General features: G+C 38.6%; 1 protein-coding gene across 1 annotated transcript; it reads right to left on the reverse strand.

Annotated features, from left to right (window-relative positions):
* Nucleotides 1–32,383: 32,383 nt before the first annotated feature.
* Nucleotides 32,384–34,294, reverse strand: LOC145805912 (receptor-like protein kinase 5). Its single transcript, XM_082901351.1, has 2 exons — nucleotides 33,100–34,294; nucleotides 32,384–33,015 (listed from the first exon to the last, which is right to left on the reverse strand). Exons 1-2 carry the CDS (start codon nucleotides 33,923–33,925, stop codon nucleotides 32,585–32,587), a joined length of 1,257 nt encoding a protein of 418 aa, XP_082757477.1. The 5' UTR covers nucleotides 33,926–34,294; the 3' UTR covers nucleotides 32,384–32,584.
* Nucleotides 34,295–72,089: the final 37,795 nt, after the last annotated feature.

Here is a 72,089-nt window from a genome sequence, read left to right on the forward strand (position 1 = left end):
ATCAACAACATATATCCATAAAATTTTCAAGAAAATTATGAGATATAACCCCTTTGATCAAACCCATTAGATAACATACAAACTCTTCATATCTTTACGTATGTATAATGAAAATACCATGTACAAGTCTCAAATCAAAGATATAACAAGTCAAAAGTGGCCCTACCTCAAGATTGAAGGCAAGAGATGAAAACCCAACTTCAAACTTCAAGAAAATGAGAAATAATCGGTAGAAATTTATAATCAAGCTAGTTCTTTAACCCCTTTGGCAGATCTAGGGTGGATGTTGGGTAAAACTAAGGGAAATCAAGTGTTTTAGGGTAAGGGTTCAGAAATGGGTGATAGAGAGAGAAAATGAATAGAAAAGGTGAAAAAAAAAAGTGTTTAGATCGACTTTTAAATGTGTTGTCCCGAACAGACTGCTCAAGTGAACTATCACTACTCGAGCAAAGTGCTCAAAATCAAAAAGACCGCTTAGGCGAACTTTACACCGCTCAGGCGGTAAACACAAGGTCTTAGAAATTTTATAAAACTATAGTGAAAATACTAGGAGCCACATTTCTACATTCGAGAGACCACTCAACCGCTCAAGCGATCTCTCCTGCAAATAGGCAAGATAGTGATAGCTACGCATCACCGCTCGAGCGACCAATTGACCGCTCGAGCGGTCACCCAGAATAGATTGTTACAATTTTTCTCAAACCACAAGCGAGGTGAGTGTAATTTACCCATTTTAATAATATTAAGTAATATAAAATACGTTCAATTCAAATTTTTTTTAATTGCTGAAAAAAATTTAATTATTCACATATTGTATGTATTATATATCATGTATTGTATGTTACATTATTTATTATGGTAGGACATGGTATTTCTTCTTCTTTCCTTGACGTCTAGATGCTACTCGGCTGGTCTTGCATAGAAAAACAAACAATCAAAGCCCGACAAAGATGTTTGCTGAATTAGCACTCCAATAGTTAAGTTAGAACTTAGTTGTAGTGTATTACTTCTTCTAGCGTTCCTCTCGTATTTATAGAGACCTCGGATTTGGGTTCTCACTCTTCATCGCCAAAGTAAGCAAGATGCATGTGTTTAAGTGCCTTGGGCTTTGTCCTCTACATTGAGCGTAACCAAGTAATATCATTGTCACCATGTTGCCCTTCCTCTAAGTCCTGTATTATTTCCTTTCACGCTATGTCTGTCACTTCGTCTTTTATTTGTTATCTCCTTTTGACGTAAGATTCACACATTGGCATCTTATCATTTGGGTAAACTAGGATCGTGCTAAATGGGAGTCCATTAGTCAGCCGAGCAGCTCCTCGACGAACTCCTAATCAGCATGCATTCTTAATGAATGATCAGCATCATTGTCACCAATGTATTCCAACCCATCACTTATACCGTCTATGTATTGTAAAATACATTTAACTTAATATACAAATTGATGATACATATCGATTTCCCTCTAAAAATATAGAATTATAAAATATTTAGAAATTTTTTTATTTTTACCCTTATACTTTGCCTTGATATTCAATTAAACCCCTAGACTTCGAATAATTTTAATTTTACCCCTAAAATTTTGGAAATCGTATCAATTTTTCCCCTACCGTCACATTTGAAATGGAAAAGGTTAAAAAAAATTACATTTTGGCCCCAAATTTCTAAAGAAAAATGCAGACCCACCATTTTCTACTAGCAAACCACCACTACCAACCACCACTTCAAGCACTTCTATCTCATTCGCCATAACTCAGTTTCACCTCATTTTTACGTTGTTGGATTCACTTTATGACCTAGTTTTTGTATCACCTCTCACAAATCTCATTCTTCCTCTTTTTGCATGCCATTGGAGCTCCGAAAGTTGATAATAAAAAAATAAAAAAAAACTTTTCTTATCGTTTTTGACTTTTCTTCGAGCCATCTTTCCGACTTCATATCTTTCTCAATTTTTAACGGTTCTACTTCATTCTTTTGCTATTCTCTTAATCTCACTTTCTTCTTCGTCCTGCACTACCTGGCTTTCTCACTTCTTTGTGTAATAGGTGGTTTTGGTATGCCGAAAGTTGTCCAAAAACTAGCTTCAAAAATTCTGAAACATTCATCATTTGTTTCTTTGTCCTGTATCTTTCTCATTCTTCTTCTTCACTTATAACATGATGTGGAACATGGTTCTCAGTGGTAACGAAACTAGTGATGATGGAGGTAGCGGTCCTGTGATAGCGACAGAGCTCACGGTAATGGTGGACGTGGAGCTTAATGGTAGTGGTAGTGAAACTTGGTTGTGAAGGAGGTGGGTTTGGTGTTGTAAGGTGGTGGTGGTGATGGTGATGCTCATGGTAGTGGTAATGAAGTTCAGTGGTGGTGAATTTGGTGGTTCAGGTGGTGATGTTGGAGAAGTTGATGAAGGTGATGAAATTGATGAAGAGATGATATATAGACACATATCATCTCTTCATCACTTTCATCAACTTTACCAACATCCCCATCTGAACCACCAACTTCACCACCATTGAACTCCATTACCGCCAGCATGAACATCACCATCATCACCACCTTTCAACACCAAACCCACCTCCTTTACAACTAAGTTCTATTACCACTAAGATCAAGCTCCACGACCACCATCACCTCGAGATCCGCTACCATCGCTAGACCACCATCACCACCAACACTAGCTTCGTTACCTCCTAGAACCATGTTCCACGTCATGTTAAAAGTGAATAAGAAGAAGAAGAAGAAGAACAAGAAGAAGAATAATGAGGAAGATGGAGGAGAAAGAAAGAAAAAAGATGAATGTTTCAAAATTTTCGAAGTTAGTTTTCAGACAAGTTTCGGTACACCAAAATTGTCCATTACACGAAGAAGTGAGAAAATGAGGTATTGAGGATGAAGTAGGAAATGAGGTGAAGAGAATGGTGAAAAAATGAAGTAGAACCGTCAAGAATCGAGAAAGATATGAAGTCGGAAATACAGCTCGAAGAAAAGTTAGAAACGAGAAGAAAAGTCTTGCTATTTTTTATTTTTTTTTAATCAACTTTCGGAGCTCCAACAGCATGCAAAAAGAGTAAGAACGAGATTTGTGAGAGGTGATACAAAAACTAAGCCATGAGCTGGATCCAACGACGTAAAAATGAGGCAAAACAGAGTTATGATGAAGGAGATAGAAGGGCTTGAAGTGGTGGTTTGCTAGCTAGAGAGTGAGTCTGTATCTTTCTTCTGAAATTTTGGGGCAAAATGTAATTTTTTTAACTTTTTCCGTTTCAAATGTGACAACAGAGGCAAAATTGATACGATTTCAAAAATTTTGGGGATAAAATTGAAATTGTTCAAAGTCTGGGGGTACAATTGAAAATCAAGGCAATATATAGGAGTAAAAATGAAATTTCTCAAATATTTATCGTGAATCATAAAATATTTGCAAAAATGAGTAACTAATATTATACAAGCACTAGGAACATGCAAAGAAAAATGTACATAAAATTCAATGCAATTGGTCCACATAATTGCTTTTTGAATCCATCTCCTCTCCAATTCACAATGAGACAATCCAGTTGTAACGCCCCAAAATAACCCAATACAAATTAGATACATCAACCAACATCCAATAAAGAATAATAGCATTCTCCAACTTTTACATCATTAAACAATAAGGTTTGTACAAAAGTCCCACATGCGAATTATACATTCAATGATATAAAAATACATGAATCTATAGCATGTAGAGCATCAAATCCCAAAAATATAAATAAAATGCCCTTAAGGGCTTACATGTTCCAAGGCTTAAGCCTGGTTACACAAAAATGGTCTCTCAGACCCATACATGAATAGCCCTTGGCTAGCAAAATAAATCACAAAAAAATTAGAGTCATTTACTCTCCACAAAATAGGTCCATGCCCTCAACTCGGCAGGATCACCACATCTTTTCCTGCACCAAAATCCCATAGGGGTGAGCATAAAGCCCAGTAGAGAATCCTTAACAAGCTATATACATTTATGCAAGATTTCCAATATTAAATGTGAATGCCATGCTATGCCAATTAAAACTGAATTTCATTTATATGCCTTCTTTTAAAAAAAAAAGTCACCATGATCAACAATAGCTTGAAATATCAACAATTTCTGAAATTTACAATTTTATTCAATGGGGCGGTAAATACGACTCGGGTAATCCCTAGGTTGGTGTCTGCAGGTAGGCATAACTAGCACTACCAAAAACCCCACTTTACCGGTTGCTAATCGGAAGGGAAGTGGTACATCCTCCGCGCGTGTTTTTGGTCTTTCACCCCGGACACTCAGGCCAACTTATCAATTCCATCTACACCTCCTATTCGAAGTTTCCAATGTATTTATCCCAAAAAGAAAACATTTCCATAGTTCTCATTTCTCAACAATTCTTTTCTCAATGCCAAGTAATCTAATTTCAAATCAAAACATGTGGTAACCAAACAATTGTGAATGCAAGATAACAATTGATAATGCTACAACATAAATTTCCTTTCCATTATTAAATATCTCAACAATAATCTCAAAATAAACAAGTCTTCATTCCTTTGTTCCATACTATCTCACAATAGAATCATGTTTCCATTTAAATCCGTCAACAAATAACCACATCTCAAGCAATTCCAACAACATAGTCATTTCAAGACTATAGCAACATTTGAACATTAATCTTTCCAACACCAATAATTCCCATATTTTATGTGATTCATCATTTGTAACTATAAATAAGAATCCTTCCCTTCCTTAACTCATTTTGATATACAAAATAATACATTAATGATGCATTCCATGTGCTCTCACCAGTTGTTTTGAAAACCCCTAAATTTCTAGGTTGTGACTTCCACCACCATAACACACACCCAAACATTTGAAAGAAGCTTGAAAAGAAAACATCATTCTTTAACCAAGGTTATTCAAACCCTGAAGAGACTATTTAAAAGAAACATGGTTAAACCCACCTTTTGAAAACCATAACATTCTTGAACCAAAATTAAAACTTTCTTATTGTCACCAAGAAGTTCCAAATTTAACATCAATCTAGCAAAAATATATATATAGCTCAAAGAAAACCCTACCTCAAGTTCTTGTTGAAGAGATAAGATGAAACCCTAGAGCCAAAGATGAAAATTTTCAATCTCCACCACACAAAGGGAAGTTCTAGCTTTGATCTCCAAATCTTGTGAGAGGTGATGGATCTAGACCCAATGGATTGCAAGAAATCAAGGGTTTTTAGTGTTTGATGAGAGTTTTTAGAGAGAAGGAGGAGCAAAAGTGTTTTTAGAGTGAGAAGGGAGGGTTAGAAAGTGATACACACTCAACCAAAATGAGAGAAAAAAACAGAGTTTTTAGACTCAGCCTGTCCACGCACGTGCAGCACTTGCCCCCGTACATGCGGAGCCTACTTCCTGCACGTGCGGCCCTCACCCTTGTTCGTACGGCCCTTCCAATCCGCACCACACCCCGCACCTGCATATAATGTTGTGTGCGAGGCAGAAATTTCCCACTTCCCAGGACGTACGGCCTAACCTCCCGTACATGCGGCCTAACCTCCCGCACGTGTGGCCCTTTTCCGCACGTGCGGCCCAAGGCCCCGCACATGCGGCCCTGGTGCTCCAGCGTAGAAATTTTCTGGTTCGATTCTAGGCACTTCGGACCTGACCTCGCACTCTCCGGTACAAGAGAAATTCAGCACCGGAATAAACACGCACAAAACTAGCAAAAAAGCTCTAGAACACAATAAACCCAAACAATTGACAAGTCCTAAGTTAAACTGACGCCCAACGAGACAATTCTAAGGTTAAACAAGGGAAAAAGAACGAATAGGACACCCGGTCATCACAACCTCCCCACCATAGGAAATTTCGTCCTCGAAATTTGAATAAACTACCCAAACAAGAGTTTTCAACCGATCACAACCACACTATTATATTTTCAAATTGCAACATTAATTCTCAACTCAATTTCATCATTAACATCATGATTGTTACACTAACATCGACCATCCGAGATAAACGCATACATGGAGCCTTTCAATAATTTAGTAACAACGCATAATAACTTCATGCTTGAAACAACAATGTACATAATAACACGTGCTTAACAATTTCAATACATTTCCCTACAACGCTAGGGAATAATACAAATGAAAAACAACTTAGGCATGTTCAAATAAATCCAGATACTTGGAGCGAACTTCCGTCTCCCGTTCCCACATTGGTTCTTCAACCCCATGATGTTTCCATAACACCTTCACTAACGGTATAGTTTTACCCCGTAATACCTGCTCTCGGGTATCTAGTATTTGAACCGGTCGCTCTTCGTAAGAGGCATCCTCATCCACCTCCAAATCAACCCAATCTAGCACATGAGAAGGGTCGGGTTCATACTTCCTAAGCATGGACACATGAAACACATTGTGAACCCTCGAAAGTTGTGGCAGTAAGGCCAACCGATACGCCACTTCCCCAATTCTCTCCAATATCTCGAAAGGCCCAATGAACCTCGGAGACAACTTACCATTATTACCGAACCTCATCAACCCCCACCTAGGTGAGATCTTAAGGAATACATGGTTACCCACTTCAAAAGACAAAGGTCGTCTCCTCTTATCGGCATAACTTTTTTGTCGGCTTTGGGCTGTAGCTAACCTTTTCCGAATGAGAGAAACTTTCTCGGTCGTCTCTCTAACGATCTCTGAGCCCAACAACGGTGCATCTCCCACCTCGGCCCAACAAACCGGTGATCTACATGGTCAACCATACAAAACCTCAAACGGTGCCATCTCAATGCTAGCTTGGTAACTATTGTTATAGGCAAATTCAATCAATGGAAAATGCCTCTCCCAAGACCCCCTAAAATCTAGGACACAAGCTCTAAGCATGTCCTCCAAAATCTGGATGGTACACTCCGACTGGCAATCGGTTTGAGGGTGGTAAGCGGTGCTAAAGATCAACTTAGTTCCCAACACCTATTGAAGGCTTTGCCACAACCGGGAGGTAAAACGAGGATCCCTATCTGATACGATGGTTATAGGAACTCTGTGAAGTCGAACTATCTCCCTAATGTATAACTCTACCAAGTGCTCAACTGAGTCGCCGGTACGCATTAGAATGAAATGCGCAGACTTAGTCAACCTATCGGCAATCACCCAAACGGTATCATTGCCCTGCTGTGTTCTAGGAAGTCCAACTACAACATGGTAACGTGCTCCCATTTCCACTCAGCTATCGGTAAGGGTTGTAACAAACCCGCTAGTCTTTGGTGTTCGGCCATCACTTGTTGACAAGTAAGGCACTTTGACACAAAGGAAGTGACATCCCGTTTCATACCCCTCCACCAAAACTGACGGCTAAGATCACGATACATTTTGGTACCTCCCGGGTGTACCGCAAGGCATGAGTGATGGAACTCATGAAGCACTTCCTCTCTACAAGATTCTGGTACAAACAAACGAGCTAGGAATCTTACACTTAGATCTGAGTGGATGTTCAAACCTTCTCTTCCTTCCCGTTGGAGATTCTATCATGAATAGACTTTACTTCACGGTCTCCTTGTTGTGCCTCTATAACTTTACAAATCAAGGTAGGTTGAGCACTCAAGGTAAACAAAGTCGCACCCTCATCGGACTCTCCCAAGTGCAATTCAAAGTTGCCAATGTCACCCAACATAACCCATTCTTGAATGGCCACACTCGCCAAACTACTCACGGATTTCCGACTTAAGGCGTTGGCCATTACATTGGCCTTCCCCGGATGATGGTGTAACTCGAAGTCATAATCCTCCAAAAATTCCATCCACCTCCGTTGGCGTCAATTCAAGTCTTTTTGGAAAAACAAATACTTTACTCTTATGATCGGAGAAGACCTCAAACTTCTTGCGATACAAATAATGCCTCCAAATTTTCAAGGCAAACACTACTGCTACTAACTCCAAGTCGTGGGTAGGGTAATTCTTCGCATGAGTTTTCAATTATCGTGAACCGTAAGCTACAACCTTACCCCCTTCCATCAAGACACAACCAAGCCCATCTCGAGATGCATCACAATAAACGGTGTAACTCAAACCTCTTTTTGGAATTATCAACACCGGTGCGGTAGTCAGTCTAGTCTTAAGCTCTTGGAACGAATTTTCACAAGCCTCAATCCACATAAACTTAACCCCCTTTCTAGTCAATCTAGTCAAAGGCGCGGCTAATCGAGAAAAGTCCCTTACAAAATGCAGATAGTACCCCGCCAATCCCAAGAAACTCTGAATCTCAAAAACATTTTTGGGTTGTTCCCAATCTTACATGGCGTCTATCTTTGAAGAGTCTACAGTTACTCCCTCTCTTGACACTACATGACCCAAAAACTTCACCTCGGTGAGCCAAAACTCACATTTCTAAAATTTAGCATACAACTGGTGCTCTCTAAGCAAGTCAAGTACTACCCTCATGTGAGCCTCGTGTTCCTCCTCAGAGGTTGAGTAGATTAAGATGTCGTCCACAAAGACGACCACAAAATGATCCAAGTATTCTCTAAAAATTATGTTCATCAAGTCCATAAAGGAAGCCGGTGCATTAGTCAACCCAAAAGGCATTACAAGGAATTCATAGTGGCGATAACGCGTATGAAAGGCCATTTTCTGGATATCCTCCTCCCGAACCCTCAACTGATGGTACCCCGACCTCAAATCTATCTTCGAAAAACAACAAGACCCTCTAAGTTGGTAAAACAAATCTTCTATTTGGGGTAAGGGATACTTGTTCTTGACTGTAACTCGATTCAACTTACGGTAATCAATACACAACCGCAATGACCCATCATTTTTATTCGTAAAGAGAGCTGGCGCTCCCTAAGGTGATGTACTAGGGCGAATGAAACCCTTGTCTAAAAGCTCTTGGAGTTGAATCTTCAACTCATGCAACTCCACAGGTGCAAATCTAGAGGGCACCATAGAAATTGGTCCTGTTCCAGGCACTAAGTCAATGGTGAACTCGATCTCCCAGTGGGGTGGCAAACTAGTAAGATCCTTGGGAAATACGTTTGGGTATTCACAAACTACTCTTGGTAACTCAACACAAGTCCCGTCACTCTCATTATCCAAGAGAGTAGCAAGAAGGCCACTAAGCTCGTTTCCACTACGAGGGTCAAAAACTGGCAACAAGACCCTATCAACCCGATCCCCCAGAAAGTAAAAAGAATCACCACTCGAGGTGCACACTGTGACCCTTTGACGAAAACAATCAATCACCGCTCGGTACGAAGACAACCAATCCATGCCCAGAATGATGTCAAAACTTCACATGTCTAGCAACACAAAAGCAAACGGGAGTAGATGCCCGGCAACCTCTATCTCACAACCACAACACCCCCAATCTAAGTCAACTGTACCCCCAATTGGTGACTCTACTCTGAGCGGAGATGCTAATTATGCCACCTCTAATCCCAATGTAGATGCGAATGCAGTAGATATGAATGAATGAGACGCACCCATATCTATCAACACATTAGCCAAAGAATTATAAACAACAAAAATACCTCTCACAACTGAGGATCCCGGCAAATACTCTGGCGCGGTAACAACATACATGCGCCCCTATGGTATCTGATCGACCTACTTATCTCTCGGAGCATTGACCTGCTGCACTGACTGAGTCGAAGTGGCTCCCTGATTAGCTCACGAAGTCTGGACTGAGTGAGCCTGCTGGTGGCTCTGAGTCTGTGTTGACCCTGATACGCCAGATCTGCCTCCCAATTGCGGGCAAGCTCTCTTCATGTGCCCTGACTGGCCGCACTGATAGCAAGTAGGCGCCTGCCCCCTACTCTGAGACTGACTCTGAGATCGGTTAGGTAGTGGTGGTGGCAACATTTGTTGTCCTCCTCCCTTCTGCAGACATGCAAAGGCCTTGTGACCGGGTTGGCCACACTTGAAACAAGAAAAACCACTCGGTGCACTCTTTCCCGAGCCCGCACTAGGCAGGGAAAAAGTGGATCTAGACTTCTGCGGTTGGGACTGGGATGACAACGTACTCATGCTCTTCTTGTTGGGCCTATAGTCCCCCTGTGACCCTTTACCCCTCGACCTTGACCCTCGGATTCTCTCATCCTCGGCCACCATGGTAATATGTACATGTGCCATTGCTTCCACAAGTCGATCATAATTCCGAATCATGTTCCCGACAACCTTGAACAAGATTTTGGTTCTTTGTTTCTTCTTGAACTCAATGCAACGACGCTCTTCCGTTGCTACCAACTCCGATGCAAACCGGGACAAACTAGAGAAGGCCGCTTCGAACTCGGCCACGGACATGTTAAGTTGCTTAAGGTCTTGAAATTCCTGCCTCAACCTCTCCCTAACAGTGGGAGGTAGGTACTTGTCTTGGAAAACCACCACAAATGCTTCCCATGTCGGTTCTATTTAGCCCTTGGAGTACTTCCACCATTGGCCCGCATCCCCCTTGAGGTAGTAACTCCTAAGAGTCACTCTAAGCTCACTGTCTTCGATGTGAAGCATGTCAAATGTCTTCACTGTCTGTTCGAGCCACTCGAGGCCACCATGGAATTCATCCGGCTTGGCCCGCAAAAACTCCCTAGTGAGAAAGCTCGCCCTCATCTCTACGGCGTTCTCTCTAGCTTGGTTCTCCACCCTTAGTATGTTCATCGACTCCCTCAAGGCTCCCGCCATTTCTCAAGCTAGGGCCCCTTTTGCAGCTTGACCCGCTTGCCCCACTTGCTCGGCCATATTAGCTTGACCCAACCCCTCCTCTTGCACTGGAACCTCATGGGCCGCCACTCCATGTATGCCGCGGCAAGCCCTACCACACCTTCCACCTCTACCACCATTGGCTTAACCTCTTCCTAACATCCTAATTAGGGAACAAGATAAACAATTTAGCACATAATCTCAAATGTGCTCGAGAATCCTTTCACTCATTTGAACACAACAATTCTAGACAATTTCTACCATACAAACAATTCAATTCACTCTACATAAGCACTTGGTCACGTAAGCACATACGGATTATTCTTTTGTGATGAGATTCATCCCACGAAAAACCAAAAATTCTTAATAGAACGAGTATTGATCAAGTACCCTTTTAATAAGACCTCAAGGAATTTAATAGGCACAAATAACATCCCAAAAGTCCAATCCTATACCCATATAGTCACATAACCATGTTATCACATAATCACGAAAAACAAAACATTTCCTAATCTAGCGAAATGAACCCACTGTGGCAAAATAACCACTCCCCGTGAGCCCTAAGTATTCAAACCCAGTAGCTCTGATACTAAGTTGTAACGCCCCAAAATAACCCAACACAAATTAGGTACATCAACCAACATCCAATAAAGAATAATAGCATTCTCCAACTTTTACATCATTAAACAATAAGGTTTGTACAAAAGTCCCACATGCGAATTATACATTCATTGATACAGAAATACATTAATCTATAGCATGTAGAACATCAAATCCCAAAAATACAAATAAAATGCCCTTAAGGGCTTACATGTTCCAAGGCTTAAGCCCGGTTACACAAAAATGGTCTCTCGGACCCATATATGAATAGCCCTTGGCTAGCAAAATAAATCACAACAAAATTAGAGTCATTTACTCTCCACAAAATAGGTCCACGCCCTCAACTCGGCAGGATCACCACATCTTTTCCTGCACCAAAATCCCATAGGAGTGAGCATAAAGCCCAGTAAAGAATCCTTAACAAACTATATACATTTATGCAAGATTTCTAGTATTAAATGTGAATGCCATGCTATGCCAATTAAAAGAGAATTTCATTTACATGCCTTCTTTTAAAAAAAAAATCACCATGTTCAACAATAACTTGAAATCTCAACAATTTTTGAAATTTACAATTTTATTCAATGGGGCGGTAAATACGACTCAGGTAATCCCTAGGTTGGTGTCTGCAGGTAGGCATAACTAGCACTACTAAAAACCCCACTTTACCGGTTGCTAACCGGAAGGGAAGTGGTACCTCCTCTGCGCGTGTTTTCGGTCTTTCACCCCGGACACTCAGGCCAACTTATCAATTCCATCTACACCTCCTATTCGGAGTTACCAACATATTTACCCCAAAAAAGACATTTCCATAGTTCTCATTTCTCAACAATTCTTTTCTCAATGCCAAGTAATCAAATTCAAATCAAAACATGCGGTAACCAAACAATTTTGTATGCAAGGTAACAATTGATAATGCTACAACATAAATTTCCTTTCCTTTCTTAAATATCTCAACAATAATCTCAAAATAAACAAGTTTTCATTCCTCCATTCCGTACTATCTCACAATAGAACCGTGTTTCCATTTAAATCTGTCAACAAATAACCACATCTCAAGCATTTCCGACAACATAGTCATTTTAAGACTATAGCAACATTTGAACATTAATCTTTCCAACACCAACAATTCCCATATTTTATGTGATTCATCATTTGTAACTATAAATATGAATCTTTCCTTTCCTTAACTCATTTTGATATACAAAATAATACATGAATGATGCATTCCATGTGCTCTCACCACCCGTTTTGAAAACCCCCAAATTTCTAGGTTATGACTTCCACCACCACAACACACACATCCAAACATTTGAAAGAAGCTTGAAAAGAGAACATCATTCTTTAACCAAGGTTATTCAAACCCTGAAGAGACCATTTAAAAGAAACATGGTTAAACCCACTTTTTGAAAACCAAAACATTCTTGAACCAAAATTAAAACTTTCTTATTGTCACCAAGAAGCTCCAAATTTAACATCAATCTAGCAAAAATATATATATAACTCAAAGAAAACCCTACCTCAAGTTCTTGTTGAAGAGATGAGATGAAACCCTAGAGCCAAAGATGAAAATTTTTGATCTCCACCATACAAAGGGAAGTTCTAGCTTTGATCTCCAAAACTTGTGAGAGATGATGGATCTAGACCCAATGGATTGCAAGAAATCAAGGGTTTTTAGTGTTTGATGAGAGTTTTTAGAGAGAAGGAGGAGCAAAAGTGTTTCTAGAGTGAGAAGGGAGGGTTAGAAAGTGATACACATTCAGTCAAAATGAGAGAAAAAAATAGAGTTTTCGGACTCAGCCCGTCTCGCACGTGCGGCATTTGCCCCCGCATGTGCGGAGCCTGTTTTCTGCACATGCGGCCCTCACCCCCGTACGTGTGGCTCTTCCAATCCGCACCACACCCCGCACCTGCATATAATGTAGTGTGCAAGGCTGATATTCCCCACTTCCCCCCACGTGCAGCCTAACCTCCAGCAAGTGTGGCCCTCTTTCGCACGTGCGGCCCTAGTCCTCCAACCTAGAAATTTTCTGGGTCGATTCTAGGCACTTCAGACCTGACCTCGCACTCTCCGGAACAAGAGAAATTCAGCACCGGAATAAACATGCACCAAAGTAGCAGAAAAGCTCCAGAACACAATAAACCCTAACAACTAACAAGTCCTAAGTTAAACTGACGCCCCAACGAGACAATTCCAAGGTTAAACAAGGTAAAAAGAACGAATTGGACACCCGGTCATTACACCAATCCACTCCACGAGGCACAATACAAGTTCCATTCCAGTGATCTACTCTGATCTTTTTTAAGTCCCAATTAGGGATGTAAAATTAGCTCGCGGGCTTGAGGCCCACCCAAAGCCTAAGTGTGCCCAGTCTAATCATGGTCTAACTAGGCTCGAGACCTAGACCAAGGCTCAGGCCAAGCATTTCTAGGCCTGATGATCCTGATCCAAGCTCGCCCCAACCTATCCAACCACCTAACGCCACCTATAGGCTATTTGGTGAAAATAAATAAATAAAAAATAAAAAAATGTCAAGCCTGGGCCAAAGCTCGAAACGCAGCTTGAGGCCCAGTCCGAGGCCTGATTACCCCTAGGCCTAGCTAGGATATAGGCCTGGATTTTTGGCAATTGGGTCGGCGTGGGCCGACCCAATTTTTAATGGGAGTCCAAGCGGGGCTAGGTCAGGCTGACTCGATCTTGAGGTCAAGTAAACTGAGCCGATTTTACATCCCTAGTCCCAATATGTAGATTTTTTTATAAAAAATAAAAAATAAAAAATAAAAAATAAAATAAATAAAATAAAAAAATTAGATTAATCTAATAACTATAACCACATAATTTTATCTTATGTCTTTAAAAAATTTCAACAAGTATGATTTTGGAAGGGTAAATTACACCATTAGTCTATATAGTTTAAGTAAATTGTCACTTTAATGCCAGTAGTTTCAATTTGAACAGTTTGATCTCTACACTTTTAATTTTGTTACAATATGATCCCACTGTTACTTACCATTAGAATTTGAAACGGAAGAAGTCCACGTGTAAAACTATAAGGACCAAAATAAATTTGAAAAACAAAACAAGGATTATTGATGTAATATATTTGCTCTCTATGGTTTGTTTTGAAGTCCACATTGGTCCCTCTAGTTTTGCGCATGATTATTATTTTTTTTTTCTCATTTAAAATGTTAACAATCCTTGATAGATGAATAACATTGGAACAAAATTGAAACTGTATAGATCAATGTGAAATTTTGCTCAAACTATAGAAACTAGGGGTGAGCAGCGGATATACCGATCCGCCAAAACCGACCAAACCGTACCGATCCGCCGCATTTTGGACGGATGCGTGATGACGAGCGGACGGTTGCGGATTGATTTTCTCCAATCCGCCAATTTGGCGGACGGATGGCGGATTTGAGATTCCTTTGGCCGCAACTGAACCGTCAAACCGTGAGCACTCCTAGTAATTTATAAGACTTTGTGTTTTCAGTTTGTTTAAATTTTCTGTTTGTGTTTTCAATTAAAAAAGAATTTAAATATTCTGTTGAAAAAAAGTTTTCAACCTGAATATCTTTTTTTAATTAAAAAAATAAACATATTATTTATCTATATTTTTTTGTTTTTAAATCTATCTCTAAAAATAATAAATAGAAAATATGATATATGCTGATTGGTTTTTGTTTTCAAAAGTAGATATAGATGTAACAATACAGAGACATACAATTTGTACTACTACTCTGTTCATGCTTTTGGTGGTTTGAATTGTTTTTATATTTTAAGAACTACAGATTATAATACTTTATGTGGATGAGGCATGCAGTGATTGTGATATTCTAAAGTTTCAAACTTTCTTGCTTTGGATGAGGCATGCAGTGATTGTAATATTTTTTTAAGTCACTGACTGTAATACTTTCTTCTTCTTTTTTTGAGGAAGTGCACAAGTTGAATTATATTGAAAATTCCAAACCGATTCGCATCCATCCGCCAAACCATCAATCCGCTCAATCCACATCTGCCGGATTGGCGGATGGATGCGGATTGATTTTCTCCAATTCGCCAATCTAACGGACGGATGGCGAATTGGAAGTTCCGTAGCCGCAACGACCCGTGCCCACCCCTAATAGAAACCAGTGATTTAATTTACCCAATTTGCAAATAAACCATTTTTTTTAATATTAAAATAACAAAATCATGTTATATAATTATTGAATTAATTAAAAAAAAAAATCTTTTTCTAAAGATGATCCTATTTGTTGAGGCCTAAACTCCAAACGAATTAGATCATCAAATGTGAATGAACCCACAGGCTGGACGGTTGAATCCACTAAAAAGGGGCTAGATTTTTCTTTTTATATTTTTTTTTTGCATTTTTTTATATTATTATTTTTATTTTATTTTATTTTTTTTGTACACATAATATTATTCAACTCTCAAATGCACACGTACACAAAATAGCAATGGGACATTAATGTTTTATTTTGCCAAAATAAAAACAAAAGATGGGAAGCAAGCAAAATAATTGCAAATATGTGAACAGTAAAAAAATAAAGAGTATTATGTCATTAGTTCATATAGTTTAAGTGAAAAGTCATTTTAGTTTCTGCAATTTTAATTTCAATAATTTGGTCTTTACATTTATAATTTCGTTAATGTGATCCATCCATTACTTATTAAAATTTGAAATGAAAAAATACTATGGGTAAAACTAGAGACTTCAAAGTAAAATTCAAAATAAATTACGAGGACCACCGGTATAATATATTAGTTATGCCAGTGGTCCTTATAGTTTGTTTTAAATTCTACTTTGGTATTTTTAATTTTGTATGTGATTTTTTTTCTTCCAAAATATTAGTAACACATGATCGAGGGATCACATTACAACAAAATTAAAAGTATAATGACCAAATTAAAACTACGATAACCAAAATAAAATTTCACTCATATTAGAAAACCTAATGGTAGAATTTACCCAAAAGATTACAAAAATATAATACTTCTCTGTCTTAACTCTTCTGCCTCTTAGCCTTTCTGTCATCCCTTTTCTCTCTTCTCTCCATACCAACAATCAAACAACTCTAGGTAGAACCTTCATAATTTTACAGCATGTGCGAAACTCAATTGGTTCTATGCTAATGATTTGAAGCAAATTGGCACCCCAGTTAAATAGCTGTATTATGTATATATGTAATTGAGCGGAACAGCTTGTAACACTTAGCAGTGAAACTGTAACAACTGTTACTGTATCCCTCATGTAAATCTAATATTTTTGTGTGTGTGAGATTTATAACTCTTATTTATTTATTTTCTCTATTTTTCGTGTCTCCCCGACCAATCTAATCCTGGTTAGAAATTCTGCAATTCATGACAAACAGTTGAGATAATGATGCGATGCTCTTCTTTCATTCCTGTACAGTTGGGCTGAAAAATGGAGCATAAACACGAGCAAAATCAGATTCAGATTGGACTTTTGGAGATTTGGTCATGTCAAATATGGCCTACAATCAACCTGTTGGCCTAGTGGTTGCAGCTTAGGACCTGGAGTATGCTCATTCTAAGTCTCAGGTTCAATTCTCACCAAGTGCTATCAACTCCTTGAAGTTACGCCCATGGACTCTGTTTGAGATTTGCCCAATCCACATGGAGGGGCGCTTTGCGTGGGTTTTGAAATTAGTTGAAGTGTGCATAAAATGGTCCGAACAGCCGGGCATAAAAAAAATATGGCTACAATTTTCAAAATGCTAATAAACAAAAGGTTTCATAGTCCCACTCGAAATGCAACAGAATAATTTCACTATGTTGATGGACTCGCTACAATAAATTAAGGTTTTAGAGACAAAAAATTAAAGACAAATTTACCTTTAAGAATGAAATATTTTAGTTGCTAAAAGTGTTTTTTTTTTTTTTTTGTGACAAAATTGGACATTTATTGATAAATTGTTATCATTTAGAGATCAAAATTCTTTTAGCACACAATTGTTTTATTTTTAAAAGTGCATTTATTAGTAATATTTTTAAATTGTCTTTAAAGGTCATTTTTTTAACTTTCAAGATAGTCTTTTAGTGGCGGCTCTCATAACTGTTGAAGATTGGCTCAGATTTGCTTTGTTTGATTTGTCAACGATGGCCGCTGATTGAAGAAAAAATGAAGAAGCTAGACATTCAGCCGAGCTATCCATGATAGGGTGCCTAATTGTTGGTGGTTGCCATGAATGTTATTAGTGGCTTGTTGAAGACTTTGGCCTTCCATTTCCTCTATAAATGGTTAGTGAATGGAAGAGGGTCAGTGTGGTGAGTTGAAGAGAGAATACAGAACAGAGAGAGAGAGAATTATAGAGTGTGTAATTCTTTGTTCCAAATATAGTGAAATTCGTTGCCCGTGGACATAGGCGATTTGCCGAACCCCATAAATCTTTGTGTGTTCTTGCTTGTGTGCTTGTATGTGATTGTTTTCTGCTTCCTAGGCACAACAAATTGGTACCAGAGCATTGTTGTGCAAAAAACAGAGCATTTTTCTATAAATTGAAAATTTCAAAGTTGTCAAAATCGGGATTTCAGCATAACACGGTGTACGTCTCGATGAGAGAAGTCTAGATCTAGAAAGAATGGTCAAAACGAAGGTCGTGGTGGCCTACACGCTCCGGTCAAATATTGGCGCGTAAATTCAACTCTGAACTAGAAGAACCACGCACGGCGAGAGGAAGAAGACAACCATCTGCTGCCAAAAAGTATACTTCAAATATTTATTTGTTGGAAATCCAACACCAAGGCTAGGCGTGTCCAAGTGGTCAAGGCTCATTTCTTTGCTTTGCTCTGCTAGAGTTCAAATCCTGACAGCAACAACTTGCAAATTATTTTTGCATGAGTGCCACGTTAGCACCACATGTCAGCCAGTCACTGCCACGTCTGAACCACATGGCTACCAAGTCACTGCCACGTGTCGAGACACTTCACCGCCAGCTCAACTACCACGTCACCGCCACATCAGCACATCTGTCACGTTAGCGTCCCAGTCAGCCAAAATTTTTGAAATTGTAGAGAGCCCTCTGAAACTTTGGTAAATTGTATTTCAGCCCCTAATCTTGTTGAAATTTCAATTTAGCTCCTGGAACTTCTATCAATTGCAGTAAGGTCCCTGAAGTTTTGGGAAATTACAATTTGGCTGCTGGATTTGAAAAAAATTCATTGAGGTCCCTAAAGAGGTGGATAAAGTACTTTTCTAGCTAAATCAACCATTCCGGACACAACCGCGGATTCCATTTTTTGAGATTTGGACCCAAATTTTTAGTGAAGTTTTCAGGAGTTCAGAATTTGTCGTGTTCCGGGTATTTCAAGCGTCCGTTATTGTTGTGGTGGAGATTTTTTTTGAAAAGTCTCAATGGAAGAATCTACAGAGAGGAGATCAGCCGAGTCTACAAGCAGCCCCGCGACTACAAGCAGCTCTGGGCGTTGGACCCCCGTGTCTTACGCTAAGTTTGAGGTAGAGAAGTTTGATGGTAGCAGTAACTTTGGCATGTGGAGATGTGAAGTTAAAGATATGCTTGTCCAGATGAACCTAAACTTCACTCTGGGAGACAAACCAGATGACTTGGACGAGATAAAATGGGAGAAAGTGAATCTCCTGGCCTACAGTTCCATCCGACTTTGCCTTGCAAAAGAGGAGAAATACGCCTTCACAGAATATGATACTGCGAAGGAGCTTTGGAACGTGCTGAAAGACAAGTTCATGACAAAGTGCATTGAGAACCGGCTCTACTTGAAGAAGAGGTTGTTTCGTTTCGACTACAAGAACGGTATTTCAATGAATGAACACCTGAACAATTTCAACAAAATTATTGCCGATTTGAAAAACTTGGATGTTCAAATTGATAATGAAGATAAAACACTATTATTGTTGAATTCCTTGCCTAACACATATGATCATCTCGCCACCACTTTACTGTATGATAAAGAAAAGATCAAGTACGTTGATGTTTCAAAAGCCTTGGTAAATAATGAGTTCAGAAGGAAAGATAAGTCTTCAAACAGGGACTCAGCATCAGAGGCATTGACAGTTAGAAACAGAACGAACAACAGAAGATATACAAGGCGGGGAAAGTCTGACTCAAAATCCAGAGGGAGATCATCAGATAGAAGACGTCTTGCAAAAAATGAGTGTAATGCATGTCGCCAGAAGGGGCATTGGGCAAAAGATTGTCCCAATAAAGACAAGAAAGATGAAAAGCTGAACGTTGCACGAGATGGAGATAATGGTGAAGGATCAACCTTTACAGTTTCATCACTTGGCCATTCTGATGAATGGATTCTGGATTTCGGATGTTCCTACCATATGTGTCCTAACAAGCAGTGGTTCTCGAGCTTATGAGAGTTCGATGGAGGAGTTGTATTGATGGGCAACGACCAAGCTTTCCAAACAAAGAGGATTGGAACAATTTGACTGAAGATACATGATGGAACAATCAGAATTCTTGAAGATGTTCGGTATGTACCAGATTTGATGAAGAATCTCATCTCAGTGGGAGTTTTAGACTTTAAAGGTTACAGAGTAACTGTGGAAGGTGGAGTCCTCAAAGTTGTTAGAGGAGCATTTGTTGCAATGAAGGGTATTCGGAAGGGAAATTTATATTTCCTAGACGGCTTTACAGTCACATGGAGACTGGCTATCTCTACCAGCTCAGAAGATGATGCATTAGACACTTCAAGACTTTGGCAAATGCGCCTAGGGCATGTCGGTGAGAAGGCTCTACAAGGCTTGGTAAAGCAAGGCCTGTTGAAAGGCGCCAAAACAAGGAAGCTTGAGTTCTACGAGCATTGTGTACTGGGCAAACAAACAAAAATCAAGTTTGGTACTGTCATTCATCGTACCAAAGGGATTCTAGACTATGTTCACACATATGTTTGGAGACCTTCCAAGAATGCTTCTTTAGGAGGTAAACACTACTTTGTGTCGTTCATTGATGATTTCTCAAGAAGAGTATGGGTTTACACAACGAAACATAAAGATGAAGTATTTAACATCTTTCTTACGTGGAAGAAAATGATTGAGACCCAGACAGGTAGGAAGATCAAGAAGCTCAAATCTGACAATGGCGGCGAATACACATCAAATCCCTTCTTTGAGGTTTGCCGGAATGAAGGGATAGTGAGACATTTCACAGTTAGTGGAACGCCACAGCAAAATGAAGTTGCAGAATGCATGAACCACACTTTGGTGGAGAAAGTCCAGTGTATGCTGTCACATTCAGGATTGAGCAAGGCATTTTGAGGCAAGGCATTGAACTATGCTTGTCATCTTGTCAACAAACTACCTGTGATAACACTAATTATGATCAGCTACGTATCTTTGAATGTCCAGCCTATTTTCATGTTACAGAATCTAAGTTGGATCCTAGAGCCAAGAAAGTTGTCTTCTTGGGCTTTAGTGATGGTGTCAAGGGATACAGACTCTAGTGCCCTAAATCAAAGAAAGTTGTCACTAAAAGAGACAGTACGTTTGATGAATCTATAATGCCGACGCAGCCAAATCCTCAAGAGTTTGAAGAAACATTAGAGAAGTTAGTGCAGGTGGAGTTTGAGACTCCAGCAAAGACTATTCAGCCAGTCAACCATCTTGAAGAATGCTCAGTTGATAGCTCTGAAGAAGATCCTGAAGTGAGTTCAGATGAGAATGAAGATCCAAAAGCCCCACAACAGTCAGAACCCATTGCAATCAGAAAAGAAAAAAGGGTTACTAAGCAACAAGGTTGGATGACCGATATGGTGGCCTATGCACTTCCAATCATTGAAGACAATATTCATTGCACTTTCAAAGAAGCCATGCAGAATGCAGAAAGTGTCAAATGGAATGAGGCTATGGATGAAGAGATCAGGTCACTTCACAAGAATCAAACTTGGGAGTTGGTGCAACTTCCAAAAGGCAAGAATGTAATTGGGTGTAAGTGGGTTTACACCAAGAAAGAAGGCATCCCAGGCAGAGACAACATTAGATACAAAGCTATATTGGTAGCTAAAGGCTATGCCCAGAAGGAAGGAATAGACTACAATGAGGTATTCTCACTTGTTGTGAAGCACACGTCTATTCATATCTTGCTAGCATTGGTTGCTCAGTTTGATCTCGAGCTCACCCAACTCGATGTCAAAACTGCATTCTTACATGGAGATATACATGTCCCAGCCAGATGGTTTCAAAGTTGCTGGAAAAGAGGATTGGGCTTGCAAATTAAAGAAATCGTTGTACGAGTTGAAGCAGTCTCCAAGACAGTGGTACAAGTGATTTGATCGGTTCATGATGGAAAAAAAATACACAAGAAGCCAATATGATCATTGTGTATATTTCCGTAAGCTTTTCGATGGTTCCTTTGTCTATTTGCTCTTATATGTAGATGACATGCTGATTGCATCTAAGAGCAAGGTGGAGATTGATAAACTCAAGGCACAATTGGCAGTAGAGTTCAAAATGAAGGATCTTCGTGAAGCAAAGAAAATTCTTGGCATAGAGATCAAAAGAGACAGGCAGATAGGCACGGCTTGTCTGACGCAAACCTAGTATTTGAAAGAAAGTGTTAGATAGATTTGGCATAAATGGGAAAACAAAAGTTGTGAGTACACCATTGGCTCCTCATTTCAAGCTTAGTGCTTCGATGTCTCCACGTACAGAAGAAGAATGAAAGCATATGGCACAGGTTCCATATGCAAATGTAGTTAGTGCATTAATGTATGCTATGGTTTGTACAAGGTCTGACATCTCACATACTGTGAGTATGGTAAGCAGATATATGCATGATCCAGGAAAAGGTCATTAGCAGGTAGTGAAGTGGATCTTGAGGTACTTACATGGCACAATTAATATGGGTTTGAAGTTCGAGAGAGATCATAGAGTCGGACAGAATCTGGTTAGATATGTGGACTCAGATTATGCTGGTGACTTGGACAAACGCCGGTTAACAACAGGGTATTTATTTACGCTTGCTAAAGCGCCGGTGAGTTAGAGGTCAACGCTTCATTCAACGGTGGCTTTGTCTACAACAGAGCCAGAGTACATGGCAGTGATAGAAGCCTTTAAGGAAGTTATTTGGCCACATGGGTTGATTGAGGACTTGGGTATTGTTCAAAAGCATGTTGAGGTGTACTGCGACAGTCAGAGTGTTTGTTTGGCAAAGAACCAAGTTCATCATTCCCGCACCAAGCACATTGATGACCATTTCCATGTCGTCCAAGAAATTGTGAATGAAGGGGATATTATGCTTTAAAAGACTAGCACTGCAGATAATCCAGCCGATACGCTCAAAAAAATGGTTTCTAGGATCAAGTTCTAATACTATTTGGACTTGGTCAACAACTCTTGGAACTAAGCACCTTCGGGTCCATGGCAGTGTTGAACGATCACTATGTTGGATAGAGAATCCTCGCCAAGGTGGAGATTTGTTGAAGATTGGCTCAGATTTGCTTTGTCAATGATGGCTGCTGATTGAAGAAAAAATGAAGAAGCTGGACATTCAGCCGAGCTATCCATGATAAGGTGGTTGACTGTTGGTGGTTGCCACGAATGTTGTCGATGGCTTGTTGAAGTCTTTGGCCCTCCATTTCATCTATAAATGGTTAGTGAATGGAAGGGGGTCAGTGTGGTGAACTAAAGAGAGAATACAGAGCAGAGAGAGAATTACAGAGTGTGTAATTCTTTGTTCCAAATATAGCGAAATCTGCTGCCCGTGGACGTAGGCGATTTGCCGAACCACGTAAATCTTTGTGTGTTCTTTCTTGTGTGCTTGTATGTAATTGTTTTCTGCTTCCTAGACACAACATAACGACAAGACTGATGCTTAATTTTTTTTTACAACAATATTTATCCTTTTAGGGATAAAAATTTAATCCTTAAAACTTTTCTTTTTTTTTTTTTTTTTTTTGATCAGCAAAAAAAACCTTATTGATGAAAAGAAATAGGAATACATCAATAAAGAAGTTGAATCAACAAGCATCATAGCCAAGCAAAATGATCACAACTTGGTTTGGCACCATTGAGCAAGCCGAATCATATGATAGCATACAAGAAGTTGGTGAGCAACCAACCAAACAAGAGGAAGAACAAAAACACAAAAACAGCAGCCCAACAATACAAAAGACAAGCAACCAAAACCCAACACTACTGCAACTACTACAAGACACTACCCCTATTGTTACACAACAAAACCACCCCTACTGCTACAAACCCAACAGACATAAGCATACAACACCCCTGCTGCTACATACCCAACAGACACAAGCATACAACACACCAATCAACCAATACCTTTGCTGCAAAACTTGACTTGTTGGAAGGTTAAACACATAATCATCCACAGCAAATGGAACATCAGGGAATAAAGCTCTAACCCACGATGCTATTCTGGTTTTAATTGTATCACACAAGCCAGGCAAATCAGGTTGAATACCCTAGAACACCACCTCGTTCCTTAGTTTCCAAATAGACCAAAGAGTAGCAAGTTATAATTTTCCAAATATTCTGAACAAATTTGTTGAAAGTAAAACCAGCCCACCAAAGTAAAACACCTATAGATTCTGGCATGACCCATTGTGTACCCCACCATGATAGAATATTAGCCCAAACCTGCCAAATGAGAGGGCACCATAGCATAACATGGTTGACAGATTCTACTTCAGTTTTACAAAACACACAAGCAATGTTAGCACTCCCATTGATGATCCCAATACTTTAAAGATACACAATACATTTAAGCTTTTGCCTCCATGCCAACCACACAAAAGATTTGGCTTTGGGTGGAGAGACATTATGCCAAATCATCTTTGCAATAACGCTTATGTCATTGGTGAATAGCCTACGTGATTTGTGATTCAAAATAGATAGAATTTCAACAATTCACAAACAATCAAAACAAACAATCTAAACCATCTAACACGTACGAAAGTGATTTAGATTGTTGTTTCACAATTAATAAATCGACACAAATGATTTTTACGTGGAAAAAACCATAGTTGGAACACCTCCAATTGTTATAAAAAAAAAAAAAAACCATGGGCGAAACGCTACTAATTAATCCACTATGAAGAATGAAAATACACAAGATTACCAAACAATTTACCCAACATGTTGTAAAATTGTCTTCCACCACATGTGCCTCTTTCACCAACACCTTAATCTCAGAATTGATTAGTCTGATGTTAAATCCACAACACCCACGTCAAATCTATGGCAACAAGCCACTTCCAACTCCTTCAAATCCTTCACACTCAAATCTTCAAAATTTATCGATCAAACACTCTTTGGGTAGAAGAATCAAACAAACCCCCTTGATGTGATAAACTTAACTCATGTGATGTGATCAAACTCACAAAGACATTAAGGGAAAACAAGGAAACAAGCTCCAGAGAAAAACCCTAACTTTCAAGTTTAAGATTTGGAAGCCGTAAATCTGAAATCTGTCTTTCACAGCTTTTATAGAAACAAGATCGCGATGACCGCTCGAGCCATGAAATGGTCGCTCGAGTGGTATGCCATGTACGTGTGGAACCATTAGTGACTTCTCTCGAACGACTGAAAGGTTTGCTCGAGCGCACCCCCTCTTAGTATATTTGTAGACAAGTTGAACTTCTAGGAGCAGAGATTCATTGCTCAAGTGACCACTTTGTCGCTCGAGCAGTCCATGAAGAAACAAACCACTGAAATTACAACCGAAAAAGTGTTTGCTCGTGGAATTGACAACACAAAGGACCTAACAATCTCCCCCTTTGTCAATTCTCGGACAAAACCTGTCTAACAATTGAATCCTAACAAACTCACACTCTAGACACAAAAACCAGCTTAACCATTCTAAAACGCCACCATCTAACCAACGTGCAAAGAGAACCAACCACCTGCAAAGAACACAAACATTGCACAAACTCTAGAAATGGATAGATAGATGATTAGCGATTAGTAACACTAATAAACCAAGTAAACTATAATCCAAACCAAGTAAACCATAATCCAAGCCAACCAAATACTCCCATTTTTTGACCGGGAGAGACAAATGATAAAGTCAAATGGTCCAAAAACAGACTATCAACATGATATAAGACAAAATAATAAACAAAAAAATATGTCCAATTGTCCAAAAGAGAAACAGTAAACCATCATGGATATGGTGGGGGTAAAGGAGGCTGCTATATCTGTGCAAGCTGGAGTAAGGACTGGTCCACAACATGTTCTATTAGTCCAGTGGAAGCCTCAAATGCAGTGAGACGAGCGTCGGTGGATGTCTCTAAGTCGGTGAGACGTGCATTATAAACATCTATTCGGGCGTCCAAACGATCGAAACAAGCAAACATGGCTTGCTCCACCTGGCTAACCTGTCCCCAAATAGTACGAGCATGAGCAGGTTACTCCCCCTCACCAGCAACTACAGTATCCAACTCAGCTTCTTTAGCCATCTGGTCCTCATCTTCACCTGAACCACCTGCCCCGAGCGACTCCCCCTTAACATGTGCTTGACTCTGGGAAATGGTCATTTTGGTGATAGATTTGGTCGGAGAAGAAAACTCATAATCAGAGGAAGAGGAGACATGAAGAGAGGTAAGGATGCAGTTTATTAGGCACCCGTAAGAAAGGCCCAAGGACTTCTTGCCCTCAAACACAAAGATCATTTTGGAAACAATCATTTCAAAAAGATCAATGGAAAGATGGTGATCAATACAATAAGGAACATACCATTGATCTTGAGAAATGTTTGAACTGTGGGTAGTAACATGGATTTTAGTACAAACAATGATATTGAGTAGATGAAAACGGGTAGGAGCTCATTTTGCCTAATAAGTGACTCGGCCATCCAAGTTCGAGGTGTGCCACACAGTTCAGTGGCAACTAGGTCAAAGTTGGCATCTTTGGTGGCAAGAAATAGAAAGTGACAATTACGCACAGGAGAAACACCAAGAAAAGACCAAATTGGCTCCGTAGTAATGTAAATGTACTTAGAACGGACCCATGATTTAAAAGACAAAGCAACAGGATCAATGGAGCGAATGTTACAATAGAATTCCGAGACCCAACTCAGATTTTGTTGGCCCTAGAAGAGAAGGACGTAGTTAGCTCCTAGCGAATCAAAGACAGATAGAATGGGAATGGACTTGAAGGTGGTGGGTGGGACATTTCGCTCTAGAGACAGTCCTAGACTCGTAGAAATCCCTAAACATGGTGGCTTTCTCTTTATATTGGAATTTATAAGTGTTAAATGAGGGATGTGAAATAGTAGCCATACGTCGTTTGGAGGATTCAACCATGACTAAGCACTGACAAACAAGAAGACCACCAACAAAGAGAACCATAAACAGCCCACCAGGAGACAACCCATAAACCCCAACCATGACAGATTAAACCAAAAGCCCAAAGTTCAAACATGAATAACAAACACCATTAGTAATCAGAAGTAAAAAAAAAATGCAACATTATACATATGAGGAGGAGAATAATTAATCAATCATAAATAGACTTTAAAGAGACTTAAAAAATATATAGATAGTAGAAACCCTAGAAACATCATAAATTTGGCACAAAAAGAAAAAAAAAACAAAAACAAAAACAAAATCAAGTGGAAAACCCTAGATACAATATCTCAAAACAACTACTAATCACAATCAAAAACGAAATTGGCCACAGAATAGAACAAGAAAAAACACTTAGACCATAAATACCCACACACAATGGAGAGACAAACAAGCATGAGAATAAAAATAAAAACATGGAGACATACTAAAACATGATGAAAATCACAAAACAAAGTGCAAATCCAAGTGAAATCAAGGACCAAGAGGTCAAGCACAACAATGGAGGTAGTATGCCCTAGGAGAAAGAAAAACCATGGAGAGATTTAGGGCAAAACTAAATATAAAATGACGGTTTGAGCTATTTGAACTAGCACAGACCGCTCGAGCGACCATTTTGTTGCTCGAGCGATTCCACTTACACGCGAGTACGTTGCTCGAGCTAAGATTTCGTTGCTTCTCAGTAGTTTGGACCACCTGCAAAAATATTGGATTGAGGTATTTACCACTCGAGCGCAAGAATTGTCGCTCGAGCAGTGTCAATAGTTAAAAAGGGCTTGCAGGGTCCTCAAACACACACTTCTGAGCATCAAAACGACTCATATAACAAGGTATCACCTTAATCAAGGATGGATTAGTACAATGGCAATAATGGGTTACTAAGATGAGATAATCCATACATCATGAAACCTTCAATCTTACAAGATAGACAATATGAACATGATATCATTAGCAAGCAAGGTATGGATATGTAAATGAACATAGGCAGCATATGAATGCAAGGCTCAAAAAAGAACATGATAGCTCACAAAGGTGGTGTGTGTATGCAATCCTCGAGCGTCCACAATCGCTAGAGTTAATCCTAGTAATGATCGGATGGCTAGACCTCCGGTAAAAAAATCTAAACACAATTGAGGAAAGTCAAACCACTAGGAATCAAGGGAGATTTATTGAGTAAAAACGGAAGTTCCCCCTTAATCAATGAAACACAGTTTTTATTTTTTCTTACTTTCTTTCTTTTGGGCACTCATTGGTGGCTTTCACGCTCAAGAGTATGGAAACCGAACCAAAGAAGCACGGATAAAATAAGGATAGCTTGGTTAGTGCCTCTGAGGTAGCCTTTTCCTCATTCCTTGACTACAAAGAACTGAGGGGAAAGCTGTGGACATGCAAAAAGATGGTAGATGGTTAAGAGACTCAACATCACCCATGATGTCCTAGTACAGGTCAATTCCTCTGGAAATGCACAAGACACAATGCTAGTAGTCCATAGAAAAATTTGATCACTTATGCGGAAACCCCTGCAACAATTTAACTCAAAGGATGTGTACAGAATGAGATCATGAAATCAATGAGCATGTACATTTAAAATGAGCTATGGGCAAATACATATGAAGCCTTGCATGTAGCATGAGAGGTGTTCAAATAAATCTATGTGCAAAGACGACAAGTATCAATGACAATGAGATTATAACATCCAAGCACACAGAATGCGAATCACTCACATCCACTCATGTAATAGGCCACACTCTAGTCAACGAGCACTACTCCCAAGGTCTTTCTAAGGAACTCAAACCTAAGAAGATCAAGGAGCTTTGTAAAAATGTCTGTTCTTTGATGCTCAGTGGATACATGTTCAAGAACAACAAGACCCTCCTCAACTAACTCTCAAATGAAATGGTGACGAATATCAATATGTTTAGTGCAAGAGTGTTGGACTAGATTTCGAGAGATATTGATGGCACTTATGTTATCACAGAAAAGATTAAGTGTATGCTAGTCTATCCCATAGTTATGAAGCATTTGCTTTATCCAAATCATTTAAGCACAACTCCCTGCAACAATATACTCAGCCTCAACGATCGAAAGAGAGATGTCATTCTGCTTTTTGCTATGCCATGCAACCAAATTATTCCCGAGGTAAAAACAACCTCCAGATGTGATTTTGCGATCATCAGCACACCCTGCCCAACCGGCATCAGAATAGATAGTAATATCGGCCGTGGTGTCGGATAAGAACCAAATCCCATACCCAAAGTCCCGCTAACATACTTGACAATACGCTTAACGGCTAGATTCTTCTGGTGTGACAGCGCAAAAGAGAGAATTGATAGCTTTACTCTTCTAGCTACTATTTTAGTAATCAGCTGTGTCCCATTTATCAAATGGTTTGGGAAAAGTTACTCCATCAATGGTAATTGTCAGTTCAGTCTACCCACACATGATAGATTGCCAAACTTTTTCATCAATAGATTTCAAAAACACTCTAATCTGAGCTTTCCAAAGAAAAGTAGTTTGTTTTATCAAGTAAAGGAGATCTATGGGTCGAGGTACCTTCACGAATTGAATCCATTAATACAAATCACACAAAATCACACTCCTATAGTTTTTATAAAAACAAGAATGAGTGACCCGCTCTGATGCCAATTAAATAACCTACGTGATTCGTGATTCGAAGTAGATAGAATTGCAACAATTCCCAAACAATCAAAACTAAGAATCTAAACCATCTAACATGTATGAAAGTGATTTAGATTGTTATTTCACAATTAATAAATCAACGCAAACAATTTTTACGTTGAAAAAACCACAATTGGAACACCTCTAATTGTGATAAAAAAAAACCACGGGTGAAACTCCACTAATCAATCCACTATGTAGAATGAAAATACACAAGATTACCAATCAATTTACCCAACACACTGCAAAATTGTCTTCCACTACTTGTGCCTCTTTCACCAACGCCTTCATCTCAGAATTGATTAGTCTGATGTTGAATCCACGTCGAATCTATGATAACGAACTGCTTCAAACTCCTTCATAGCCTTCACGCTCGAATCTTCAGAATCCACTGATCAAACACTCTTTGGGTAGAAGAATCAAACAAACCACCTTGATGTGCTAAACATAACTCATGTGATGTGATCAAACTCACAAAGACATCAAGGGAAAACAAGGAAACAAGCTCTAGAGAAAAACCCTAACTCTCAAGTTTAAGATCTGGAAGCCGTAAATCTGAAATCTATCTTTCGAGCAGCTTTTATAGAAACAAGATCGCGATGACCGCTCGAGCCATGGAATGGTCGTTTGAGCGGTGTGCCTTATACGCGTGAAACCATTAATGTCTTCGCTCGGGCGACCGAAGGTTCACTTTAGTGCACATTGACCCCCTCCCAGTATATTTGCAGACATGTTGAACTTCTAGGAGCAGAGATTCTTCGCTCAAGCGGTCCATGAAGAAATAGACCACTGAAATTACAACTGAAAAAGTGTTTGCTCACAGAATTGACAACATAAAGGACCTAACAATTGGGTTAAGGACTGAATTCCCACCATCTATATACCGAGGAAACACTAAAACAACAAGAGTTTTCTACCCTCCACCCTAAAGCATCCTCCTTATATTCCCTAAGAGCACAGGCAGAGAGTAGCATGTTAACGAGACTAACTACATCCTCCTTTTCCCAGTCCATCAACTCTCTACAAAAGCCATGTTCCCATTCAAGCAGATCACTTGTAAGCTCAAGTATCTCCTTTACTGATCTATGTCTATCAGATGAGAGTCTATACAACTTGGGAACAACACCTCCTTTAAACACCTATCTCCAATCCATTTAATCCTTAAAACCCTTACATGTTGCATTGACTTTCCTGTTCCATGACTTCCAATCTTAGGGTAGTGGGTAACTTTACTGGATTCTTGAGCTCAATATTTTCTTTTATGTTTCAGAAATTTTGAAAATTAAAGTTAAGCGAGATATTTTAGTGGTGGAATTGGATTTCTGTCATGACATCCCAATTAGAAGTGTGTATGAGTGATTTTGGTTTAGATTAGCACTAAACCAAAGAATCAATCAATCATCAGTTTCAGATATTTAGACTTAGACTGAACCAATTCTCTATTAAAATCGAACTGAACTGGTGTAGCTCAACTTATTTTAGATTGGAATACAATTATGAAAATAAGTGAATCATTCATTTGAAAACCGTGGTCTCCATTTCAATCTTGCATCATTACAAACTTTTTTTTAAAAAATAAATATTTATAATAAACAAGTCTTGAATATTCTAACATAATATAAAGAAAAATAAAACATTGTTTCACAATTTAATACAAACCAACAATCATGTATTTTGCCCTAATTTAGGTTTACATGTCATAATCAAGTGTAGGAATCTCCACCTTGTTTTTCACTTTTCACTAATTATATAAAGGCAACTGGACATAAATATAATTTTGTGTAACATATATATACAACCTTGACTCTCATGTTGGCTTAGTCAGGCAAGATGTAAACTAGAACTAAACAAATCTTATAGGATTTGTGGTGGCAAAAATAAGACAAGCCATGTGATGTAGGCCCACCTAATGCGTACATAGCATGGCCACTTGGTATGGTAGAGAATAATGTCGGATTTGGTAAGGTGAACTGGGCCACGAAGTATAGGTTAACTATGGTCCACAAATAACTCAGCTATGGTTTGGACAAGCTTAAGGGGAAGAAACCTCCTATTATAAATAGAGGCAACATTTGAAGGAAAAGTATGTCTAAACCAATATATTTACTTATTTGTTCTTGTTTATATACAAAACATCATCTAACTTAGGCATTGTCATCCGGCCAGCAACAGCTAGTCGGGTGGTATTAACGATTTGTTATTTTGCAAATTCAGAATGGTGCGACTCATCTCTCCATTAATATGTCGATTAATCAATTTGAGACAAATCCCAGGGTCTAATTTTAAAACCCAGAACCAAACCAAACCAAACGAAAATATTGAAATAACCGAACTACCCTATACAAGTCGAGTTGGTTCAGTTATCGAGTTTTCTGGGTTTTTTGTGCAATCCTACTCCTCATGAGCCTTTAATTAATCAACTGATAGCTTATGAGCAAGTTGTTATTCACATCCCCTAACAGTGCCATATATCCATGAAAAAATTGTACATCGATGTGCATATTCATGTCAACCACCATCACAAGAACACCTAACACGGTACATAAAGGTTTATTGCACCACCATTGGCCCCCAACTCTGTCCAACAAAGGCTATCTATATCCAAATCTGAAGTAATAAACTTCTGTATAGTTGAACTCTTGTCTGTGTCAAGCCTTAGGACATCAAAAGGGAAGATTCATTCTAATGTTCTTTTATCTAATAGGAAGGTGGTGAGGCTTTCATCATTTAACTTCAAAACATAGCTGATCTATTTAGTTCTCAACATTCTTAAACACCAGCAAAAACAAATGTGTATATAGGTAGCAAAAATTAAGTTATGTGCCCACAATAACACATGTATATGCAACAATAATTGAGTGTGATCAACTAGAGTATTGTGATTAAAAAGCTTGACATTTTTTAGTTTTCTTGTATGATCAACAATTTTGTTTTCTTCCGAAATTGGTGATGATTGAGAATGTTCAATTTTGCAGGAATTGGGTGATGATTTCACGCTTACACAAAAGCAGGGGGCAATAGCTATGCACTAAAGGATTGAAATCCATGAGGGGCTATGAACACAAAGCATAAATTTAAGGATTAAGTCCATCTTTAACACATTGTAAACAAACGTGTGATTATCAGATTTAAAATTGCAATAAAATATGTATCATTTAATTCAGACATTGACAAACAGTAAACACACTACTTGCACAAGTAGTGAGATGGAAAAACACCTGGCTTATGAAGTAGTCACTTGCTGTAATCTTCATCGAGTCCACATCAAGGTAAATGATCAACTTTTGTGCATTCAACAGTCATTAAACGTCCAATGCCAGACCATCATCATTGTCTTCTACCATCCTCTCATGTCTGGCATTTGTGTGCAGAGGAGCAACGCCACCATAATTGCTTTTGACATTATCCTCTCTAAGTGGCAATTGTTGGCTGCAACCGAGCAGGATTTGCAAAACGTCTTTCATGCTAGGCCTAGTAGAGGGAAATGTGCCGGTGCAAATGATCCCAAGCTTGAACACGCCAGCCATTTCATCCAAGTAACAAGCCTCTTTAACCTCCTCATCCAAGGCATCAACTATGGGGTTTCCTTCTTGAATGTGTTGCCATGCCCATTCGGTAAGACACATATCTTCATCTCCATCGTTGGCTTCCTTTCCAGTAACTAGTTCCAAAAGGACAACACTGAAGCCATACACATCAATCTTCTCATTCACTCTTGTTGTACGAGCATACTCTGAAATTCATAGTTTAAAATATGAATGCAAAACAAATTTTAGTAAAGAAAGATTACCCGTCAGCAGTTTTGTATGTCACTTACCTGGAGCTATGTACCCAAAAGTTCCAGCCACAATTGACATTGTATTGGGCTCTCCATGGTTCACCAATATCTTGGCTAGACCAAAATCAGCAATTTTTGCATTGAACTGAGAATCCAACAAGATATTGCTTGATTTCACATCTCGATGAATTAATGAAGGTGCGCAGTCATGGTGCATGTAGCATAGCCCCCGAGCAGCTCCCACCGCAATTTGCAACCGCTTAGGCCAGTCCAAGACAACATGGTGGACTGATTCAGAGATGTTTGGCCGCTTCTTTCTATGGAGCCACCTATCCAAGCTATGATTTTCCAGATACTCGTAAACAAGAAGTTTTGAATTCTCACTTGTAATAAAACACAGCAATTTCACTATGTTGGAGTGGCGAATCATGCCTAATAGCTGAACTTCTGCCAGAAACTCCTTCTCAAGTCTTTGGTTCAACTTTTTACTATTCCAAATCCTCTTGACAGCAACAAATATGTCTGAACGGTTTACAGCAACATGATACACTTTCCCTGACCCACCCTTTCCGATCACATTACTTTCAGTCAAACTCGACACAATGTCCGACTCTGCGAAATCCAACATCTGAAATGCTGTGAGGTTCCACGTTAAAATTGTCTCATGCTTTCCCTTTCGTTTAACTCTCTTAATGAAGAACAGTGATAACAAGCTCAGTACAAATATTATTGCTGCTATACTTGCAACTATGGATGAAAGTTTGATCCAGTTTGGAAGTCCAGAAGAGCAAACATTTAGTTCAAAGAGTGGGTTACTTGCACAAAGACCAGAATTGTTCAAGAAACTGGCATAAAAAATTGCCATTTCAAACTCAACTGGGATTCTCCCAGTAAGACGATTCGAAGAGAGGTTGAGCGAAGCTAGCCTTAAAAGGATAATCTTAGGCGGAATTGGACCTGAGAACTCATTCTCAGACAAGTCTATATCAGTTAGGACAGGTAAAAAACCAATTACTGCAGGAATTGGCCCAGACAGTTTGTTTTGACTGAGATTCAGTGTTGTTGGTGAGCTCTAAAACAATATATCAGATGGAAAATTCCCAGAGAGTTGATTTCTATCAAGTAAAAGAGTAGTTAAAAGTGGAAGACCTGTTATTCCTTGACTAATTGAATCGCTAAAGAGATTATTACTTGCTTGGAACACGAACAAGCTATTCCAGTAAACCACCCCAACTGGGATTTCACCAAAAAATTTGTTATTACTAATATCAATTTGTGATAAATTATTTGAATATAGTTCATCTGGAAGCTGACCCATAAATAAATTGTTACTTATATTCAAGTACCCCAAATTCTCCAACAACCACAAACCATCTGGGACTCTGCCAGAAAGCAGATTGAAAGACAGAGTCAAACTCCACAATTCTGTTAGTGAACCAAAATCATCTGGTATTGTTCCAGTCAAGTTGTTTTGGGATAGATCAATTACCTCCATTTTTGAAGCTTCAACAGACTTAGGAATCGCCCAAGACAAGTGATTTTTGTAGAGGTATAGTGTTGTTAAATTCTTTAGTAGAAACAACCCACTTGGGATGTTACCACTCAAGTCATTTGACGACAAGTCCAAGATCTCGAGCACTATCAAATTCCCCATTGATTTCGGGATTTCTCCGATCAACCTTGATCTCTGCATCCAGAGTTGTTTAAGTTTTTTCAACTGAGTAAAGCTTGAAGGCACTGCCAACGGTGTGAAATCATTATAGGATATGTCCAGTACTTCAAGCTTTGATAAGTTGCCAATTTCCGTTGGGATAAGATCACTGTGGAACTCACATTGAAAGAGTAAGAGACTTCTTAGCTCCGGCAACTGCCCAATAGCTTCAGGGATGTCACCAGTAAAGTTGTAAGTTTACAGGATCTTTATACTAGAAATCAAAACACTATGAATATAATTAATTACTAAAATAAGAACTTAAATACATACCATTTAATTCTGCCATTGTCTTGAGTGTTGCTTTCTTTAGAACAATACGGTATTCACAATTGGAAAACCTTAGTACCAGCTCTTCCTCTCCTTCTCCTATATTTTTCACGTTGTTTTCCAATGGGGCTAACAACCCTTAGATTTACATATATATAAATATAGGTAAACCCTAATAGGATAGGAGAGGGGACTGTGCCTAAACAATAATTATTGGGCCCTCTTATTAAGGAACCCAAATTACTCAAAACAAGCCTTACACCTCCATACCACATACTTATAATAAAACCACTAAGATGAACCATGGCCCAAAACTTTATGAATCACAAAATTAATTTGGGCTCATACCAGTTAGTTTGTCTGAATCACTTTCAACCTGTTTTTCACAAATCAAAATAAAACATAGTTAATGGTAGCCCAATTAAGAATAAATTCTTACATTCTCCCACTTGGGCAACATTGACTACTAATTATTTATTTATTTTTTTTAAAAAAAGACAATTTATTTGATAAAACGACTCTCAGATTGAACAACTTTAATGGCCACATAAACATGATTCAGAACAAAAACATCTTAGCACAAAATCCCGTTCAATGAAAATATTAATATTGAACTGCAGCGATAATTATGCTATTTATCAGCATAATATCTTCTACAATTACAAATTCCAATATTCCACCAACATGGATTCCTGTATGTGATAAAGTGTAGTGTGAAACTTTTAGCACAAGTGATCCAATCAATTACAACATGCTAATTTCACATTCAATCCTCTGTATGGTCTAAAAGACCCTTTATGGGATTTTATCCCCTTTACACTTCCAAAGGAAGCCTTTAAATCTCAAAACAAGATTTTAAACTTTATGGATCCACGTACACTTCTAAAATCGAAGCCTTCAAATTCATTCAGAATTTATTAATTGTAACTATATGAGCTCACTTAACATAAATAACAAATAATATTCAAATGTGCACAAAACTTACAACTGCAGATAAAATGAGAGTCAACACATCAAATTTTAATAGTTAAAAAAAAATAATTCATTAATGTGTCAAAACAAGTACTTAAAAAAACTCTATCCAAGAACATCAAAAGACTGTAAAATACTCATGTGCTCAACATGTTTAACAAACTCAATTGGTCTAAGCCCTTTAGTAAGAGGATCTGCTAACATGTCTTTTGTACAAATGTGCTCATAAGTCACATCACTATTATCCACCCATTCACGAACTTTGAAATACTTTAGATCTATATATTTAGCACTACCAGAATTTTTATTGTTCTTTGTAAAGAAAACCGCGGCCATATTGTCACAATAAATTCTTATGGGTCTAGAGATGGAGTCAACTACTTGAAGCCTTGAAACAAAGTTCTTTAACCACACAGCTTGAGTACCAGCCTCAAAACATGCTATCACCTCTGCTTGCATTGTAGAAGATGCCACAAGTGATTGCTTGCAACTTTTCCATGATATGGCACCACCTGCAAGCATAAAAATATAACCCGTAGTGGATTTCATGTCATCCGAACAAGCAGCAAAATCTGCATCTGTATAGCTAGTAATTTCAAGATGATCAACTCTCCTATAGACAAGCATACAATCTTTTGTTTTCTGCAAGTACCTCAACACTTTCTTCGCTCCTACCCAATGCTCATATCCTGGATTAGATGAATATCTCCCCAGTAGACTTGCAGCATATGCAATATCAGGCCTAGTACAAACTGCAGCATACATCAAACTTCCCACAACACTAGCATACGGAACATTCTTCATGGACTCCTTCTCAATATCATTTTTTGGACACTGAGCTTTACTGAATTCATCTCCTTTACAAACAGGAGCAATACTAGGCTTACAATTTTGCATATTAAACCTAGCTAGAACACGATCTAGATATGCTCTTTGCGACAAGCCCAATAACCCTCTAGGTCTGTCCCTATGTATCTCAATGCCAAGTACATAAGATGCTTCTCCAAGATCTTTCATATCAAAATTTTCTGACAACATCTTCTTAACATCAAATAATAATCCCAAATTATTAGTAGCAAGTAAAATATCATCAACATAAAGGACCAAGAAAATAAATTTACTCCTACTAATCTTGAGATATATGCATGAATCAAATGTATTCTCAATAAAACCAAAAGATGAGACTACTTGATGAAATTTCAAATACCATTGCCTTGATGCTTGTTTAAGTCCATATATAGACTTTTTTAACTTGCAAACTAGATCTCCTTTACCTAACTCCTCAAAACCTTCTGGTTGCATCATATATACTTCTTCAAGAAGATCACCATTCAAAAATGCTGTCTTAACATCCATTTGGTGAAGCTCTAGATCAAAATGTGCTGTCAATGCCATAATCAATCTAAAAGCATCCTTTGTGGACACAGGAGAAAAAGTTTCCGTATAATCAACCCCTTCTTTCTGCGTGTACCCTTTTGCTACTAACCTTGCTTTCAATCTTTCAACTTTTCCCTTGGAGTCTTTCTTTGTTTTGAATACCCATTTGCAACCAATGGGCTTAAAAACCTTAGGAAGCTCAACAAGCTCCCACACACCATTGATTTCCATGGAATGCATCTCTTCCTTCATCGCATCAAGCCACTTGCTAGAATTTGGATTTGTAACTGCCTCGTTGTATGTAACTGGATCAATTATTTCCTCAGGCTCATAATATTGCTCACCTAGAAAAACAACATAATCATTTGGAAGAGCAGACCTTCTAACTCTATGTGAACGCCTAGGAGGTTGTGCTTGTTGTACATCTTCAACTGGTTGAGGTACATCAATAGGCTAATTAGGGGCTTCATTATCAGCTTGTGCTCCTACTTCCTCTATGTGAGAAGGAACAAACTCGTTTGTCACAATAGGCAAAGGTACAAAGGTAGGCACATGTATTTGAGCTCTAGACTGTTCACCCGAACTCATATAATCACCTACATCATTCTCTAGAAACTTCGCATTTCCAGCCACAACGATCCTTGTGCCATGACCAGGACAATAAAACCTATAACCTTTCGAGGTTTCTGGATAACCTACAAAGTAACAACGAGTGGTTCTAGGTTCCAATTTGGTTTCAGAAGGATTATAAAGTTTTACTTCAGCAGGACAACCCCAAACCCGAAAGTGATTCAAACTAGGTTTTCTTCCAGTCCACAATTCAAAAGGTGTTTTAGGAACAGCTTTACTCGGTACCCTATTTAGGATATACATGGAAGTCAAAAGGGCTTCACCCCAAAGGGATTTAGGTAGTTTGAACATACTAGTCATACATCTCACCATTTCTTTTAGAGTGCGATTACGACGCTCAGCCACACCATTTTGTTCAGGGGTCCCAGGCATGGTGTATTGTGCAACAATTCCACAACTTTGTAAATATTTAGCAAAAGGTCCCATACATTGACCAACATCACCATGTCTACCATAATATTCACCTCCACGGTCAGATCTAACAATTTTGATCACTTTGCCAGTTTGTTTTTCCACGTTAGTTTTATAAATCTTAAATTTTTCAAGAGATTCAGATTTATTATGAATTAGATAAACAACACCATAACGTGAGTAGTCATCTATGAAAGTGATAAAATATTCTCTCCCACACAAAGTAGTAGACAACGGCCCACAAATGTCAATGTGTATAATTTCTAAAAGGTCTTTGCTACGTGTGGCTCCTAGTTTCTTTGTTTTGGTCATTTTTTCTTTTATACAATCCACGCACACATCAAAGTCATCAAAATTAAGGTTAGGAGGTATATCTATTTTAATTAATCTCTCAATTCTTTCTTTAGAAATATGTGCTAGTCTTTTATGCCACAACATGGATGAGTTTTCTTTAATTAAACATCTTTTAGTTCCTCTTCTTTCAACATTCATAGAAAATTGATTTTGGGACAAATCTAGTTTATATAGGCCATCACACAAGCATCCATTCCCAATCAAAATAGAATTTAAAGATAAATCAAATTTTCCATTACCAAAACTAAAACAATAACCAGACTCATCAAGTTTTGAAACTAAAATTAGGTTTCGCCTCATAGATGGCACAAAAACAACATTTTCTAGAATAAAGCTGGTTCCAGACTCAAAAAACAACCTAACACTACCAACGAAATCTACTGGGACCCTAACTCCATTTCCAACATACACACAATTCTCTCCTTCACTTGGCCTGCGTTTGTTTATGAACCTCTGCAAAGAATTAGAAACATGAATAGATGTTCCACTATCAAGCCACCAAGAATTTGGTGGCACATCAACTAAAGAGGATTCAAAACAAACAAAGGCCAGTGAAATACCTTCTTTTTTGTTCTTCTTATCAAGCCAGGCCTTGAATTTGTGACAGTCTAGTTTTTTATGACCACTCTGCTTACAAAACCAGCAACTCATTTCCTTTTTAATATCAGGGTTGGGCCCTAGTTGATTGTTAAGTTGAGTTTGTTGGTTGTTAGACTGACCTTGATTAGACTTGCCACGATTACCCTGATAATTATGACTTTTACGAAAATTATTACCCTTTTGATGTTGAGAAGACTGATTATGGGTATAACCCCTTCCCTGGTATGGCTGATGCACTATATTCACACTCCCTCCCTTTTCTTTTTTATTTCTCTCCTCTTCTTGTACACATATAGCAATAAGCTCATTCACATTCCAAGACTGTTTTTGGGCATTATAGGTGGTTTTCAAGTTACCAAACTGTATGGGAAGAGAGTTTAAGGCTTGGTGAACAAGGAAAGTCTCTACAATGGGCACTTTAAGGTTGGTTAATTTGTTGGCTATCTCTTGCATTTTCATGATATAGGATCTGACACCACTCACCCCATCATACCTCATGGTGGACAAGGTTTGCATAAGGTCACCAGTCTCAGCCTTTTCAGATTGTAGGTATCGTTGTCCTATGGCATCAAGGAACATTTTAGCATTGGACTCATCTGGCATAACACCCTGAAAACTCTCAGATATCGACTTTTTCATAATCAAAATGCTAAGCCTGTTCGCCCTATTCCATTTGTGATATTGAGCCTTTTGATCAGCAGTGCTAGTATCAGTGGGTTTAGGGGGCTCATCATCAATTAAGGCAATATCTAAGTCAGCTAAACCCAAAGCTAACTCAACATCCCTTTTCCATCTCTTAAAGTTATTCCCAGTCAAGGTTTCAATGGAACAAATCTGATTATTCACTGCAATATTGCTAACAGCTGCAACAAAAATTTAACATCACATAATTGAAATATGGGCAATAGCAATAATAATAATAATTTCACAAGAACATGCTGAAAATTAACTTTAGCATTATTCTCAGAGGATTAAAATGTATCACCATATAAACACATTTGAGCATAATATATAGGGCACATCCTAACACCTCTAAACAAGTCAATTAATAAGAATGATTTATCAAAAAACTATCCCTTTGGGTTGATAGGTCTTTTCAAAATCAATAAAATTCCCTTATTATTGACTCACACTACCTCTAAAATTAATTCACACAATTAACTCCCTTTGGGAAGGTAATTGAGTAAAACAATTTCAGAAGAGCTTCCCAGAATCTTTATTAAAAAAACTTATAAATCTCAATAGATTAACCACGTTGGCAGTATCACCCATATTGATTTAAAAGTTCTCTAACTGGGACAATTTTAAAATAAATATTTTTCCATTAAAAATATCATTATTTATTATTTTAATATATAATAATCTTTAAGCCAGTATGTTATCAAACATGCTTCAAATCAATATTCAAAACAATAGATTTCAACAATGAACAAGATGTATTCCAAAGCAATATTGACGGGACAATTTCAAATCAACACGTTTTTTTTTTTTTAAATGATTCTGAAGCAATTTCAATGATGAACAGTATGTATATGTAAATCACCCATTACGAGGCACATTGTTTTAGTAAAAGAAATATATATATATATATATATTATTTCTTAAAAAAAAACTATTGAAATAATCTATCATGATTTTGATTCTAGTATGAACTTGCTCTGATACCACATGTAAGTTTACAGGATCTTTATACTAGAAATCAAAACACTATGAATATAATTAATTACTAAAATAAGAACTTAAATACATACCATTTAATTCTGCCATTGTCTTGAGTGTTGCTTTCTTTAGAACAATACGGTATTCACAATTGGAAAACCTTAGTATCAGCTCTTCCTCTCCTTCTCCTATATTTTTCACGTTGTTTTCCAATGGGGCTAACAACCCTTAGATTTACATATATATAAATATAGGTAAACCCTAATAGGATAGGAAAGGGGACTGGGCCTAAACAATAATTATTGGGCCCTCCCATTAAGGAACCCAAATTACTCAAAACAAGCCTTACACCTCCATACCACATACTTATAATAAAACCACTAAGATGAACCATGGCCCAAAACTTTATGAATCACAAAATTAATTTGGGCTCATACCAGTCAGTTTGTCTGAATCACTTTCAACCCGTTTTTCACAAATCAAAATAAAGCATAGTTAATGGTAGCCCAATTAAGAATAAATTCTTATAGTTAGCACAGAGATTGAGGTAACGGAGCTGAGGTGACAGCCGATCAACGTCATAAGGAATGCTGCCAAAAAAGTAGTTGTTGGAGAGGACAAGGTTTTCCAGCTGGGAACAATTGTAAAGAGACTTGGGGAACTGTCCAGATAAGTAATTGTACTGAAGATCAAGAGTGATGAGGTTTTTTAGGTTGCAAATGAATGGTGGGACTGTTCCAGAAGTGATGCTTTTGTTCATAAGTGCAAGTCTAGATATTGAACCATTAGTGCAGGTGATCTCAGACCAGTCACAGTGAGTGGAGTTGGAGCTTGATGATGATGGTGTCCAATGGTTGATGGATGGTGGATTGGACCATTGTTGTTTCAGTTTCAGTAGGATGGTATGCTCTTCACCGTAACTTTGAGAGTTTCCATGGAAAGGTAGGCTGAGGAAGAGGATGGAGTATAAAAGGAAATGGATTTCAAAAGATGTGAAGGTCATTCTTGATATTTTGGTAGAGACTGGTGTTGAGTTTTTCTCAGGTGACAAAGCAAACCATGGTGGCATGTAAAACTTGTGGAGATCAGGTTTTGGAGTGGTGACAGCGGTGGTGGCGACAGTGAGAGGTTGTAGTGGTGTGGCAACCAACCATGAAATGAGAAAACAAACCCCGGCAACTTTCCAACTTCTAACAGGTGATTGACTTATTCTTTCATCTAGTTCAAAAGAAAAATACAAGTGCTATATACTCATAAAAATATTCAGAAAAATGTTAAGAAATTGAACGTATGATGTGAATTTACATATAGTGAGGTGTCAAGTGTGCGTCATGCCAATAATAAAAATAAGTGATAAACTATTAATAGGTCATAATAGTTGAATTTAATTCTCATCAAATCCTATTGAAAATAAGTCATAGTACAATCGTCGCTAAAAATAATTTATTTATGACGATTTTTTAAGTTGCTAAAAATTGATAATTAGTGACTTTTTTTTGTCCCAGTTTTTATAAATTGTTACTAAAATTTATAATTAGTGACGTTTTTCTATGATTAATTTTTCAAATTGTCACTAAAATTTGAAAATTAGTGACTTTTTTTTGACAATTTTTTTACATTGTCGCTAAAACATAATTAGTGACATTTTTTGTAACAAAATTTTTAAGTTGTTGCTGAAAATTAACAATTAGTGACTTTTTTTTAATAGTGTATGATAAAAAATACCATTAATTATCATAGGACCTATTGGACAATAAGTCCACTTAATAGGACTTACACGTGTCCCCCTAAAAAATACGATCAATATTGAAAAACCTTAGTGATTCGTGATTAGATCAAAATTTAATTATTCCAATTCCCAACTAATTAAAACTCACAGTCTAAATTATCAAGCATGTACGAAAGTGATTTAGATTGTTGTTTCAGAAAACAATAAATCGACACAAACGATTTTTACGTGGAGAAACCATAATCGAAGCACCTCCAATTGTGATAAAAAAAAATCACGGGCAAAACGCCACAAATCAATCCACTACTAAAGAAAGAAAGATTACAAAGATACCATACAAATTACCCAAACTCATTTGATTAGATTGATGTTGAATCCACAATATCCATTGTCGAATCAACAATTGCACACAACATCAAACTCCTTTGATTACTCTATGCTTGAATCTTTGGATTCCACCGAAGAAGAATACTCTCAAAGAAGATCAAACAAACTCCTTGATGTGTGCTTATCAGAACATGAGTTCAATACTCAATCAAACATCAAGGAAAACCAGAAAAATATCCCCAAAAGAAAACCCTAAAACCCTTAAAGAAGATCTAGAAAATGTAACCCTAGATTTGGAGTAACTTGAGGTTTTATAGAAGCTGAGATCGCGAGGTTCGCTCGAGTGTGGGAATGGACGCTCGAGCGGGGATTCTATATCCCGTGTTCTAAACCAGGGTTCACGCTCGAGCTTAAGAACCCACGCTCGAGCGTAAAAACACATCGCTCAGTATATTTTGCAGACAAGCCAAAATACTGTGATGGTAGAATCTCCGCTCGAGCGTCACTTTCCCCGCTCAAGTAGGAAGACCAAAAACCTAAGAAAATTACAACTCATTTAAACCCAAGCATGTCCACGAAATTTAACAAGTAGGGTCCTAACAATCTCCCCCTTTGTCAAATCTCAAAAAAAACTATTCTAACAATTTTCCTAACAAACAAACCCAAAACACACTAACTAACACAATCAACAACCTCGACTTTAACGAAAAAAAATTAATAATAAAATCAAAACCACTACTTATTCATTTGCATTGAGCATTATCCCTCACTTATATATTGAAAATGTTACTTTTTTGAGAAAATGGGTGAATCTGGGAAAGGAATTATTGTTACATTAAACAAGTTGGCCTGTGTGTCATGGGTGAAAATCCTGAAAACCGCGCATATACATGGGTGCCGATCTCGCGAATGAAATTTCCGTGAAATGGTAATAGTAGTGCTTGTATAGCCTACGTTTACATGGGTCCCGACTTACGGTTTCCTCCGGATGAAAATTTCGGGAAAGGTTGTGTTGGTTTGAAATTCCCAGAGTGTAATTCACCGCCCCATTTTCTATTGTAATGGAAATGATTTACGAATCAATATATATATATATATATACTTGGTAATGCATAGTTCTGGAAAAAGGAATAAAAATATTTTGGCACGAGCATTGCATATGAATTCACCTTATAGCTTTGTTAAGATTCATATACTGTGTTGGATTATTTCTACTGGGCTTTGGCTCACCCTATGTAGAAAAAATATTTCAGGTGTTGATGATATGCCTTCGCCAAGGCAATAGCTTGGGAGGATTTTGAGCGAGAGCTTGTTTTTGTGTAATTATTGTATTTATTTTGTTCAAGCCAAAGGCTTTAACTGTATTGGACTTAAGTATGCTTTTGTTGTAACCAAGCATCGTCTTGGAAAGCTGTAAGCCCTTAGGGCATTTCTTATCTATTTAACGTCCATTATTTTTCTTTTGTTCGCAACATATGCTATAGATTCAGGGTCAGGCATTATGAATGTATACCGCATATGTTTCCTTTTTGTAAACTCGATTGGATTTAATGGAAAATAATTACTTTATCGTTATTGTCATTTATTGATATTGTGGATGGATTGTTGTATTTATTTCGGGACATTACAACTTAGTATTAGTATGTACTGGCTTTGAATACTTTGGGTACGTAGGAAGTGATTATTACCACAATGGGTTTGTCTCGCTTAGCAAAGATATTTGTATGTATGGTATGCTTATGTGATAACATGCTTATGTGGTTATATGGGTATGAGATTTAGTTCTTAAGATGTTGATTGGGTCTCAGGGTTTCTAGAAGTCCTATTAGAAGAGCACTTGATCACTGCTGTTTCTAATTGAAACTCTGGTAATGCTGTGGGACGGTCATTATCTAAGAAAGAAATTCGTATGTGTTTATGTGACTACGTGCTTATGTGGAGTGAATTATTGTTATCCACTGCATTAGGATACAGGTGAATTAGCTTCAGCACAATTGTAAATGTGCTAATCTCTTTTGTTACCTTCATTAGAATGTCAGAACAGTGGACGTGGTGGTGGTAGGCCTAGAATGCATAAGGCGCCTTTACCGGATGAGATTCCAGCGAAAGAAGAAGGGGTTGGTCAGGCCAATGTGGCTGAACTTGTTGGTCAGCAAGCCATGGGCGCTTTGGCCCATGAGACGGCTGGAGCTTTACGGGAATCCATGGACATTCTCAGAGCTGAAAATCAAGTCCAGGCCCAAGTTGCTGAAGCGGGGCCATCCTTGAAAAGGGAGTTCTTCCGATTTAATCTGGACGAGTTTTGGGGTGATCCGAATGAGCCACTGAAGGCAAACGAGTGGCTAGAACAAATGGTAAAGACATTCGAGATGCTTGGCATCGAGGTTAACAGGCTAAGAGTGACCTTGGCATCTTTCCAACTGAACGGAGATACGGGTCAATGGTGGAAGTATGCGTGGGGGCTCATTGGGGTGACTTGGAAGGCCTTTGTCAACGCTTTCCAGGATAAGTTCTTGCCTCCCACTACTAGGGAGAAGTTGAGAGATCAGTTTCTGAAGCTCAAGCAGCTTAGTTTTCCAGTAGCCGAGTTTGAGGCAACTTTCACTAGCCTCTCTAGATTTGCACCAGAACTCGTGTTGACAGAGGAACGCTGTTTTATAGAGTTCGAGAAGATGTTGAGGACCGAGCTCTTTTTCAAGGTAGCCGCGTCGATGATTAGGGACTGTGGACGTCTTGTGGACGCGATAGCTCATCTTGAGACCGTTTGTTTAGGCAGAGGAAGAGTGGATAAGGGGCTTCAGGAGGAGTCAGGAGGTTTAGGGGGAGAACCAAGACAGTAAGAGACAAAGGGGTTCTAACCCACAACAGTCCCATGTAGCACAATCTAGGTCCACCTTTCCTATGTCGAGTTCGGGTTCAGGGAAAGGTAATCAGGGAGGTGTCCCTTGTTACAAGTGTGGCCAGTTGAATCACAAGCCTCCAGTTTGCCCGTAGAGGGGAGGAAGGCAATAGTCCGCGGCGCCTGCAGTTCGTTTTCAGAGTCAAAGTCAGGGGAGAGGGCAGCCACCCACTTGTTATCAATGTGGGCAGTTAGGGCATATGAAGAGGTTTTTCCCTCAGTTGGGTAGCACACCTGGCATGTCTGGTTTGAGACACACACAGAGCCACAAGCCAGCACAGTCAGCATAGGCCTTGAGGGCCAATCAAGGGGCCTCCTCGGCTCAGTCAGTGCATCAGACGTATGCTCCGAGGGGTGAGCAGGTAGAACAGAGACCTTCAGGGCATGTGTACGTTATTACCACGCCAAACTTAGTGCCAGTGCCTTTAGTTGTGAGAAGAACTTTCTTATTATGCAATTCTATTGTCAATGTGTTGATTAATACGGGCGCATCCCATTCTTTTATTTCGTCTGCATTTACGTCCACATTGGGGTTAGAATTGGCTCGGTTAGCATCTCCACTCAGTGTAGAGTCACTTATTGGTGGTGAGATTGCCCTGGAATAGGGGTTTTCGGGGTTGTGAGATAGAGGTTGCTGGTTGTCGACTTCCTTTTGTATTTGTGTTGATTAACATATCGAGTTTTGAAGCAATATTGGGTATAGACTGGTTGTCATCTGTCATGACCCCAAACCGCCCCTAGTAGGATGGTGCCATGATGGCCAGTAATCCGAGATTACCGAAGGCCAACTTTCAAAATTCACACACAAACAGAGTATAAATATACGGGGCTCACAAGCACGGAAGCAATACATACAAAAATAATTAGTCCATAAGAGCTGTGCGTAAGTCAAATGAAATGGCATACATCTTCACATGGGTTACAACTTAGTTCCAAACGAAGTAAAGTACAAATTACATCTTGATCAAAAGGCTTCTCAAGCCGACGTACAAAATACAAGTATTACAAGTCGGGAAGCATAATTTTCAAGACTGCCGACATGAATACAAGTCAAGCCGACATAACAAAAATCCAAAACAAGCTTGCGAATCACATCTAGGCGCCACCGCCTTCTTGCTCATCACCTACATATATATAGAGGGGGTGAGCTAGGATACTCAGTGAATGATATAAATAATAAAGGGGTTTGCATGAATAATAGCCGAAGTCTTTTCAAAACGATACATATCAAAACTTTATATAACAAGGGATGGACCTCGTCCATCTAGCAAATCTTCAAAGCTTCAAGGGGTGCTTACTAGCATCAACATATTACAAATGATGACATTCCTGGACAAACAAACCCACGCGGTAAACCGTTAGTGGCAAAACAAGACAAAGCAAGGGAGATATCTCAAACAATGGTGCAGTTGCATTATAGTCCCCTGGCACTAAGGACTCTCAAAACAAGATGTGCAGTTACATTATAGTCCCCAGGCACTAAGTACTCTCAAAACAAGATGTGCAGTTGCATTATAGTCCCCTGGCACTAAGGACTTTCAAAACAAGATGTGCAATTCCATTATAGTCCCCTGGCACTAAGGACTTTCAAAGAATGTCATCAAAACAAGATAATACTTGATATACAAAATAGGGACAATCATTCATGCTTAACGAATACTTTTCAAAACAAAGCAAAGCAAAGCTCATCAAACATTGATAACATAGCTTTATTAAAAATACCACTCACATAGTTCTTTAAACGTCGGGGTCAAGGCAAAAGTCCGAGCCCTACAAACACGTGGCAAAGTCTATTGAACGCACTTTCAAACAAGATTCACATGCAAACGGATGATCTCGGCGTTCATCAAAACTAAGTTAAATCAAAACAAAACACAGTTTTTTCATCTCAGGGAAAATATGCTGGGCATCAACCAAGTCTTGGCCAAGGTCTCACACCTTCTCGCCGAGGTGTGGTTCCGACGGCCACATTCGAAACGGAAGTCAGGAAAATCTGGGTTTCCCTTTTGAGGAGCATGAAAAACATGAAGAACATGAAGATGGAGAAGATGAAGAACATGTATGCTAAAATCATAACTTGTTATTACAAAGTCTGAGATTTCGTGCTATGAGTTCGAAAACATGGACCTGGGTACCCATATTCAAGGATCTTGTGAGAACAAACACAAAAACATGGTTCTTGATGCAAACTTTCGGATCAAAAAAAGGCTTTTCTTCAAGAACATAAGAACACTATTTTCTCTTACTAAAACCGACTTTAAATCAATGCAAGGCATGCAGAACAGGTTCGATCATGCAATGTAGCTGGACGATTAATAAGAACAACAAGAGTAGATTAGGATTCTAACCTCAAAACTTCAATCTAACGGTTCAAACTCCCACGGTCAAGCTTGGAGGTCCACTCTCTCACTCAAAAGCTTCTCCTTCTTCTTCCTAGAGTCTCTCTCTTTAGAAGACAAGATTTGATACAAAAATGTTATGTTTTCTCGACAGTCACTGACTTAACCCTCTGTTGGGACACGTGGCATCGGCTGATAGGCTCTACTAAAAAAGGTGACTAACTGACAAGACAAGACCATGACAAAGTGTGTTCAACAAGCTAGACAGCAAGAGCACTCCGGCAAGTGATGATCTCGGCTAGGGGCAAAGCTTCGGCAAATAGGGTGGCAACGACATCGGCTTGGAAGGACAACACTTGACTAAGCTGTGCCACACCTTGGCCTAGATGTGCCACACCTCGGTCTAGGTCATACCATTCCAGGAACAAAATCACTAAGTGCAAGGATCAAGGATCTAGAACGCCTAGATAATAACATCTCGGCCTAGATGATGCACATCTCCGCCTAGATGATGACATCTCGACCAACATGCCAGGGTGAAGATGGAGGTCAACCGAAGTGGTTCCAAGATAGTTCTAAGTGTGAAAAGGTTCCAAGGTGTCTAGGCTTAAGATGACCTCGGCAAGACACCAGGCAAGAACAAAGCATGCAAGCAACACTCAAGCAAAACAAGACAAGATTTGCAAATGCACATAACAAAACAAGATTATACATAAATGTATGCAAGTATGACTAAGTTGGAGTGAGGGTTATTACATCCTACCCCCCTTAAAGAAGTTTAGCCCCCAAACTTGAGTTACCTTGTTCCAAAAACAATTATGGATGTCGGACTTTCATTTCCTCTTCCATTTCCCATGTAGCATCCTCACCGTAATGCTCCTTCCATTCAACTTTCACCATTGGTATCGACTTACTTCTCAATTGTCTCACCTGCCTATCGATAATCCGTATCGGCTTTTCTTCGTAGCCTAAATCCTCATTAACTACAATTCCGAAATGGTCGATCACATGCAGTGGATCTCGAATATACTTCCTCAACATCGAAATATGAAACACATCATGGACTTGGTTCAATTCTGGCGGCAAATCAAGTCTGTAGGCAGCGAGGTTAATCTTCTCAAGAACTTCAAAAGGCCCGATGTAACGGGGTGCTAACTTACCCTTCTTTCCAAATCTTGTAACTCCTTTCATCGGCGAAATCTTTAGGAATACATGATCCCCAACTTCAAATTCCAACTCTCTTCTTCTCTGGTCGGCATAACTCTTCTGTCGACTCTGAGCGGTTTTGACTCTTTGCTGAACGAGCTTAATCTTCTCAGTTGTTACTTGAATTAACTCGGGACCAAGCAGAGCTTTGTCTCCTACCTCGGTCCAACATATCGGCGACCTGCACTTTCTTCCATACAGTGCTTCATATGGCGCCATGCCAATGCTAGCTTGATAACTGTTGTTGTAGGTAAATTCCACCAATGGCAAATGTACTCCCCAACTTCCTTGGAGGTCTAATACACATAGTCTAAGCATATCTTCAAGTGTCTGAATCGTCCTCTCTGTTTGCCCATCAGTCTGGAGATGAAAAGCTGTGCTAAACCTCAACTCGGCTCCGAAAGCTCTTTGTAGGCTCTGCCAAAATCTGGAAACAAACTTCGGATCTCGGTCCGACACAATTGACATCAGCACTCCATGAAGTCTAACAATCTCATTCATATACAACAAAGCAAGTTTATCGGCGTTGAAGGTGGTCTTAACAGGCAAGAAGTGTGCTGACTTAGTCTATCCACGATAACCCAAATCGAATCCATACCCTTTTGTGTCTTCGGCAAACCAACCACAAAGTCCATGGAGATGTGTTCCCATTTCCACTCAGGAATCAGTAAAGGTTGAAGAAGTCCTGCTGGCCTTTGATGTTCTGCCTTCACTTGTTGACAACACAGACACTGGGACACAAACTCGGCTATTTCTCCTTTCATATTCGGCCACCAAAACGTCTGCTTCACATCCTGATACATCTTGGTGTTCCCTGGGTGAACAGCAAACTTGGAACCATGAGCTTCCTGCAAAATTTTTCTTTTCAACTCTGGGATGTCGACCACACACAACCTTCCTTCAAACTTGAGCACTTGATCTTCTATGGTGTACCCTGATCTCAGTTTTGTGATAATCTCATCGGCTACCTTCTTGAAGAATTCATCCTCCATCTGTCTTGTCTTTACTTCCTCAACAATAGTTGGCACCACTGAGATCGTGGTTAGACATGCCAAATTTTCAACCATCTTTCTGCTCAAAGCGTTGGCTACGGTGTTAGCTTTACCTGGATGATATTGAATTTGCATATCGTAATCTTTCAACAACTCAAGCCATCTTCTCTGTCTCATATTTAATTCTTTCTGAGTGAACAAGTACTTTAAACTCTTATGATCTGTAAAAACCTGACAAGAAGCCCCATACAAGTAGTGGCCCAAATCTTTAAAGCAAACACTACGGCCGCTAGTTCTAAATCATGGGTGGGATAGTTCTTTTCATGTGGCTTCAATTGGCGAGAGGCATATGCTATGACCTAACCCCTTGCATTAATACACAACCCAGACCCTTATGCAAAGCATCACTATAAACATGAAACGCTTCATTACCTGATGGTAGTACAAGAACTGTTGCTGCGACTAACCTCGTCTTCAACTCCTGGAAGGCTGCTTCCCTATCCTCAGTCCATTCGTAAGCCGCTCCCCTCTTAGTTAGTTGTGTCAACGGAATTGCAATCCTTGAGAAATCCTTCACGAACTTTCTGTAATAACCTGCCAATCCCAGAAAACTACGAACCTCGGACACATTAGTCGGCCTTAGCCAATTCACAACGGCTTCAATTTTACTAGGATCGAACGAAATACCATCTTCATCAATTACATGGCCCAAAAATGAAATAGTGGAAAGCCAAAACTCACACTTGTTAAACTTAGCATACAATTTTCGATCCCTCAAAGTTCGTAAGGTAAGTCTCAAATGATCCTCGTGTTCAGCTTTACTCTTAGAGTAGATCAATATATCATCGATGAAGACAACCACAAACTCATCTAGATATGGCTTAAAGACTCTGTTCATCAAATCCATAAATGCTGCAGGGGCATTGGTCACTCCAAAAGGCATTATTAAAAACTCGTAGTGGCCATACCTCGTCCGAAAAGCGGTCTTCTCAACATCCTCGGCTCTAACCTTACGCTGATGATAACCCGACCTAAGGTCAATTTTGGAAAAAAATCGTGCTCCTTGCAACTGATCAAACAAATCATCTATCCTCGGTAACGGGTACTTATTCTTAACGGTTACCTTATTTAGTTCCCGATAATCAATACAAAGATGAAGTGTACTATCCTTCTTCTTAACAAACAAGACAGGTGCTCCCCAAGGTGAAGTGCTCGGCCTAACAAAACCCTTATCTAGCAACTCTTGTAGTTGGAGTTTCAATTCCTTAAGCTCGGCGGGGGCCATCCTATAGGGTGCTTTAGAGATAGGCTGGGTTCCCAACATGACATCAACAGTAAACTCTACCTCTCTATCAACTAAGTGACCCGGCAAATCATTTGGAAAGACGTCGGGGAATTCATTAACAATGGGGACGTCGACTAACTCAACACTTCCATTCAGATTACTTAGTACACTACACAAATAACCTTGACACCCTTTTTGGATCAACCTATAGGCTTTCATGGATGAGATTAAGTAAGGTGGGGATACTACTCCTTTACCCTGAAACGTGACCTCGGCTAGGTTTGGGGGTTTCAACGTGACACTTTTAGAAACACAATTTATGGATGCGTGATTTGCCACTAACCAATCCATCCCCAATATAACATCAAAATGAGTTATGTCCAATGGCATTAAATCAGCTAACAATTCAACATTCCCAATCACAACAACACATGCTCGATAGATGGAAGCAACATTCATTGATCTCCCAAATGGAGTAGATACAGATAACACATAATCAAGGGGTTCTAGTTTCCTATTAATCTTCTCGGCAAACTTAGCAGAAACGAATGAATGCGTAGAACCCGAATCAATCAATATATATGCATTTTGAGAGCAAATTGGGAGTATACCTGACACCACTGTCTCAACATTCTGAGTGTCGCCTGGTACTAGTGCAAAAACTCTACCTTGCCTCATCTGTCATTTCCCAACGTTACTTTTCTGTACGGAACCCGAGGTATTCTCATCTTTCTTACTATCATCAGCCCTTGTTTTAGGACAGTCCCTCACAAAATGACCTATTTCACCACATTCATAACAAGCTCCAGACGCCCGACGACAGACCCCGAAATGTGGCTTCCCACAACTTGAACATGTCAACTTAGTACCACTTTCTTGCCTTGGGTTGCTTGAATTGCCAACATTCGCTTTCTTCTTGGTACCAAATTGTGCTTGGCGATTGTCATAATTCTACCTCTTCCTTTGGCTCTCTTTTGAACTCTGATATCTGTTCAAGTTAGCTTCGGCCAAAATGGCTTTGTCCAATACTCCGGCGTAAGTCGGCATGTTGAGCATGTTAACTCGGTCTTGTATCGGTCCACGAAGCCCACTTTCAAACTTTCTAGCCTTCATATATTCGTCGTTGACCATGTGGGGTGCATATCTCGCCAACTCGGTAAAGGCACGGTCGTATTCAACCACTGTTCTACTGCCTTGCGTCAAAGTCTGAAATTCGGTAGTCTTGCGATCTCGAACACTTAGGGGAAAATGCTTGGTGTAAAAGAACTCCAAAAATCGGGTCCAGGTCAAGTCTGGATTGCCTTCTCGAACCATCATCCACCATCTGCGAGCGTCGTCATCTAGTGTAAAGGCTGCTAATGTTACCTTCTAGGTGTCGGTGCTGGGAAAGATCTCGAACAGCTTCTCCATTTCCAAAACCCATGCTTCGGCTTTCATCGGCTCTATACCTCCTTGGAATCTCAGTGGCTTCATTTTTTTGAACACATCGATCAAAGCTATCGTGCCGTCCCCATATAAAGCTGGCTGTGGGAGCACTTGTGGTACTGGAGCAGGGGGAGGTGGAGGCGGAACTGCATTTCGGCCGTTAGTCTGGTCGGCCTGAGTCAAAGTAGCACTAGCGTACTGCTGTCTTGTCTGCCTTAACTCGCGGGCCAAACCTTCAACTAACCTTTCCAGTCTGTCTAATCTATCTTCAGACTGATCTCGGCTAACTGGAGGTCTACCTCTCCTCATGATCATATGAGTATGCAAAATGTGACTTTAAAACAAAATGAGCAAATAAACACGTAGGCAAGTAACAATTTAGCATGCCGAGACGATGCACACCTTGTTCAAATAGCAAGCAATATGATGCAATCCTAACATCCTTCTAAGGGGAAATCCTATGCTCTTTCGGACTCCAAGTGTGTGAATAACGTATACTAGGGAACTTGTGCTTTGATACCATTCTGTCACGACCCCAAACCGCCCCTAGTAGGATAGTGCCATGATGGCCAGTAATCCGAGATTACCGAAGGCCAACTTTCAAAATTCACACACAAACAGAGTATAAATATACGGGGCTCACAAGTACAGAAGCAATGCATACAGAACTAATTAGTCCATAAGAGCTGTGCGTAAGTCAAATGAAATGGCATACATCTTCACATGGGTTACAACTTAGTTCCAAATGAAGTAAAGTACAAATAACATCTTGATCAAAAGGCTTCTCAAGCCGACGTACAAAATACAAGTATTACAAGTCGAGAAGCATAATTTTCAAGACTGCCGACATGAATACAAATCAAACCGACATAACAAAAATCCAAAACAAGCTCGCGAATCACATCTAGGCGCCACCGCCTTCTTGCTCATCACCTACATATATATAGAGGGGGTCAGCTTGGATACTCAGTGAATGATATAAATAATAAAGGGGTTTGCATGAATAATAGCCGAAGTCTTTTCAAAAGGATACATATCAAAACTTTATATAACAAGGGATGGACCTCGTCCATCTAGCAAATCTTCAAAGCTTCAAGGGGTGCTTACTAGCATCAACATATTACAAATGAAGACATTCCCGGACAAACAAATCCAAGCGGTAAACCGTCAGTGGCAAAACAAGACATAGCAAGGGAGATATCTCAAACAATGGTGCAGTTGCATTATAGTCCCCTGGCACTAAGGACTCTCAAAACAAGATGTGCAGTTGCATTATAGTCCCCTGGCACTAAGGACTTTCAAAGAATGCCATCAAACCAAGATAATACTTGATATAAAAAATAGGGACAACCATTCATGCTTAACAAATACTTTTCAAAACAAAGCAAAGCAAAGCTCATCAAACATTGATAACATAGCTTTATTAAAAATACCACTCACATAGTTCTTCAAACGTCGGGGTCAAGGCAAAAGTCCGAGTCCTACAAACACATGGCAAAGTCTATTGAACGCACTTTCAAACAAGATTCACATGCAAACGGAAGATCTCGGCGTTCATCAAAACTAAGTTAAATCAAAACAAAACACTGTTTTTTCATCTAGGGGAAAATATGCCGGGCATCCACCAGGTCTTGGCTGAGGTCCCACACCTTCTCGCCGAGGTGTGGTTTCGACGGCCACATTCAAAAGTGAAGTCGGGAAAATCTGGGTTTCCCTTTTGAGAAGCATGAAGAACATGAAGATGGAGAAGATGAAGAACATGCATGCTAAAATCATAACTTGTTATTACAAAGTCTGAGATTTCGTGCTATGAGTTCGAAAACATGGACCTGGGTACCCATATTCAAGGATCTTGTGAGAACAAACACAAAAACATGGTTCTTGATGCAAACTTTCGGATCAAAATAAGACTTTTCTTCAAGAACATAAGAACACTATTTTCTCTTACTAAAACCGACTTTAAATCAATGCAAGGCATGCAGAACAGGTTCGATCATGCAATGCAGCTGGACGATTAATAAGAACAACAAGAGTAGATTAGGATTCTAACCTCAAAACTTGAATCCAACGGTTCAAACTCGCACGGTCAAGCTTGGAGGTCCACTCTCTCACTCAAAAGCTTCTCCTTCTTCTTCCTAGAGTCTCTCTCTCTCTCTAGAAGACAAGATTTGATACAAAAATGATATGTTTTCTCAACAGTCACTGACTTAACCCTCTGTTGGGACACGTGGCATCGGCTGATAGGCTCTACTCAAAAAGGTGACTGACTGACAAGACAAGACCATGACAAAGTGTGTTCAACAAGCTAGATGGCAAGAGCACTCCGGCAAGTGATGATCGCGGCTAGGGGCAAAGCTTCGGCAAATAGGGTGGCAACGACATCGGCTTGGAAGGACAACATTTGACTAAGCTGTGCCACACCTTGGCCTAGATGTGCCACACCTCGGTCTAGGTCATACCATTCCAGGAACAAAATCACTAAGTGCAAGGATCAAGGATCTGGAACGCCTAGATAATAATATCTCGGCCTAGATGATGCACATCTAGGCCTAGGTGACGCACACCTCGGCCAAGATGATGACATCTCGACCAATATGCCAGGGTGAAGATGGAGGTCAACCGAAGTGGTTCCATGATAGTTCTAAGTGTGGAAAGGTTCCAAGCTGTCATACATTGTTACCATTAGAGGGTTACTGTATGTACCTTGAGTGGTGACTGTTTTTATTTCACGGGAGAATGAATCAATAGAGTTTCGTTGCCAGTATGTAATTCGTGAGGTCGAAGTGAGCTTAGTTGCCTTTTTGCAAAGTTCTTGAGTAGAGACTGTGATGAAGTTCGAGTTGAATTGCCAAAGCTAGTTTGTGAATACCCAGACGTCTTTCCTGAGGATCTCACTAGTTTATCACCTCATTGTGAGATTGAGTTTTTTATTGATTTAGTGTCCAGCACGGCACTGATCTCTATAGCACCACATAGATTTGCACCCACTGAATTAAGCGAGTTAAAGACTCAACTCCAAGAATTGCTAGATAAAAGTTTCATTCACCCTAGTACTTTGCCTTGGGGAGCACCGGCTCTCTTTGCCAAAAAGAAAGACGGTGCGTTGTGACTTTGAATTGATTACTAAAAGTTGAACCGGGTAACTCTTAAGGACAAGTACCTAATGCCTCGTATAGATGATTTGTTTGACCAGTTGAAGGGGTCTTGTTACTTCTCTAAGATAGATTTGAGATCGGGTTATCACTAGTTGAGGGTAAAGGAGGAACATATCCAAAAGACGGCATTCCATACGCGGTATGGCCATTATGAGTTCCTAATGATGCCTTTTGGGTTAACAAATGCTCTAACCATGTTTATGGATTTGATGAATTTGATTTTTCGTGAGTTCTTAGACCGTTTTGTAGTCGTCTTTGTCGACAACATCCTGATTTACTCACCCTCCGAGGAGGAACACAAGGAACACTTGCGAGTTGTACTTAAGGTGCTTAGAGCCCACAAATTGTATGCTAAATTCGGGAAGTGTGAATTCTGGTTAGGAGAAGTAAAGTTCTTAGGTCATGTGGTATCTAGAGGAAAAGTGACCATAGATTCATCCAAGATAGAAGTAGTACAAGATTGGGACAACCTAAGAATGCTTTTCAGATCCATACTTTCTAAGGGTTGGCCAAGTATTACTGTCGGTTTGTGAAGGATTTCTCTAAGTTAGCCTCACCTTTGACTAGACTAACGAGAAAGGGAATCAAGTTTGTGTGGAATGAGACTTGTGAGAAGTATTTTCAAGAGCTTAAGGTTAGACTTACCACTGCACCAGTGTTGATTATTCCGAAGAGTGGTTTGGGCTATTTTGTGTATTGTGATGCTTCACGGGAAGGTTTGGGTTTTTTTTTTTTTTTGATGCAAGAGGGAAAGGTAGTAGCTTATGGCTCATGTCAATTGAAAACACACAAGAGGAACTATCCTACCCATGATTTAGAACTAGCAGTTGTGATCTTTGCCTTGAAGATTTGGAGGCATTACCCATATGGTGAGAAGTTTGAGGTGTTTTCTGATCATAAGAGTCTGAAGTACTTTTTTTCACAGAAAGATCTGAATTTGAGGCAGAGAAGGTGGACGAAATTTATCGAAGACTATGATTTTGAGTTGCACTATCACCCAAGAAAGGCCAATGTAGTTGTCAATGCCTTGAGTAGGAAATTCATTAGCATTATAGCTTGTGTTGCCATTCGAGAATGGGAGATGTTGGGTGCTATTAGTGAGTTTGACTAGCATCTTAGCGAGTCCGTTAAGTCTGCCGCTTTGTTTTCTGTAGTTGCATAACCTACACTTGTGAACCGAGTTATAGAAGCACAGAGTGATGACCTTGAGGTAGAATCTCTCTGGGAGAAGATCTCTAGTGGAAAGGTAGAGAAGGGTTTGAATAAATATTCTGACTCGAGTGTTAGATACCTTGACCGTCTTTCGTACTGGAGTCTTGTCGAGAGGAAGTACTTTGAGAGTTTCACCATTCACGCCTTGCGGTGCATCCGGGAGGCATAAAGATGCATCACGATCTCAGTCATCATTTTTGGTGAAAGGAGATGAAAAATGATATAGCTGTGTTTGTGTCGAAGTGCCTTACTTGTCAATAAGTGAAGGCCAAGCATCAGAGGCCAGCGGGTTTGTTGCAATCCTTTCCTATACCTGAATGGAAGTGGGAGTATGTCACGATGGATTTTGTTGTGGGTCTTCCAAGGACTCAACAGGCTAATGATGCCATTTGGGTGGTAGTTGACCGATTGACCAAGCCAACATACTTTGTACCTATGCGCACGAATGACTCAGTAGACTTTCTGGCCGATCTTTACATTAGGGACATTATTCGACTTCATGGGATCCCTGTGGCTATTGTTTTGGATAGAGATCCGTGTTTTATGACTCGGTTGTGGCAGAGCCTATAGAATGCCTTGGGCATTAGGTTGACTTTTAGTACTGTCTATCGTCCTCAGACTGACAGGTAGTCAGAGCATACTATTTAGATCTTTGAGGATATGCTTCGAGGATGTGTCTTTAACTTTAAGGGTCATGGGAAAGGCACTTGCCCTTAGTTGAGTTTTCCAATAACAACAGCTTTCAGTCGAGTATTGGTATGGCACCGTTTGAGGCCTTGTATGGCTGACTGTGTAGATCCCCTGTGTGTTGGGCCGAGGTGAGTGATGCACAAATGTTGGGCCCGGAGTTATTCTGGTAAATGATGGAGAAGATTGCACTTATCCGTAAGAGAGTGGTTACGGCTTAGAGTCGTCAGAAAAGCTATGTCGACGGTAGAAGGAGATCATTGTCCTTTGAGGTAGGGATCACATCTTCTTGAAGATATCACCTAGAAGGGGTTTGATGAGGTTTGGAAAGAGCGGGAAGTTGTCTCTTAGGCTTATTGGGCCTTTTGAGTGCCTACAGCAGATTGGGGAGGTAGCTTATCGTTTGGCCTTGCTACCACAGCTTTTCGGGGTACATGACGTGTTCTATATCTGCATGCTTCGGAAGTATAAGCCGAATCCATCACACGTATTGTATTGGACTGAGTTAGAGGTTGACGAGGATGGCTCGTATGTGGAGAGACTAGTTAGAGTTTTAGATACTCGAGACCAAGTCTTGTGAGGCAAGACGATCCTTTTGGTAAAAGTGTTGTAGCGATACCACGGGGTTGAGGAGGCCACTTGGGAGCGTAAGGCGGAAGTCTGTGAGAAATACCCATACCTATTTGTTAATGTTTGAGCATGTATTGAAAACCTTATTATGTTAATGAAATATAAACGTTGTATATGTTTTAAAAATGTGAATTGTATATTCAGTATTGGAAATTCGTTTATTATGTTGATGGGAGAAGATGACCGGTGGATGGGTCATGGTGTTGGCTATAATTTTCTATCATTGTTTTAATTGGTTTATACCCTGGTTTTAATGTTTGGTTTAAATTTTAGGAACAAAATTCCTTAAGGGAGGGAGGTTATAGCATTTCTGGTTTGGACCCAACCCATTTAATGTTTTGGATCCGTGTTTCATTGTCATATATAGTTATCCATGTCTTGTTTCCCCTATATCTCTTTGAGTTTCGCTTTTAGGATGTGTTGATTGCGTTTGGAGTAGGTTGGTAGCTTGCTTTTCAAACTTTGGTTGCGCAAATTTTTGTCCCTTTGCTCGAGCGAAGCTTCTTGCGCTCAAGCAATCTTTGTGAACCTTTAGTACTTTTACAGGTCTGCAAAAATATTGAGAGTTTATATTCTTCGCTCGAGCGATGACCTCTGTCTGCAAAACTACTGGGAGTTTGTATTCTGCGCTCGAGCGGTAAAACTTATTGTGTCTGGTCGCTCAAACAACACATCTTGCGCTTAAGTGAACTATCATATGTCTGTTCATAAATAGCCCATTTTAAGTCACTTTTTCATCTCTCTCTCTCTAAACATTTCAAAATCCTAATATCTCTCACTCTCTCTCTAAAACTCTCTCATTTCCCTCAAATACACCTAGATTCATTGATCTTTTCACCCGTGTGCCTTTGTTAAAAAGTTAGAGCTCGACGTGGTCTTCATTCTAACTAGAGCAAGTTGGTTTTTGGCGTCTTTGGGTTTCCTCTCTCTCTCTCTCTCTCTCTTATGTTCTAGCTTAAGGTAGGGATACTTTCCACACTTTTTATGAGTTTTAACTTAATTACTTGTCATTTCTAAACCATATTGCAAATTTGGAAGATTTGGAACAAATCTAGGATTTTGGATAAAAATCAAAAGAGGGGTTTTTTTCAAATAGGTTCTTGGAAATGATTTTGATGTTGGAAATAAAGTTATGGTGGGCGGAAATTATTGATTTTAGATACTTGGGGTTGATTTTGAAAAGAGTAAGAATTTTTTCCTAAATGCCTCAAATGTTGGTTTTGTATAAATAATGAAATTGATGCTGAAATTATGAAATCAGATTGGTATTGATGAGGATGGTAGAGTTGGATATGTATTATCACTCATCTCTTGAAATTTGAAAAGTTTATCTTTGTGAAATATAAATTATCTGTTCAGAAATATCTGTCTGGGGCTATCAGTGAAGGGTAGCCATGATTGTTGAAGAAATTGCATGTGAATTAGGAGAATTGAAACTATTTCCTCATTCATTTGCATTGAGCATTATCCCTCACTTATATATTAAAAATGTTACTGTATTGAGAAAATGGGTGAATCTGGGAAAGGGAATTATTGTTACATTAAACAAGTTGGCATGTGTGTCCTGGGTGAAAGTATCGAAAACCACACATATACATGGGTGCCGATCTCTCGGATGAAATTTTCGTGAAATGACAATAGTAGTGTTTTTATAGCCTACGTTTACATAGTTCTCAACTTACGGTTTCCTCTGGACGAAATTTCCGAGAAAGATTGTATTGTTTTGAAATTTCACCACCCCATTTTCTATTATAATGGAAATAATTTATGAATCAATGTATATATACTTGGTATTGCATAGTTTTAGAAAAAGGTATAAAAATATTTTGGCACGAGCATTGCATATGCATTCACTTTATAGCTTTGTTAAGATTCATATACTATGTTGGATTATTTCTACTGGGTTTTGGCTCACCCTACGTGGGAAAAACATTTCAGGTGCTAATGATATTTCTCTGCCAAGGCAATAGCTTGGGAGGATTTGGAGCGAGAGCTTCTTTTTGTGTAATTATTGTATTTATGTAGTACAAGCCAAGGGCTTTAACTGTATTGGACTTAAGTCTTCTTTTTTTGTAACCAAGCATCGTCTTGGAAAGGTGTAAGCCCTTATGGCATTTCTTATCTTTTTTACTTCTATTCTTTTTCTTTTGTTCGCAACATATGTTTTAGATTTAGGGTCAGGCATTATGATTGTATGCCGCATATGTTTCCTTTTTGTAAACTCAAATGGATTTAATGGAAAATAATTACTTTATCATTGTTGTCATTTATTGATATTGTAAATGGATTATTGTATTTATTTCGGGGGTGTCACAGATGTTACCGTAACCCTTAGAGTAAAATTTGGGGCATCACATGTTCTATCTTATTTTAGTGGCAGTTCCCACCTCACTGCACTCTCTTGCTTCGGTCGTCCCTCTACTTACTGGCACTATTATGGTTGAATTGACAACAATAAAATATGATGGCAACAAAGGAGTTCAGACTTACATTGTCAATATGGCTGACAAAGCTGCAAAGCTTAAAACTTTAGGGATGCAAGTTGATGAAACTTTCCTTATACAGTTTATTCTCAACTCCCTTCCATCACAGTTCAGCACTTTTAAAATTCACTATAACACCAATAAAGATAAATGGGAATTTGAATGAGCTTACTAATATTCTGTTCAGGAAGAAGTGAGGTTGAGGAAGGAAGGACGTCAAACTGCATTAGCTATAACTGATAGAGCTATAAAGAAAAAGAAGGGTAATTTGGTAAACCTAGTTTGAGACACTTACACATTTGGGGTTGTCCAGCAGAGTCAAGAATCTTCAACCCACAGGAGAAAAAGTTAAACTCAAGATTAATATCTGGATATTTCATTAGTTATCCAAATAAGTCTAAAGAGTACAAATTTTGTTGTCCTAATCACAGTATGAGGATAGTGGAGACTAGTAATGCTAGATTCCTACAGAACGGTGAAATTAGTGGGAGTGAGAAAACACGAGTGGTGAATTTCAAGGAAATTAGGGTGGATGTGCCAACATTTGACCCTTATCAAAAAATTGTTGGTCCTCAGACTATTCCACAGGCTAAGGGAAACGAACAACATAATGAAAATCCTTCACTACCTCATGTTTCACCACTTCATGAAGATACCACCATTGAAACTATTGTAGGACCACCATAACCGGCAGTTCTGAGAAGATCTCAAAGGGAAAGAAAGCCTGCCATTCTAGATGATTACATGGTGTATCTACAGGAATTTGATTTTGATATTGGGATTAACAAAGATCCAGTCTCATTTTCACAAGCCATGAATAGTGATGATTCTACTAAATAGGTCAATGCTATAAATGAATAGTTAAAATCCATGGAGCAGAATGGTGTTTGGACTCTCGTCGAATTGCCGAATAATTGTAAAAAGGTCGGGTGTAAATGGGTCTTCAAGACCAAGCGCGGCTTAAAAGGCAATATCGAACAATTTAAAGCCAGACTTGTTACTATAAAGAGACCTTCTCTTCAGTATCTAAGAAGGACTCGTTTAGAATCATCCTAGCATTGGTAGCTCATTACGACTTAGAGTTGTATCAAATGGATGTGAAAACTACTTTTCTAAATGGGAATTTGGATGAAGAAATTTATATAGAGTAGCCAGAAGGATTTGCAAAGAAATGTGAAGAGCATTTAGCTTGCAAATTAAAGAAATCCATATATGGCCTTAAACAGGCTTCCAGGCAATGGTACTTAAGATTTACTGATACCATTACCTCCTTTGGATTTAAGGAAAATGTAGTTGATCAGTGTATATTTCTGAAGGTTAGTGGGAGTAAGTTCATTATTTTGGTGCTATATGTGGATGACATTTTGTTAGCTAGTAATGACCTTGGCTTATTGTATGAAACCAAGGAATATCTCTCCACGAACTTTAAAATGGTCGATATGGGTGAGGCAAACTATATTATTGGCATAGAGATCTTTAGGGATGGATCTCGAGGACTGCTAGGACTATCTTAGAAAGGATATATTGATCGTGTTTTGAAGAGATTCAATATGTAGTTTTGTTCAACTAGTGACGCACCCATCATGAAGGATGATAAATTAAGTGAAAAACAATGTCCAAGGAATGACTTGGAAAGAAAACAAATGAAGGACATTCCATATACATTAGCAGTAAGGAGCTTGATATATGCCCATACATGTACTAGACCAGATATTAGTTTTGCAGTTGGAATGTTGGAAAGATTCCAAAATAATCATGAAATGAAACATTGGAAAGTAGTGAAAAAAGTTATGAGATATCTTTAGGGAACAAAGGACCATATGCTCACCTATAGGAGATCAGAACAGTTGGAAGTGACCGGATACTCAGACTTAGATTTCGCTGGTTTCCTTGATAGTAGAAAATCTACATCAGGTTTTGCTTTTCTACTAGCTAGTGGAGCAATTTCATGGAAGAGTGTAAAGCAGTCCACTATTGCTTCATCTATTATGAAGGTTGAGTTTGTGGCATGCTTTGAGACTACAAATCATGCTTTATGGTTACGAAATTTCATCTCAGGACTTGGTGTCGTTGACTCAATTGCTAGGCCACTAAAGATATATTATGACTATACCGTAGCAATTTTATTCTCTGAGAGTGGAAAGCATTCCAGTGGTTCCAAACACACAGAAGTAAAGTACTTAGTTGTTAGAGAAAGAGTCTAGAAACAACAATTGTTAATTGAAAACTTAAGCAGCTCTCTTATGATTGTTGATCTATTCACAAAGGGATTGCCACCAAAGACATACAAAGAGTATGTTATTAGGATGGGTCTTTTAAGCAACCCATGACGTGTATGGTTAATCTTGAATGCTTATTTTTATTTGACACTATTTGCGCAATAATAATTTTGTTTCTATTTTTCCTGTTTCTAAAAGTGTGTGTACACATTAATTTGAATATTGATAAACAGGAAATGTCTTAACAAGACAAATTACAGGGGCCTTTTAGGCAAATAATTACATATCCCGATAATGGACTGGGTTAGGGAAGGTTATCGATGGTGTGGTGCATATAAGGAAATGTGATATAAATGTTATATAACTGCTATGACTCACATTGGTGATCTAAAGTAATTACAGTATTATAGTCGCTAATATATATGAACTTATTGGCTATTTTTAAAATTTTGTGATCACGTGTCAAAGTTTTTAGTGGAATCCAATGAGTCAAAATTTTTATAAATTACATATTTTGAAAAAAAAACTCATAATTGCATCATAATCGGCTTAATAGGCCAAGCGGGGGAATGTTGAATTTATTTTCTGGTGTAGCCCAATAGCCTACATTTCTTTTACATGTTTTTATTTTATTTGGACTCCACAATTAGATAAAGCCAATATTTGAGATAAAGTTCAGTAATTAGAATTTTAAATACGAGATAATTACTCTTCTAAGATAAGAAAGAAACCTTGATGGATAGGAATTCTTATGATAAAATTTATCATGCCCTTTTCTGTACTCTATATAAGGATGGGTGACTCCCCTTTTATAATATGAGTATTTTTCCATCACTCAAAGTTTTATAATCATCTTAATTAAGAGAGACAGAGAGAAGAAGGTGAGGCAAGAATTCAAAGTTCAACTATTAGGGGTGTTTTCTCAACTTCTCTAATTCAATGGCTGACAAAGGTATGTTCGTTTCATTCTTGAGATGTATTGAATTCAAGATCCTGTAAGGTTCAATCAGAACCGGTCCTGGGCTAAGGCCACTGAGGCCTGCGCCTTAGGCTCCAAAAAATTGGCCCAAAATAGGGCCCCCAAATTTAGAAAAGTATTATAGTATGTTGAAGATATAAATAGGCCCAAATTATTATTATTATTTTTTTTTTGTTTTAGGACCAATCTAAAGGACCCAAGAATATCCTGTTGAGCCCATATTTGTTTATAAGTGTGGTTTGACCCAATTGAAATTAAAATAGATACAAAATATTGGTAGCCTTTGAATGAGAAACACTACATACGGGGGATTGTACATACACCCAAAAAATCATTGACACTATGTTTAGGAACTTAGGAGAGAAAGAGAAAAGAAATGATTACTTATGCTATAAGAGAAAAGAAAAGAAAAGAAATGATTGTAATTTTTCTCTTTCTTGTTTGGATAAGTAAGAAATAAAAGAAAAGATATGATTGTGATTTCACCTCTTCATGTTTGGTTAGATTTCATAAGAGAAAAGAAAAGGGAAAAAAAAAATTGTTTTATGTTATATTACCAAAATAACATAAAAATCCTTAAGGACATGGGTGTCAATCATTTTATTTCTTTTATTTTAGAGGGACAAGGTTGGTATTATGAAAATATAAGAATCTGTTAGTTTCTTTTCTCTCCCAATCTCTCCACTTTTGGGAAGATTGAAAATGAGGGTTATAAGAGAAATGGGTTTCTCTTCGTTTCTTTTTATTTCTCCCTATTTCTCTTCACTTAAGTTATCCAAACAAGTAAGAGAAATATATATCTCTCCATTTCTTTTCTTTTCTCTCCAAATCACTCAATCCAAACATATGGTAAGTACTCCCAATTTCTAAGTACACCCTATTTAATTATTTAAAATTTTATTTTACTCTCATTACACCCTATTATTTTTCCCAAATTACCCTCAAGGTAAACCCAAATAATAAATAATAAACAAACTAAAAAAACTAAATTATTTCAAAAACTTTTCAATACAAAAAACAATTCTCAAATACAGAAAAAAAAAACTTATAAGCACTTAAGCATTATAAATACATAAAAAAATCAAAATTTTACATAAACATTATAAAACTTTTCAATACAGAAAAAAAAAACCTTTAAATTATAAATTATCCACATGAATACTCGTGGAAAAGTAAAAACCAACCTTATAAGAACATAAGTATTCGGCACTAATAAAAAAGAATAATTCTGAAATAATGTACTATTTGATCTTTTTCTTCTTTTTATTCCTCATGGTCTCCGTTTTCTTTCATACTTGTTTGTTAATGCTTCAGTGATTCCCCTTCTCTCTGGTTTTCCCTCCTACTTGTTAACTCTGCATTCCTTTGCTTCCCCTTCTCTTTGCTTTTTCACTTTTTTGTTTTTCTACTTATATTAGACATTTTTCCTGCATAAAAACCTCATGTAAACATGCAATGTGGTGGGGTGGAGAAGTTTTTAAATTACTAATTCTTGTTTTCATACTTGTAGCAGGTTACTTTTAATTTATTTTAAATTGATATATATATATATATATATGTATTTTGAAACTAATATTTGTGAAAGAACACTACAATGGTGTTTTTACTTGTATTGATGAATGATTCATCTTAACAAGCCATTTTTAACCAATTTTCAGGACCATTATGTTATTATTTTTAGTGGGTTTGATCTGATTTATTTTGTTATTTAATTTTGGGTAGTGTGTTAAAATTCACCAGTTCTATGTTTTTGTTTTATTTTTATTGGTCTCTTTTTAATATTATTTATAGATCTGGGTAACAAAAATATAAGTTTCTTGTAAAATCTTTCTTCTAAGGTTTAGGGTTGCAAAATAATAATAAAAAAAACAGTGATGTTGATGATGATGGTTAGTTTTGGTAGAGTGGATTGGAGTTTTGGAGGGAGGATGAAGAAGAAGAAGAAGAAGAATAAATAATTTTGAATAACTGATTAGGGTGTACGATGAGGGAAAAAAAATTAGGGTTTAATATGTGTTGTCTTTATTAGTAAATTCATATTAGGAGATAATAAGAATTTAAATTTATGAATTTAAATTAGAAGTACTGAGTCATATTTTGAGTTCAAATAGAATCCCCCCACTACATACAAATACAAAATGTTAGTGGCCCAAAATAGGGCTCCTAATCTTTTTTATTTTCTTTCTTTATCAGATTTTAGAGGAATAAATAAACTTGCCCTAATTTTTTTTTTACTTTTCTTGTTTATCAGATTTTTAGTGAAATAAACAATTAATTCAATCTCAATCACATTCATACACAACATATTCAATAAACAACAATGCAACCACACTCATGAACAACATATTCAATAAACAATAATTTATTCAATACATGTCCAATTCATTTTAATTGAATAAAGTTTTCCTACTTTTGGTAGCTTTTTTTTTTTTTTTTTTGGGTAGGAATATATTTTGATATCTACTTTGAGGGAAATTATTCAATACTCCTGGAATGCCACATGGCCATACTCCAAGCCAATTACTAATTACTTAGTTCTATGTTGTTCCCACATCCCTAACATAAGTTGTGGGCCTTTATGCCTCTCCACCAATCAAAACCCACCACGTGTCCATACTCCGAGAGTACTGAATAATCATCTCAATTTTGGTATCAACATGAAATAGGTCACCTTAGGCTCCCAAAAACTCAGGGTCGGCCCTGGGTTCAATTCCACATTATTATTATTATAGTTACATGTATATTAATTTTTATAGCTATAATTTTTACAGCTATATCTATGATTATAACGAGGAGGCTGGAGGATATTTTGCTCAAGTTTTCAAATCCCGAAGAGTAGATCTCAAAACCGAGTGATGGATTATTGGCATAAAGATTGGTGTTGTTCAAGAAGCTGGCATTGAAAATAGTATTTTCAAACTCAATTGGGATTCTTCCAGTGAGCCAGTTGAAAGACAAATTGAGGGAAGTTAGCTTTAAAAGGCCAATCAGAGTTGGAATTTGACATGAGAACTCATTCCTTGACAAATCCAAAACAGTGAGGCTTGGTAAATAATCAAGTTTGGTAGAAATTGAACCCGAAAGTTGGTTTCGGCTGAGATTTAGAGTGGTACTTCCATGAGACAATATCTGATGGAAGATGACCGGAAAATAGCTTCCCATCGAGTAGTAGAGTTGTCAATTGAGAAAGTGTCGTTAATGTTGGAACAATCTTCTGTGTAAAATAAGTAACTTGAAACAAACCAAACAAATAAAAATAAATTACTTACCGAATTTATTTTACCAAAATGTATAAGTACAAAAAGATCAAGTCGAGTGTGTGATACTCTGTCCTTAAGACAGATTTGCCCTGCTACGGTGCTTACGGATAAAAAGGCGTGTATCTCCTAGGATACAGGGGTCTTCACAAATTGTAGTATCATTCCAAACAATTTGTACGGCGAATAAAACCTGTGTTCTATACTCTCTAAATTTTCCCGAAAATTATATAAAGAATATATATGCAACAGAGCAAAATCTAAACAGCAAGAAAATCAATTTTTTCGACCCCCAAAAGACTACTAGAAATGGCTGGTATTTATAAGCAAACTGTAGCTATCCGAACAGGTTCAATTTCAAATGAACAGATCTGTTTTCAAACAAAACAGGTGCAAACAATTTTTTGAACAGATAATTGCTAGCAGTTTTCTACCTGTCCAAAACTACTTGCAAATTTGAATCTATCTGGGTAGTTTTAATCTGCTCTGTGCAGAAACTGTATCTGTCCGGGTGCAACAGGTTTGAAAACTGTTCGAACAGTTTAATTTGTTTGGAAAAAATCGGATTGGAGAAGGTAACTTTGGATAGAAAATTAAATTTAAATTTGAATTAATTTGGGTTCAGAAAATTAAATTTTCCCACAAGAAATTTTTTGAAAAAATTCAAATAAATTTTGTCCAAAAAAATAATGTTAGAACCAACCCGACCCATACCCACACCCGCACCCAGCACGACTTGGTCGAACGATGGTGGCGCACGTGTGTGGTGGTTTGAGCCAAGGTTCCATTTGTCCATAACTCTTCCCTTCTACAAACTTGGGGTGCCCATTGGGGCCCAACCAAAGTATTGCCACCTAAAACTTATATACACACATAAGTTCTCTTAAGTTTCCAATGTGGGACATGCCTTACAAGGAAACCCACATTTAATTTTTTAATTGTTCATTCGATGAACCTGAAAATGACATCGACTTCCCATTCACTCATAAATGGTTTTGACGAACCGTCTTCACCATGCGACTTACCACGCGGCAAGGAACACGTCACCTTTTTGGACCCACCTCAAAAGAAATGTGGGCCCCATCTAAATTTGGGCTCAAAGTTAGCCCAAAATAAGCCTATAAAACCATATTTTCCAACAGCCAATTCTTGGGGAATTGAACCAACAAAGAGGTTGTTACTTGTACTGAACACTGATAAATTCTTCCAAGAAGACAACTCAGTTGGGATTTCACCTGAAAGCTTGTTATTACTGATCTCGAGTCGCGATAAACTTGGTGCTAGTATTCTTGGAAGTTGACCGGTAAACAAGTTGTCACTAAGCATCAACAATGTCAGATTGGTTGATGTCCACAGACTAGCTGAAATACTTCCAGAAAGGCGATTACCATTAACCTGAACAATCAACAAACTCGAACAATTGCCAAGTGAGTTAGGCAATTCACCACTTAAATTGTTATCACATGCCACAATTCCTTTTAGTCAACCATTAGCGCACAAGTACTTCGGCACCTTACCGGTGAAATGGTTCTTGGCGACTTCAAATCCCTAAAGAATGGAATATTGCCCCAAGTCCGGTGGCAGTGTTCCAGAGACATTGTTGCTGGGCAATCTTACGTATGTCAATGACGGAAGGCGACTAATGCTTTCCGGTATCTCCCCCGAGAGTTGATTGGAAAATAGAGACAAACGTGACAACTCTGTTAGTGTACCAAAATCATCCGGAATTGTTCTTGTCAAATTGTTTTTGGATAAATCGATTACCTCCATCTTCACAGCTTCAATGGGCTGCGGAATTGGCCCAGACAAGTGATTTTTTGAGAGATCTACTATTCTTAAATTCTTCAGCAAAAACAAATCATTTGGAATTGCACCAGTCAAGTTATTGTTTGACAAGTCCAATTCCTCGAGCTCTACTAAATTCCCAATTGTTTTCGGGATTTCACTGATCAAACTTGAATCTTTGATCAATAGTTGTTTAAGTTTCCTCAACAGGGCAAAGGTGGATAGTATCACCATCAGTGCAAATGCATTGTCTGACAGCGCCAGCATTTCGAGCCTTGACAGTTTGCCAATTTTTGGCGGGAAAAAGCCGTTAAACTCATTTAGAAAAATCCGAAGGGTTGTGAGCTCGGGGAACTGCCCGATGGCTGCTAGGATATCGCAGGTGAAGTTGTTGTCGCTAAGGTTGAAGGTCCGGAGATGAGTCGACAACCAGTCGACATCGCCTGGAATGCAGCCCACGAACAAGTTTTGGGAGAGGTCTAAATGTTCAAGCTTGGTACAGTTGTAGAGAGCCGTAGGGAAGGGTCCGAGGATGTAATTGTTTTGGAGATCAATGGTGGTGAGGTTTTTGAGGTCACAAATGAACGGTGGGATTGGCCCAGTAATGGTTTTGTCGATGAAACAAAGTCCGGTGACGGAGCCATTGGAGCAGGTGATTTCAGGCCAATTACAATGGGTGGAGGAGTTGGAGTTTAGTGGTGATGGTGCCTAGTGGTTGGTGGAGGGTGGATTGGACCAGTGTCGTTTGACTCTTAGTAGGATTGTTTGTTTTGAATCAATAGATTGAGAGTTTCCATGCAAGGGTAGGATGAGAAGTGGGAGGGCAAATACAGAGAGAAGGATTTGGAAAGAGTGCTGCTATTAGCACTTGCCAAAATTCTTTGGACCCCCCATTTTATAATTTTTTTTTATTACAATTATACCCTAAAGTAAAATTACATTAAAAGACATTATTAAATGGAACACCCATCTATCAAATAAGAACTAATACTCTGTAATATTGGACACCCACCCCCACCCCCACCTCCAACTCCAACTCCAACTATACATATTTCATGTTTGTAAACCCTAAACCTATTACTTCTCATAACCAACCAACATAAATCCGAAATCTATTATTTTTCATAATCATCTTAAATCCTGAATGTGTCATCTTCATCACCATCATCAACCCTATTGAACTTGAAAGTTTTGCTTCAAGTATAGCATATACTTCATCACTTATTTCACTCTGTAGAGCAATGGAGGACGATGACAACAATTCTAGTGGGATTGACGTTCCATTGGTAAGTTTATCTGTCTTGTATTAACATTCCTAGTCGTTTTCAGTTGTTCTTGTTTTGTTCGAGCTGTTCGGTACTTGTCACGCCCCAAACCCGCCCCTAAAAGTTTGGGCATGACCCATTTGAAAACGAACACTTAACCTGTAATAAATAACATATGGGGCCTCATCGGAAGCATAAAGTAGGAAAATAACAATACATATAAATTCCATTGAGCTACATCTACATGCCAGGACCTCTTATACATCACAATTATCATGGAAAATAGATAAAGCTCCAAACCATATGTTGTGGCATCGGTGATAAACAACCATATGTACAGACCCAGCCCCATCATTGGGCTTATATAAAAATCATTGAAGTTCTACCTCTTTAACTTTAAATAGGTAATCAAAATTAAGCCAACATTTCAATAGACTTTACAAAAATAAATGGCTTCGTGCACCGCCTGAACCCACGAAGGTTGACAAAAGAAAACGGGTGTCATGACTAGGACTGACCACTTGGTTGGTTACCTACAGAAATAGACGTTAGACAGAGTGAGCCAAGCTCAGTGAATAGTAATACATAAATAAAACGATGCTTAAATTGAAACATAACACATAGCAATGCATATAAAGATGTAGAGTTCACATAGTTAGTCTGATTTTGTGCTACGTACATAACGGCTTTAAGTTCAATCTTGCAACATAAACATGGTGGCTATAAGCCCTTGAAACATGGTGGCACGAGGCCCTTGAAACATATGGCATAAAGCCCTTGTAACATATGGCACTGAGGCCCTTGAAACATATGGCATAAAGCCCTTGTAACATATGGCACTAAGGCCCTTGAAACATATGGCACTAAGGCCCTTGTAACATATCTGACCTTGTAGTATATTCAAACTTGTAACATATACTTGAAACATACTTGAGCATACTTGAACTTGTAACATACTGGAAACATGCCTGAAACATACTTGAACATCATTCATTAATTCAAACGGAACATATTATAACTAGAGCGTTTCTTGTTGTATCATGTCATTATCATACGCTTAACAATAACAGACTAATTCACATTCTCATGAGAGTCACACAATAATGCTAAACTTTGCACTTATATCGTAGATTTTGAATAACTTCCAATTCATAAGCAACATAGTAAAATA

Source organism: Camellia sinensis, chromosome 13, assembly GCF_055761805.1.
Source record: "Camellia sinensis isolate YWXY chromosome 13, ASM5576180v1, whole genome shotgun sequence".
Lineage (NCBI taxonomy): Eukaryota > Viridiplantae > Streptophyta > Magnoliopsida > Ericales > Theaceae > Camellia > Camellia sinensis.

Coding starts and splice junctions, on each gene's coding strand:
- LOC145805912 (XM_082901351.1), bottom strand. CDS start 33,925: ATGGCAATTTTTTATGCCAGTTTCTTGAACAATTCTGGTCTTTGTGCA. Junction 33,016..33,099: donor TTTTGGGTACATAGCTCCAG/GTAAGTGACATA, acceptor TATGAATTTCAG/AGTATGCTCGTACAACAAGA.